At 34.7% G+C, this 72,089-nt stretch overlaps 3 protein-coding genes across 4 annotated transcripts; all 3 read left to right on the plus strand.

Moving 5' to 3' along the window:
* Window positions 1–25,257: 25,257 nt before the first annotated feature.
* On the plus strand, window positions 25,258–34,955 carry LOC114293693 (Inositol monophosphatase family protein). Of its 2 annotated transcripts, XM_028237809.2 has the most exons (10): window positions 25,258–25,491; window positions 25,609–25,705; window positions 26,516–26,618; window positions 28,466–28,677; window positions 29,028–29,087; window positions 30,147–30,330; window positions 30,427–30,535; window positions 33,917–33,995; window positions 34,078–34,128; window positions 34,605–34,955. In XM_028237809.2, the coding sequence occupies exons 1-10, from the start codon at window positions 25,391–25,393 to the stop codon at window positions 34,752–34,754; spliced, it is 1,146 nt and encodes a 381-aa protein (XP_028093610.2). In that variant the 5' UTR covers window positions 25,258–25,390; the 3' UTR covers window positions 34,755–34,955. The 2 variants fall into 2 exon arrangements, with proteins under 2 accessions (XP_028093610.2, XP_028093609.2); XM_028237808.2 differs by having other exon boundaries at window positions 25,259–25,491; window positions 30,147–30,535.
* Window positions 34,956–35,781: 826 nt separating this feature from the next.
* On the plus strand, window positions 35,782–37,297 carry LOC145798826 (short-chain dehydrogenase/reductase GME11361-like). The gene has a single exon (XM_082887892.1). The coding sequence runs from the start codon at window positions 36,110–36,112 to the stop codon at window positions 36,968–36,970; it is 861 nt and encodes a 286-aa protein (XP_082744018.1). The 5' UTR covers window positions 35,782–36,109; the 3' UTR covers window positions 36,971–37,297.
* A 16,807-nt stretch (window positions 37,298–54,104) lies between these two features.
* LOC114293702 (transcription factor MYB102) lies at window positions 54,105–60,628 on the plus strand. Its single transcript, XM_028237827.2, has 3 exons — window positions 54,105–58,806; window positions 59,004–59,133; window positions 59,578–60,628. Exons 1-3 carry the CDS (start codon window positions 58,674–58,676, stop codon window positions 60,443–60,445), a joined length of 1,131 nt encoding a protein of 376 aa, XP_028093628.2. The 5' UTR covers window positions 54,105–58,673; the 3' UTR covers window positions 60,446–60,628.
* Window positions 60,629–72,089: the final 11,461 nt, after the last annotated feature.

Raw genomic sequence — 72,089 nt, forward strand, 5'->3', positions numbered from 1 at the left:
CAACTAAGATACAATCCTAACATACACAATGCTATGAAAATGAGACGCCTCAAAATGCGTGCACACGAGCACGCAAACCGAGAAAATGCATGAATGCGATCTAAGGTACAACATAGTATGCACTATACTGTGAAAATGAGATGCCTCGAAATGCGTGCACACGAGCACGCAAACCGAGGAAATGCATGAATGCGATCTAAGATACAACCTAGTATGCACTATACTGTGAAAATGAGATGCATCGAAATGCGTGCACACGAGCACGCAAACCGAGGTAATGGCATACGCAATGCAATATGGCTAAAATGGCATATAGAATGCAATATGGACTTATACTAACATGAGAGAGCCTCAGCCACACTCACATAAGAGGCCGGTGGATGAAAATGAAGTGCCTCGAAATGCGTGCACATGGGCACGTAAACCGAGGCAATGACATACGCAATGTAATATGGCAAAAATGGCATATAGAATGCAACATGGACTTATACTAACATGAGAGAGCCTCAGCCACACTCACATAAGAGGCCGGTGGATGAAAAAGAAGTGCCTCGAAATGCGTGCACACGGGCACGCAAACCGAGGCAATGGCATACGCAATGCAATATGGCAAAAATGGCATATAGAATGCAATATGGACTTATACTAACATGAGAGAGCCTCAGCCACACTCACATAAGAGGCCGGTGGATGAAAAAGAAGTGCCTCGAAAAGCGTGCACACGGGCACGCAAACCGAGGCAATGGCATACGCGATGCAATATGGCTGAAATGGCATACAGAATGCAACATGGACTTATACTAACATGAGAGAGCCTCAGCCACACTCACATAAGAGGCCGATGGATGAAAATGAAGTGCCTCGAAACGCGTGGACACGGGCACGCAAACCGAGGCAATGGAATATGCAATGCAATATGAAAAAAATGGCATATAGAATGCAACATGGACTTATACTAACATGAGAGAGCCTCAGCCACACTCACATAAGAGGCCGATGGATGAAAAAGAAGTGCCTCGAAAAGCGTGCACACGGGCACGCAAACCGAGGCAATGGCATACGCAATGCAATATGGCGAAAATGGCATATGCGAACATGCTAATGGAATTTCAGCACTGAAATGTGGGGAAAACAGCCCCGAAATGAGGCGAAAGTACACCCGATGCATGGAATAGTCTCGAAACATGAATTTTGGCACCCGAAGTGGCCTACAGCTATACCAAACATGCACAATACGGAGATGCAATGAAAAGACAGAAGCAAGGCAGCCCAAAAATAAGCACTTTTTCAGTTCAAAGCATGGCCAAACAGCAAACAAAAACAGGGCAAAACTAGCATGCAAGAAATGGCCCTAAACATGAGATTAAGAAGCAACTTACAGCTGCTGCCCTCAAACAGATTAGGGCCCTTCAACAAAGTTGAATAGGGACCCAAAACATGATCTTTTTCAGTTCTGAAAATAGCCCAAAAACAAACATAGGTATGGCTAAGCTTTCATGCAAGAAATGAGCCAAAAGATGGCCAAAGAAGGAAGTGGTAGATGCAAAGCCCAAACAGAAATATACTCTTCTACAATACTGATGAGGGACCAAAAATAAGGCATTTTACAGTTGAGGGTCGGACCCAAAACAGTATGCAAATATGTCAAAAATGCTATGCAAAATGAGGTCCAAAAGAGAGATATAACATGAAGTGTATAAAAGATGCCTCAAATCATGAAAGGCCCTTAATGAAACATGAATAATGGGACAAAATAAGACTTTTTCTAGCTCTGTAAAGTGACCAAAAACAGAAGCACAATAGGCTAATAAATCATGCAAAAATGGGGATTAAAAGAGAGATACAACACAAAGTATAGGAAGGGTGCCTCAAACAGTGAAGGACCCTTAATGAAACATGAAGAGATGGCCAAAATAAGGCATTTTCTAGCTCTATAAAATGACCAAAAACAGAAGCACAATAGGCTAATAAATCATGCAAAAATGGGGATTAAAAGAGAGATACAACACAAAGTATAGGAAGGGTGCCTCAAACAGTGAAGGACCCTTAATGAAACATGAAGAGATGGCCAAAATAAGGCCTTTTCTAGCTCTGTAAAATGACCAAAAACAGAAGCACAAGGGGCTTCCAAGTCATGCAAAAATGGGGACCAAAGATGGATATAATGACAAGTGGTACATGGAGGTCCCAAACAGTGATGAGCCCTTCTTCAATGTTGAAGAGGGGCTCAAAATAAGCCTTCTTATAGTTTACATCATGCTCCAAAACAGATCACATATAGACTAAAAATATCATGCAAGAAAATGACATTCAAGAAGGATATTGAAGCAAGCGCAAGATGGGGGGCTCAAACAGGGTTGAGCCCTTAAGCAAAAGTGAAAAGGAGCTCAAAAGAATGCCACTTTCAGTTAGGGCTGGAGCTCAAAACAGTAAGAATGTATGGCTTACAAAAGATACAAGAAATGGACCAAAAAGGGGAAAATGCAACTCACCCTTGAAGACAAGCCTTTAGCAACTCTTGGCTTGAGTTTGTAGCACCCTTAGGCCTTGGAGAACACCTTCAAACTTCTGGAATGGAGGATGGAAGGGTGGGGGGTGGTGGTGTAGAAGAAATGGTGGTGTAGGACTTGGAGGTTTTCAAGGAAATGAGAGGAATGGAGGAGGATTTTTGTATACAAGCTTGAAGACCAATTTTTCTCACCCTTAAAACAAAGGTTGGCAGCTGGTTATAAGGACCAAAAGGAGGGGGAGCATGGAAGGAAAGGGTGGGGGAAAAGGACCAAGGCTTTCCCCCACAAAATATCCCCCGGATTGGGATATTTTTTGGGAGAAACAGCTATACAGCTGTAAAGTGCAAATTGAGAGGATCATGGCCGGTTAGTTTAAAAGGAAAAAAAAAGTCATCCACCAGGTAAGTGGCCGGCCGGCCAGAAAAAGTGGCCGGTCGGCTAGGTCAAAGGGAAAAAAGTGGCCGGCCACCTCCTAGGATGAAGCCCCAGAAGTTAGCTTTCCAATGGCGCAAACCTTGCATTAAAATTCCTCCTGTAGAAAAAGTTATGCCCTTTTCCGTGAAGCCGCGCAGATTCGGTCCAACTGGACTTCAACCAACCACATCTCCCCCCCCCCCGGACTTGGACTTGGGAGATTCTTGAGTGAAAAATGAAGCCCTGGAAGTAAGCTTTCCAATGGTGGTGGCCTCATATCTTAATTCCTCTTGTGCAAAGAGTTACGCCCGTTTCGGTGAAGCCGCGCAGATTTTTCTCCTTCCCGGATTCATGCTGAACCACTTTTGACCAAAAAGAAGTTGGATTTTCAGCAAAATTGCTGGCCTCCCACCCTTCTACAAGCTTTCTAACAGTGAAAATAAGGTCTCCACCAAAAATGAGCCCAAACCGATGCAAAACGAAGGTTCGGGGGCCGAAACGCGTAGTCCGGGGCCCCGAAAACTCACCGTTGGGCACCGGGAGTGGTGTTTGACCACGAAGTTGGTCTCTCGGACCACAGTGTCCCTCAAAAGGGAGAAAATAAGCTGCATGCCAAAAACCGGAGCAATAGGAGATGGTTAAGCGGTCCCGAACCGAGGCACACGGCCTGACGGCTCTGAAAACCGGGAACCGGGCTCCGAAATGGGAAAAATGGCCTACAGCCACAAAATGTAGCCCAGGGCCACTGAGAGATGGTCTACGGGACCTCTCCCTCCCCTCAGGAAAAGAAACAGAGAAAATCGAGCCTGGTTCGCAAACCGAGGCAAAGCACAAAAGAGTCTGGAAGTCCGGAGGCAAGGCTCGCAGCCGAGACTCTAAAACTTCTAGACGAGCACGATATGCAGTATCACCAAGCGCTCAACTGGTGATGTCTGAGTCTTAAGGTCGGTCAAAAATGGGGTGTCTACAGAGGGTCACCCCTCTATAATTTTGGAGCTCAAAGACACATCAAGACCACTGAAAATCCGTTGGATTTCAGTGGCTAAAAGGCCAAATCAAGGCCAATGCAAGTGCTCACATGCATAGCTCAAAACATGAGGAAATAAGACATGAAAGGGGGTAGATGATCCCAAACAGAGAAAGTGTCTTAAACAAACATATTTATAAGCTCAAAAGGAAACTTTTTCTAGTTTATGACAAATCTCGAAAATGCTCACAAGTAAGGCCAAGATATGATGCAAGATAAGCCTACAAAGAGGGATAAAGCATGCAAGGGTGTAGGAGGCCTCAAACAGAGAAGTGTCCTTAATCAATATTCAAGAGAAGCTCAAAATATGACACTTTGTAGTTTATGACAAAGTCCAAAAATACTTGCAAGTAAGACTAATCAATGGAGCAAAAAAATATAAGTTTAAGGGAAATAGGCACTTACCCTTGAAGAGCAGCAAAGCTGGAGTTTTTTGGACCAAGTTGGTGAACTTTCAACCCTTGCAAATCAGTCCCAAAGTGCTGGAATGGATGATGGAGGTGTGGTGCTAGGGGTTGTAGTGCAAAAAGGCCAAGAAAACTAGGGTTTTGGAGCTTGGAATAGTGACTATGGAGGACGAAGGATATATGCCTTCACAAAGATTGCTCAACCCTCAGATATGAAGCCAAGCCTCTCCTTTATAGAGGAGAGGCTTCAAAATATCCCAAAGGGACCCCAAGTATCCTCCATACACGTGTATGGAGGATGCACCAAATGGCCTCCAGCTGGCACAGCTGGATTACACTCAAAGAGAGCAAAAGCAAGAAGCAGGCCGGCCAGTTCAAGGGGCCGGCCGACTAGGGGTCAAACAGGTCAAGAAAAATTTCTGGCCGGCCACCCCAAAAAGGTGGCCTCCCAGATGAGTGCAACACAGCTGTGTAGTGAAAAACCAGAAAAAGTGACTTAGGAGAGAGAAAAGCTAGCTTTTAAGCAAGGTTCAAAAGGGTCAAGATGAATTTCTGGCCGGCCTACCCATATTGGTGGCCTCCCAGATGAGCACAACACAATGGTGATATGAAAAGCCAAAAAATGTGGCTTAACAGTGGGAAAAACCAGCTTTCGGTCAGAAAAACTGGCTTTTGGAGAGAGAAAATGAGAAAACTAGTTTTTCAGGGGAAAAGGTGGCCTCCCACCATCCTACTACCTTCCTAGAGATGAAAATAGGGTCCCTACCAAAAATGGACCAAGACGGATGCAAAACGAAGGTTCGGGGGCCAAAACGCGTGGTTCGGGGCCCCGAAAATAGGCTGTTAAGCACCGGAAGTGGCGTATGACCACGAAGGTGGTCTCCCGGGCCACATTGTCCCTCTAAAGGGAGAAAATAAGGTATGTGCCAAAAACTGGAGCAAACGGAGGTAGTTAAGCGGTCCCGAACCGAGGCACACGGTCGACGGCTCCGAAAACCAAAAACTAGGCTCTAAACGGGAAAAATGGCCTATGGCCACAAAACGTAGCCTACGGTCACTGAGAGATGGTCTACGAGACCTCTCCCTCCCTTCGGGAAGAGAAAACAGAGAAAATAGGACCTGGTTCACAAACCGAGGCAAAGCACAAAAGAGCCCCGAAGTTCGGAGGCAAGGCTCCCAGCCGAGACTCTGAAACCTCAAAACGAGCACAATATGCAACATTACCGAGCGCTCAATTGGTGACGTCTGAGTCTTAAGGTCGGTCAAAAATGGGGTGTCTACAGTGTAGCCGGCTGGTTTTAGCACGGCTGTGTTGGTTTGTCACAAACTCTTGGTTGATGGCTGCTCGGTCCTTAAGAGCCTCAGTGTTGGTGCGTGGTCCCCTTGGACTCTGCAGGAAAAGGAGGGTAAGTGTAACTGGGAGTGCAGTCGCGCAAAACGAGCTTGACTTTAGCTCGGTCAGATGGAGTGCTAGACCACCTCAGTCACGACGGTAAATCCAGAAGCTCGGCCGCTTAAGCGGACCAGATGTTAGCCCAGTCGAGCGGTCAAGCCCTCTGCCTACCTTTGTTCCTACAGTAGTTTTTGTAAACTCAAAATTTGCTCAGTTTAGGTGTTTTTTGGGATCAAAAGAAGGCCTGGAGCTCAGGTCGCTCCAGGTCTTCGTGTGTTCATCACTGGAGTTGAAGAATAGCAAAGAGAGCAGGGGTAGTAGAGGTTTTTGGGGGGTTAAATCCTAAAATCTATGGATTTCGTGCCCTAGAATGTGAAATACCAAATGAAAAAGCAATGAGGAGTTTCGAAGAGCTTACCAGTATAGAGGCAAAAACTGATTCTTCGAGCTTCAATCCAAGGCAAGAACAGTGTTTGAGTAGTGAGGTTGGCACAGCAGTTTTGGTTCGTCTGGAGCAGAGATGAAGCAGTAAGAAGGGAATGAAAGGGAGAAACAGCCAAAATTTCGAATGTGAAGAGACACCTGGGTTGGCTACTCGAGGCCAATAAATGGACCACGCGTGCTCATAATGGCGGCGGCGTCAATACTGAAGAGACAAGATGGCAAGTCGAGGCGTCAACCAAGCAGGCTAAGAAACCGAGCATGGGGATTAGCGCGGTTAACGTCTTGCGAACTAAGAATTGAGAGAGAATCTACCCCGGTCGGATCATGTAATCCCAGTCACGCTTGTGCGGACGGAATTAAGGGGCAATTGAGAGAGAGATTTATAATCTGGCTTTGGGCCGTGGAAGGAGCCGGACAGAAGATGGCCGAGCATGTTTGGGCCGAGCTAACTTGGGCTTGATCAGAGTGGGATTTGCTCAGTTGAGGCTCGCCCCTGTTTAGGCCGAGCTAACTGGGGCTTCCTTTGTGATGATCTTGCTCGGTCCAGGCCTAAGTCTGAGGTCCAAGTCCCATGTTTGGACTGAGCTTCCCCAGATTTGGACTTGCTCGGCCGAGGCCTACCCCCGAGGTTTACTTAGCCGAGATGAGCGTCTGCTACCGGGTTTTGTGGGAGCACGATTAGCTTGGTGGGAAAAGTCTTCTGAATGCCAGTGTAACGTGTCTGGAACTCGGTCCTGCCAGAGTGCTACCGAGCTCGGCTATTATGGAGCTCGGCGAGTGGAGCACTCGGGCACGTTACGCAGCACGGTCATGGAAGGCCGTGGTGATTCTGCGGGGCTGCCGAGTTCCCGCTAATGTAGCCTGACGGTTGGGTTAGGTGGTGATTGCTGAATTTGTGCTGACAGATGGGAGAGCAGCACCACGTGTCAAGAGACTAATGGGAGCAGATTTGAGCGCAAAAAGTATATAAGCATGACTGCGCCCCCCATGCTGAGAGAGAACATCATTTGGTAAAACACTCATTGTGATATATCTCTCTTTTCTCTTTTCCTAAGTGTGTGCTAACTTGACCATCGGAGGAGTTTTCCGGCCACATACCGCTGGGTAGCTCACCGTCGTTGTGCTCGCAGGTTGATCAGACAGACAAGGAGCTTGGACAAAAGGAGTACGGGCTCCGCAGAATATTTGCTCCGCGTATAGTTATCATGTAATAGATTATTGTATTTGTTGTTAATAGATATTTTTTTTGATGATTATCATATAATAGATGGTTATTAGGCTTTTAATGTATAATATATATTTAATATATGAAATGTTTTTAGTTTTGGATTTTTTGATTTAATGGATTGGTTTAATAATGACATCAAAATTGTCGTCGTGTTTGACTTTTAAATAAATAGAAACTAATTTAACGAAAATAAATATGAAAAAAAAAATATTTATATCCTCCCAAAAGATAAAATTATATAAAAATGATGTGTTTTTAATTTTTTTTTTCACTGATTTAATTTTTAGTTCCTTATAAAAAAAAATTGAAAATAGATTCTGAAAACCAAACCAAACATAACTCTGTAACCAAGAAATTTTCAATATTATTCATTAAAAAAAATGTCATTACATTTCAAACAACATACAAGTTAATCAATACAAAATAAGTTATATGGCAATTTTGCCATTTAAATAGACCATTTGTAAATAGAATATCTTTTATTGTCCTTATTTGAAATAAGATTCAAAATTAAAAGTCAAATATACAGCAATTAAAAAATCAAAAACTAAAATAACACAAATTTTAAATTACAAAGACTGTTAGTCTAATTCTCTTCAAAAAATAATTGCCTCACAGGTTACATGCTTTCAATTAGAAAATAATGCTCACTGGGTATTTAGGAGATAACCAAACAGCCCCTAAGGAGTCAGCTCGAGTCAATTGACAATGACAAAGGAAAGGAGCTAGCATATTGGTTGGGGAATTTAATTAATTAAATAGGAAGTGGAATGTGTTCGAAGAAGTCTTTTGTAAAATCAAAGCTACGCTACACCAGACTTACCAGTTTTTCTGTTTTATTTTTTATTTTTTTATACATAAAAATAACAATTTTTTTTTTGAAAAAAAATAAAAATAAAAATAAAACACTGATGCATACAAATATTTTGAAAAAATAAAAACAAAAACAAGGAATTATATACTAGGCAAGTTACTGTAGGTGGTGGTTAACATCCGGGGATCGTTTGATAACTAGTTATTTTAGGGATATTTGTAGTAGCGGAATCAGTAAATTATTTTAGAAATGGCACTGGTTAATCACAAATTTAAAATATAATTAAAAAAATTTAACAATCAGTAACAATAATATAATACAAACCATAAATATTTCTTTTAAAAAAAAAACCTTTGCGAAACTCTGAAAATTCAAAAAATAATGTTATAATGACTACATTTTATATTATATTTACTTTATTATTAAGGTCTCAACATTATATTGTAAACAAGCATAAATGATGTGCCTTTTTCAACCAATCTAGAAGTAATTAACAACTCACATGATATTTCAAATATGATTAAAAAAAATATATATGATTGATGCAGCATTATTGACATATATGGTTTATATTTCAAATTGTATGTCAATCTCTTAATCATTTTGAAGAGAGTGAATAAATTATTTTTTTCTTAATTTATGTTTAATTTATTAACTGTCATTACTAATTGTATTAAATTGACATAATTTGAAAAATGAAAAAAATTGATGTAGTTGGAACTTGGAACTAGATAATTAAATTGACAAAAATGGACAATCTACAACGACCACATGTGTAATTACCTAATAAGAAAAATAAGAGAAAAGAGAAAGAAGAGAAAAATAGTCCTTTATGAATTCAAAGTTCTTATGCGATTGTAATAAATTAAAAGTTTATACATAACTTGATATGTCATTGTAAATAAATTGTAAGACCCATGCCAATCTTTTTTCAATTAATAAGGATTTTTAAATCTTAATTTTTAAAAGATCTTAAATAAATTAGGGTGGGGACAATTATAATTTTTTAGGGAATAAAGAAATAAAAATTACAAATATATAGTGTAAGTATACAAAATAGATGAGGGACACGTGTAAGGGTGTAAATTTGGCTTGGCCTGGCCCACGTCGGACCATGCAGGCTCTTGCCAAAATTTGGACCTCGCTGGGGTCAGAAAATTAGGCCCAGAGGTATTTGGGCCTCGGGTAGGCCGGGCTGGTGGGTCTGGACTTGGGCGGGGCTTGGACAAGCATGGACATTTATTTTTATTTTTTTCACCAAAATTTTATTATTTTCTACTAAAAATGACATTAGGCCTCAGATAGAATGGGCATTAGGCTAAGCTTTAAGTGGGCCTTGAGCGGCTGGTGAGCGGGCCGGTGGACGGGCCCATGGGCCAAGTCAGGCTTCAAAATGACAGCCCAGGGTCAGGGTCTTAAGCTGGGCTTGGGCTTGGGCCTAACTAGGCCGGGCCCACCCCGAGCTGTGGGTAGGTTTCGAGCCGTCCACAGGCCGCGAGCCATTTTTACACTCCTAAACACGTGCCCCTAGTCTTTACTTCCCTCCGTTTCTAGGTATTCGGTCCAAAAGTCTAAGGCCAAGTTTGGGAAGACTAAATAAGTGTACTTTTTGTCTTTTTAGACTAAAAAGTTGAGATTGAAAATATGAATGTTTGGGTTAACTTTTTGACTTTTTATGGAAAAATGTGTAATAAAAAATTGTAAAAATTGATTTGTAGGAGAAAATTAGAATTGGGAGTTGTGCAGCCGTAATTGTTGACTTTTGGTGAATAGTGATAACTTTTTAACTTTTTGAGTAACTTTTTGGCTTTTTGGCTTTTTGGGGTGTTCCCAAACTTGGCCTAAATCTCAATTTTTTTTGTTCAAAGGTCCAAGCGTTGAAACATTTTGTCCAAAAGCATAAACCCAAACAAAATGACCAAAATACCATTCCTTATATATATATATATATATATGTCATATATATGGTCAACAAATCACACTCACTCTTTTCCGCCTACCATGGCGACACAATCGCTATCGCCTTCGGCTCTGTGTACATTGCCACTGTCGCGACACCTTTTTCATCACCATCGTAAGTCCTCATCTCTTTTTCTTCTCGACTAGATATGAGTAAAGATTGTCACTGAAATGTTGATTCTTTATCACTAAAGGACGGACTGTTGACGTCGCAGGCTCCTCTAGGCAACGGTGATGTCTGCCGCTACCTTCGAATGTTGTTAATAAAAACGGAGAGACCTCTCATGCTAAACAATGCCATCTCCGCTCAAATCCAGAACTTGAGAGATGAGAGGACTAACACAATCGTGCCGGAGCTCTAAACACACCATCGGAGTTGGCGATGTAGCTAAGGGAGGCGCCGTCGATGATGAAAAATCTGATCTTGCTTCTCTCTCTCTTTTTAGAAATGTATATATTTCTCTCTCTACTTCTGTTTTCTCTAATGTATGGTATTGTAATTATGCCTTTTTGTTGGGTGATGATGATGAATTATTAGGGTTTTAATTAGGGGTGTTCGCGGATCGGTTTTGTGCGGTTTGCGGTTCGGTTTTGACTCGCCCACATCTATGCGGTTTGGGAAAAAGTCAATCCGCAACCGCCCGCAGTGCAGTTTGCGGTTTGTGCGGATAGGGTTTGTGGATGTGCAGGCGATTTGCGGTTTACACTTTTTTCTTTAAAAAGTAATTTTTGAGTTTTTTTTTCTCCATCGAATTTAGGCATCAGATTCATTTTATATATTTGTGATTATTTGACAACAATTTTCTGATGAGTTTACAAATAAAAATTGAATATCACTGCATTAAATGAAAGTACCCAAAATAAAGAGACCTACACTAGCATTTTTGCCATAAAAAAATGTATATCAATGCATTAAAAAATGTACATCAATGCATTAAAGGTTGTACTCAATTAAAATTGTCAGCTCAGTAATCAATAATCAAACTAGAAGTTTTATCGACTACCATAAGGAAAATTTATTAGGAAAAAGTGGATGAGTCACCAATGAAAATCATATAAGAAACCAAGTTTAGGACTTGATAATTCTACAACATTGAGAAAGTTGAGAAATACTTAAAAATAAGAATCCTAGTATCATAGAGAACATAATGGTGCTTTTGTTAAAGTTACAAAGTTGGTATAATAATAATAATAATAATAATAATAATAATAATAATAATAATAATAATAATTAAAGTGCGGGCGGTTTTTGCGGATTGCGGGTTTAACCCGCGACCCGCGCCGCCACTCGTAAATTTGTCATATTTCAAACCGCATCCGCCTGCATTATGTTTGCGAAACCACCCATTTATATGCAGGTTGAGCGGATTGGGCGGTTTGAGTAGTTTGGATAAACCGTTGCCCACCCCTAGTTTTAATGATCTCCATGCTTTGGAAATAAGTAAGTTCAGATGCATATATATACATATTTTTCTGCTTTGGTTTCAAATATTTTGATAATTGTTTAGTTGATGCTTATTAAATTATTTACATATCTCTGATATGTTCAGTTTTCAAGTTAATTCGCAGATCTAACACCCAAATCTTTAACATAGATCTGTATACAGAGCTATGGAAGGCATATGCAAGCCCTAGGTTGATGATGATATATATGTATATATGATTATAGAAGAAACATATTTTATGATATGATAGATCTGAGATGTTGTAGATTTGGATTTCAGATCTACTTATTTATTTAGTTTTACTTTGTAGCTTTTGTTGTTGTTGTTGTTGATGATGAACATATAAGATCTGTGTGTGAATTTGAACAGAACTGTGTGTTGAATTTGAACAAATAGGAAAATTAAGACAAGAATTTCAACATATAGAAAAAAATAGAACAAGAATTTCAACAGATAAGAAATTAGATAGAGAAAAAAAAATTGAACGAATAAAAATTAGAATTTCAACAGTTTGTAATCTAATGATGATTGTTCTCTTTAATTTGACAGATAGAAAGAGAGATAGAGAGAGAAAAGAGACAGTTGGTTCAATAGATAGATACAAAACATATATAAAATTTGAACAGATAAAAAAATTAGATTTACCATTGTTGCATTGAACAGATAAAAAAATTTCAACAAATAAGAGATAAAAAATTCTTTCTTTCTCTGTTATTTATTTATTTATTGAGAACCTTTCTTTGTTATTGTTGTTGTTGTTGATGATTGCCATAGATAAACGAAAAAGTTATGATATAGATTCTCAATAGATAGTGTTTTAACAGATAAGAATAAAGAGAAATCCATAGAATTGGAACAGATAAAGAGAGAAACCCATAGAATTTGAACAGATAGCGAAAAAATTGAACATATAAGGAAACAAAGTTCAACATATAGACATAAATTTGAACAGATAGTAAAAAAAGTTGAATAGATAGAAATAAAATTTGAACAAATAAATATAAATCTGAACAAATAGTCAACAAAAGTTAACACATAAAAAAAAATCCAATAGATAAATTAAGGGATAAAATTAAAAACAAAATATTTTTCACAACAAACAAAAGGACTTTTCACCAAACTATTTCACAAATGGTGGACCTCTCACTAATAGAAAATATTCACTGCACCTATTGCCTTATACTTTCTTTAGATTAGATTTATCACAAATTTTCTCTTATTTTAGTTAAAAATTTAAAAAGTTATTACAAAATTTAAAAGTTTTTAACCTGTACAAAAAAAAAATTAAAGATTCATTCATATTCATTCTACAATATAAAAGATTCTTTTTCATTCACTTAATTTTTTTTCACTTTTTTTCGTAGAAATTCAGAAAAAGCTTCCTAAATATATTAGTCTTTTTTCTCCTCATATTTTTAACAAAAAAGTCACTAAAAAATTTACTTCCTGAACCAAAAAAAAAAAAAAAAGGAGGTAAAAACTTGCTCTTTTTTTTTTTTATAATAAAAAACATTTTTTTTTTCATATATTTAGAAATTATTGCCAATTTTTTACAACAAAAATAATCGCCAAACGATTTTTTGTTTCAATTTTTTTTTTTAAAATAAAAAAAGGTAAAAACGTTATCAAATAAGAACTTCTAACTGCAAAGTTAAGACGTCTAATATGGGGTTATTATAATGGGACTTAATGATACAGTTCGTTTCAAGGAACGGGACGGACTGATTCACGCTCCTCAATCCTACGTCCGAATGACCAAGCCCACCAGAAGACCTGCACAAGAGTTCAACGGGGAACGGGGAGTCCCCCAACGAATCCTCCGACGAGCAAGTTAGAGAGAGAAGTAGAGTATATAGATGAATCAGAGATATGAAGCTTAACCTTCTTTCTGTTTTCAACCTTTGCTTATATCCTCTGGTAATCATTTTGTTGTCCCTTCCGATCTGTCACCTTGGCCGAAAGTCTATGCTCTACCTTACCTTGTTCATGGTGAAGGCGTTCTGTTTCGACGGAGAGGCGTTATCGCAATAAATGCTGTAAGCGGCCTCATTAATGGCGATGTGCCGTGGCAATAACTTTGTAGATCTTTGTCTGCTGATGTGGCTTGCCCTTCTCTCGCCATGTGTCTGGGTGTCATTGGTTCTTATTGCTACATGGGGCTTCAGCAGTGTTGCGCTTTAGCATTTGAGTTATGTATTGGACCCTGAATGGTGGGTTATAATCTTTATGGGCTTACCCATGTCAGGACTAAAACATGGTTTGATATTAGGTCTCTAAAATGGTTATCATAATAATGGATTATCATGTTTGAAGTTCACTAGCAACGAAATTATGTCTTAGCTATTAGTTAAAACACAAGAATTTGATAACAAAAAATTGAATACATAAATTTACCCCAAAAAAAATTAGAAACCAAACTTAGGAATTTAGAATTTGTCCATAATTAGTTTATGTGGTGAAAATTAAATTGATGAAATATAAGGTCTATAAATAAAATGAATTTAAATTATTAATTACTATTTATGAATAAATTTTGAGTAAAAAATTATGAATTTGTAGTCTTTGTTAAATTTACCCACATAGAGGTAGATGATAGAGGTGATGATACACCAAGTGGCAGCACCAAACATGTGGTATTGGCTTACCTCATCAAACACTTCTTAAAAATAAATAAAATAAAAATATTATTACTCATAAAGAAAATTGCTTGGTCAGATTTTGAATCCAATCTCATTGGTAGACTTGAAGATACTCGATGATCAACTTTGAATCTATTGTTGATATGCATTCAAACAATAAATTTTATAACTACAAAGAATTGATGGTCTTGATAAAATGTTGGTGGAGATAAAGAAAGTTATTATATATCCATTGGTTACTTATGAAATTAGCATTAGTTTTTCTAATCAGACTGTAACAATAAAATGAGTTTTTTTTTTTTTTAAAGTAATGAAATTCATAAAGAATAATCAGTAGATGAATGATTATATGTTGACACATTGAAAAAAAATAGATTTGATAATATTTGCTTAGTGATTGTTGACTTTCTAATTATTACAGGACTTGTGGTCTATTTGATATAATATTTCTCATATTTGTAATTTTTCTTTAACTGATTGACCAAAAAACAAAGATTATGAAGTTAAACCTCATTCCGAATAATTGTCAATGTATATATATTTGCATTTTTTTTTTGTCATCAATGTATTAATATTTCTTTTTATTTATGATTTGAGAATTTATATTCAATTTTACATGATTCATGAATAAAAAAAATTTAGAACCGCCACTAGTACACCTAGTATAGTAGTTTTACTTTTCTAATTCTTGTAGTATAGTGGTTTATTCTTGTAATTCTTGTAAATTTTTTTTGATAATTTTTTGTTTATGATAATTTTTTTTTTAAAGGTTACAGACTTTGATAATTATTTTTTTTGTTGTAATTTTTTTTAAAAGGTTACAGGCTCTGATAATTTTTTATTTATTTATTTAATGTAATGGTAAGACTCAAACTCGAACATCACCTATTGTTATCTCATCTATAAAATATACTTACAGGTATTTGTTAGGGAGATTTATTAAGAAATTCTTTTTCACGTACTTGTATTCTAGTTAGTTCATAACATTTTTTTGTATTTCAAGAAGTCCTATTATTTGGACATTTGATCCACCAAAGGTATTTTATGGATAATTTTATCTTTACAAATATTTTTTGAACGCTTGATAATGTGAACATTCATATTTTACCGTGTAAATGTTTACATTACGGAACATTCACATTGTCAATATGAATATTATTATTAGGGGTATTTTGATAACTATATCATCTATAAACTTATTAAAATATAAAAAAATAATTTGGAGTAAGTAGAACGTAAGTAAGCGAAAAAATATTTATGAATAAAGGTCCCTATTTATTATTGCTTTGAGAATAGATTTACCCAAAAAGAAACCATAAAAAGTTAATTGCTTTTGAGAAAAGTGCTAATTTCGGATGCTACTAAAATAATATATTTTTTTGCCATTTTATTTTTTTTGAGTTACATCAATATTTTATTTTTTAACACATCTTTTTATATAAAATCAAAATATCATTAAAATAGTTTATTCCCAAACAACTATTAAAACAAGGAAAAATAAAAATACAACAAAGCTCAAAGGCGCAAATAAAGAAATCCTTCACGAATAACAAAAAATGGCCAAAAAATAGTTGCGATTTTGAAAAAATTTGTTTGGTAACGTTTTTTAAAAAATACTTTTTAAAAAATTCTACTTTCTTATTTTTTGTATTTTTTTGTTTTTACTGAATTTTTTTAATATTTTAAGTAATTTTTTTTTTTACTTTTTAGAAATACCTGACATAAATATACCTAAAAAGTAAAAAAATTGTGAAAAAAATCTTTTAAAAATTCACTAAATACAAAAAATATAAAAAAATATCAGAATTCAATATATTTTTTGTATTTTTATGTATTTATTAATTTTTTAAAATATTTTTTTACAAATTTTTAACTTTTTAGGTACATCTAAGTAAGGTACATATAAAAAAGTAAAAAAAATGTTTAAAATTTTAAAAATATTCACTAAAGAAAATAAAAAAACTCAATTTTTAAAAAAATTTATCCAAAAAACTCAAATCAAACACACTGAATCTTCTCTCAAATACAATTTAAAGAAACAAAATATACATCAAACCAAGGCCTTGTTTGTCATAATCTAAAAAAGTCAAAAAATTAAAAAATCATTATCGTATTTAAGTCACATCATCTTATTTAAGTCACATCACCTCTCTACCATATCACTTCAAATCCAACCCATAACCATACCCAAGTCATATTTTATAAAAAATCAAGAAATACACTTATTTAAATCATCCTAAACCACCCCTTAGGAATGGCAACGGGCTGGGGCGGGGCCGGGGACCACACTCCCCGTTCCCGATCCCCGATGATAAAAACTTCCCCGTCCCCGGCCCCGATCCCCGATGGGGAACCTATCAGAGTCTCCGTCCCCGCCTCCAACGGGGATCGGGTTTCCCCGACCCCGAAAGTTCACCGGACAAAAAAAAAAAAAAATTGAAACAGCAACAAGTTTGCAGATTTGAGAGACATCATCGAAAAAAAAAATCCAAAAATTCAAACATCATCAAACAACATCATCATAGAACAACATCAACATCAACACAACATCAACATTACAACGGGAGAGAGAGAGATCTGAGAGACATATCTAAGTATAGAGAGAGAGAGAGATCGCCGAATGAGAGGATCTGCCGTTGACGGTCGAGATCTAGGTTTGCAGATCTGTGAGTGAATGGGTCTGTGTGAGAAGGGAGGCCTTTGAGCTTGTGTGAGTTTGCAGATCTGTGAGGAGTGAATGGATCTGTGTGAGTTTGCAGATCTGTGAGTGAATGGATCCGTGAGTGAATGGGACAGCAGAGGAGGAGAACGGCGCCGGCGGTGTCAGCGTCGGAGAAGGGAGGCTTTTAGAGAGAGAGAGAGAGAGAGAGAGGGAGATGAGAGGCTGTGTGAGTGAATGGGTCTGTGTGAGGAGGGAGGCCTTTAGAGAGAGAGAGATGAGGCTGTGTGAGTGAGTAACGCTGGGGCCGTGTGTTTTTTTAACACACAGTGTGAGTGGGGCAGTGTATATATAGAGAGGGGTATTATAGTAATTTCATTTCGGGGAGAAAACCGGGGATGGGGCCGGGGACGGGGACGGGCCGGGGACGGGGCTGTGAAAGCTATCCCCGTCCCCGGCCCGAAACTAATCGGGGATTTAATTTCAAATACCATTCCCGTCCCCACGGGGATATTTTTCGAAAAAAAACCATTCTGATCGGGGTCGGGGGGTCGGGTCCCCGTCGGGCCGATTTCAAATTGCCATCCCTACCACCCTAAAAACCATACATGTTGTCGTCATCGTCTTTTAACGCCGTTGTTCAAACTCCACTGCTACTATCGTTGCGAACCTCGGAAATCAAAGCTTAAAAACACCAACAATGATAAACGAAAAAGGGCACCATTATAAATTAAACTAATGAGCTTTGCTAACCTTTCTCCAAAAGAAGATGGGTAGCTGTTTTTTCAAATATAAAATGGGTGAAATAAGTTAAAATGAGAACATATTCTAATTGACAGTTGGCCTAAAAGTTTGGCAACACTTTCATATGTAACAACTCACCCAACGTTGGCTTGGTATGAAAAGTTTTTGATTTAGATATATGACTTCACATTCCTTTTTAGTAACAACATATTTAAACGTTGGAAAAAAAGTTAAAACTCATTTTTTTCTTGACTCCCACCACTCTCCATGTATTGGGATTGGTCAATTTTTTACTTTTTATTTTTTGTTTTTTTTTTCTTCCAATCACTCACTGACATGTGTCTGTAAGGGTTGTGGGAGTCAAGAAAAAAGAAGATCTCTATCATTTTTGTTTAAAGTTATGAGAATAATATTAATATATTTATAAATTAAAAAAAATAAGTTACAAATTTGTTATCAAAGCGGGATGTACCTTCAATTGTGAGAATCATACCACTTTGAATTTCATTTCTCATCAACAACATGTTTTATATATAAATTTACATCTCTTTTTTCTAATAACGACTTTTAAAACTGCAAGGGCCAATACAAAGTAGACAATATTATTATGATTCAGGTCTCGTTTAGAAACATGCTAATTTAGTAATTTTTTAACTATTTAGCTAAAATATGAGCTAAAAAAAATTAATATGTTTGGAATGATTTTTTGGCTTTTTACGAAAAGATGTGTAAAAAGTAGAGAGAAAAGAGAATCTTTGACTTTTTGGTATGAATTATTGGTTTTTTGGCTTTTTTAATAATTTTTTGACTTTTTAACTAAACCGGCCTGTTGCCAAACGAGGCCCTCAAAATAAAGATGCTACAAATACAAGTATATATTCCTATAAAACTGTTATGCAAACTAATAATTTTTCCATTTTTTTTTTTACAAATTAATGTGTGAGGCATTTCTCTACTCCTCAATTTAAGGTTTGCTTCCAATATTCAATCACCCTCTAAGATAAGGAACATGTTAAAATTTACATTTTAAGCCTAAAAAAAAAGAGGGAGTGGTACATGGATAAGTGGGCACTAAAATTCAACCCCTCACTAAGTTGTCAACCAATAAAGAAACAAAAAGCTTAAATTTGGAACTCAGAATCATCCCACTGAATTAGGACAAGTGCAAAGTGCGAACTCCATTTTTTTTCTCTCTCTCTTGAACTTATTATTTGTCACATATCCTCAAGAAATTATTCAGTAGTTATAGAGTAATATTTTATTTTATTTATTGATTGACACATTATACATATTTTCTTAAAATTTCAACATAAAAGTAGTGAATCTTGTAATCTAGGCCAATAACAAAGAATTTAGAGCACCACTCAAATTTACTTTAAAAATATTGAATAATGTTGCCATATGTAGATCAAGTTAGCTTTTGCCAATAACTTGATACACTATCTATTCAAAGACTACCCGTTCAACGCTTTATGTTAGTGTGTTAGCTTAGTGTGTTAGCTTTATGTTAGTGGTTTATACTTTATGTATAGTGCAATGTTAGTGCTTTAGATTTTCATCATTACAATTTGTAAATCGTCTCCTATATAAGGTGCCCCTAACCATATGAATACATACAATCTATTCTACCTCTCTATACATTATTCAAACATGGTATCAGAGCAAGGTTAAGAACCTAATATTTTCGTTCCACCGGCGGGCGGCAATCTCGTCTTGGCTGCCCGCCGGACAAACCCACAGCAGCCAATTAAGCCGCCATCACCATTACCCCTTCCCACCACCAAAATACAGAAGGCAACCAAAGTAACAAACAAGGCAAACAACAATCATACCAGCAGAAAAAGACTGAACTTCTCAAACCATCACTACTGAAGATCATAGCTTCTTGTTTTCTCCGAGTTAGAGAATCTCTTCACTTCCCAATGTTCTGCTGGTAATCAAGAAACCAACTGCGAATTGCACAGTAAATTGATAACCAAAGATCATTTCACCTTTCTTGATCTCAAACGCTGCATCGTGGCTGTGCACCACCATATCTACCTTGGCCTTACCGTACTGGAACGGTACCGGCGGTTCAATCCCCTCAGCGCCCCTGTGCCCAGATCCGCCTACCACGTCGGCGCCGTCGGCTTAGGATCCGACGGTCGGATCTTCGTCAGCGTCAACCTTGAGTTCCCTGATCTTCGTCAGCGCTCCTTCGAGAGAGACAATGAACAAGAAAAAATTCACTTCACAGCCCAAATCAATAAATGAATTCAGAAAGCTAATAACAAGTTCTTAGTTTTCAGTGAACAGCCAGCTTCTTTTTGATCATCCATCTCTTCCTAGTTGCCTCAATCGCTTCCTCCCTCATCCTCGAGAGGTCTCGGTACCATTGCTGATATTGTGTTTCAATTGCTTCGAGCTCCAACTTCAGCTCAAGATCCTGATCTTTCTCCGACAAGGACAGAGATGACCAACAGCTTGTAAACCTCATAACTTTAGAAGTTCCAAAATCAACAAAGGAGGACAATTCTGAGCTCTTTGCAAATTCATTCAACAGTGTCAAGTCTCCAGCACTATTATTGTCTCTCTCTCCCTCTTCTTTTTAATTAAGTGCTTCACACACCACCCCCACATGGGTTGGTTTCACTTTTCCTCATCACTATATTCCCACACTCTTCCACTTTCTTTTCTTTCTTTTTTTTATATATCACCCACGAGCCTGCACCACCCACACCCCCACTCTCTTTTTTTATTTCAACATATACAACCCATTTTTTTTTTTATTTGTTTTCTTCTTTTTATCATCCTCCTGATCATGTTCCCCCTTTTCTCTCTCTCATTTTTTCACTTTCCAATTCCCCGAAGAAATCATGTTGTTCCCAATTTTCTTTATTTTATATATCTATATATATATCTATTTTTATATTTACCAAAAAAATAAAAAAATAAAAAAAATAAAATAACATAAAATAAAATAAAAATTAAAAAAAAAAAAAAAAAAAAAAAAACAATTTGCACAACAAACCCTCTTTTATTCCTCTCAGGGATCCACCCCGATCACCATTTTACAAAAAAAAAAAAAAAAAAAAAAAAAAACAAACAAACAAACCACAACAAAACACCCACACCCACAGCGGGATTTTTTTTCTTCTCTACTCTACTGCAGGTCTCTTCTTCTTGCCTCCGTCCTGGCCGGCCCTTGACGGTGTTGCCTCAGTGCTTCCTTGTCCACCGAGCACGTTCACTCCCCCATACTCCTCCACTGCAGCATATGGCGGCCCTCCAAAACGGAACATCACGGTGGCCTTCCGCTTCAGCTCTTTGTTTTCTGCCCTTAGCACGCTCATCTCTGCTCGCGCATCCTTATACATGCGTTGGAGCAGAGCCAGCTGGGAGTTTAACTGCTGCACCTCATTTGTCCTACTCTGTAGCCGGTGCGACAGATTTGTGACCGCCGTCATGGACTCCACACATGCCTTCAAAGTATACTGATTCGCCTCCACATCCGTTTGCACTGCCATTTTTTGCTCCACCGAGTGCATCGGAAAGTTCAGCGGAGCAAACCCAGCAGTGTTTGGTTGAGGTTCACTGGCCACCGCACCAGTTCTCTCTCCTGTGGACTCGTTGAGGTCGGGAAAGAGGGTAAGCAGCCCGCGGGAAGACGAAGCCATTTTTTCTGGGCAACAGAGTGTTATAGAGAATGTTACAGAGTATCTTCTCAGCAAAACCTTCTCAGCAAAACGAAGAGTTTTTCAGAGGATTTTCGCCAATTGTTTGTCTTCGCCTCTGCCTCAGCTCTGTCTTGGTTAAATAGCCGAGGCAGCCACGCGCATCGCGCGCCTCTTCTCGCCGACAAACTGGCACGCCTTTTCATGGCACGCCTTTTGATGCATTCGGGCACGCCTTTTGATGGCACGCCTTTTGAGGGTGCGGGCACACCTTTTGAGGGCACGACTTTTGAGGGCTCGATATCTACATCCATGTATATCTTTTGGGCAGCCTGTCTACACACTCATACAGTGTCTTCTACACCAGTCAGCTTTATCAATCCCTTTGTTTCAACCTCAAATAGGTTTCTATCTTCACACCTATTTGAGTTTGAGGGGGGGTTATACACAGTATCATGTATAAGTCACTCATGGCGCACTCCCTAAGTCGCCCCCTTGGTACACCACCACAACATTCTACAACGGTCCGACATGACCCCATAAACTGTCCCGACATTGATTCCGGTCAGCTTCTACAATGGTCCAACATGACCCCGTAAACTGTCTTCTACAACGGTCCGACATGACCCCGTAAACTGTCTGCTACAACGGTCCGACATGACCCCGTAAACTGTCTTCTACACCGGTCCGACATGACCCCGTAAACTGTCCTGCTACATCGGTCCGACATGACCCCATAAACTGTCTTCTACATCGGTCTGACACGACCACACAGTGTCTGCTACAACGGTCCGACATGACCCCGTAAACTGTCTGCCACAACGGTCCGACATGACCCCATAAACTGTCTGCTACATCGGTCTGACACGACCATACCGTGTCTCCTATCCTGTTTTATTTATCAGTTTATTTTTCTGTTTTGTGACTCTCTCCAAACTCAAGTTGGCTAGTGCCTATCCTCCTTGAGTTTGAGGGGGGCTGTTAGTGTGTTAGCTTAGTGTGTTAGCTTTATGTTAGTGGTTTATACTTTATGTATAGTGCAATGTTAGTGCTTTAGATTTTCATCATTACAATTTGTAAATCGTCTCCTATATAAGGTGCCCCTAACCATATGAATACATACAATCTATTCTACCTCTCTATACATTATTCAAACAAAACGAAATGGCAAAAGGAAGAAAAATTCATAGATTAACCCTATCATCTTCGGCCGATAGAACTACGAGATCAACCCAAAGATGCCTTTGGTAGCCAAGGGTCACAGATTGACCATAAAAATTTGCTCAACAAGTGGAACACATTAGTTGCCTACTCTCAAGTTAGATAGTAATGATCGAAAAAGAACAATCACTCATTCTTAAAATCAGTGTCCCTCATTCAGCTATTCAATTGGACGACAATGGCTCTTCAATTGGACGACAAAGTTGGGTTTAAAAATGGAGATGGATTGGTGCATATGGATTATTCTACGTGGCATTAGCACTTAACTTTGGGCCTCTCTGTTCCTACAATTTGTGGACTTATTAGTTTTTATTAGAACCCTAACCAGCCCATGGACAAGGCTTCCAACTCCAGACAATAAATCCACAATAATAATTATTTTTTGAGGATTTCTATATATCATCTAAAAAAATTTGTCAAAATTTTTTACTTCTTCCTATGATGGATTCACAATTTTTAAAATACGATGAACCCCATATATACATGTAATAACATAGATGAGGTAAAATAAAATAAAAAATTATTTTTTTCATATCTAACATATCAAACTGAGTTTTGCCTCAGACCCTAAAAGGAATTTGAAAAAACAAAGAACATACCTTGGTAGAGAAGTTTAATATGGTCTAATTAAATTTGTAAGGGTTATTATAGGCCTTAGGTGCAGTGTTATTCGGATGGTTTGAGAGTAAATTATAAATTAAATAATTGATTGATGTATAATCAAACTGAAGTTTGGGGCAGATTAAAGAATATTTTTAATCAATTATTAAACATTTATATAATATATAACACTAATTTGAATAATATTTTTCATATATATAATACAAACTAATTTTACTTAATATTTTCCATATATAACTACTAATTTGCATAATATTTTTCATATATATAATACAAACTAATTTTACGTAATATTTTCCATATATAATTACTATTTTGTAACAAATTTCACATGTTAAATCTCTCTCACACTCATTTTCATTTTGATATTTCATTAGAGGTTAAAATATATATATATATATATATATATATATGTATGTATTAACTACAGCAGAGTGGAACAATTTTGAAAGCGAATTATAAATTTTAAAATTTAATCCGCGATTAGTGAATAGAACAATATGGATTATTGCAAATCAGTGCGATTTTAACCGATTAAATAATATTTTGCATTGCCCTAGACCTCACCTTAATAATCTTTAGTTATTTATTTTTAAATTAATTACACCAAAACTCTTTCCACTATTAACAAATATAATTTTGCCCTCTCATATATGAACTTGTACACCATTTGTTAATAATTTTACCCTCTCATATATGAACTTGTACACCATTTGTTAATAATTTTACCCTCTCATATATGAACTTGTACACCATTTGTTAATAATTTTACCCTCTCATATATGAACTTGTACACCCTTGACTATGAAAGGGGTTACCTAAAAGTGAAATGATACATTTTTATAGTTGAATGAATTAAGATGTGCGAATTCATAAATAAAAAATATATAATGATATCCTCTCTTGGTGTAACTAACCTAAAATTTTAGAATTGGTTTGGGAATTAATTTTTTTAAGGGGTATTTTGGTCATTTTTGCTCAAGTTTGTCTTTATGGGAAAGATATTTGTGCATCAAATAAAATTTAAATTTAGATTTAGATTTATGGATCGAATATTTATTTTTATTTTTTCTTTCAAACAAACGTATAAAAAATTAGAAAATAAAAAAAGAGTTAAACTTTTTGTATTCAGCTTTTGACTTTTTGTTTAATTTAAGTTGTTCCCAAACAAGCCTTGCAAGTAAGGTGTGAGCGGTGCAATTCGGGTAATTTGAGAGTAATATTTTAAATCGAATGGCGGATTAGCAGATTGACAGATTAACAAATTGCGGTTTGAGCGACTTTGAGTGAATTGACGGATTAAAGAATATTGTAACATTATCAAGCTTTTAAATAATATATAACACTAATTTGCATAATATTTTTCATATATATAATACAAATTGATTTTACATAATGGTTCTATTTGGTAGGGCTTATTTCTAGTTTATTTTAGCTTTTAGCTTAATTTAAACTATTTTGATGCGTTTGGTTCAGCTTAACAATATAACTTATAACTTTTTGTAAGTTAAAAATCAGTTTATTCTTTGAGGGGAGGATAAACTTAATTTATAAGTAAAAAATCAACTTATGTTCACAATTATAAGTTATAAGCTGTTAAGTTATAAGTTATAATCACTTTCTCACAGTTCTACAGGGTCAATATTTTTCATATACATAACTACTAATTTTTAATAAATTTTATATTTTAAATCTCTCTCATATTTATTTTTACTTTAATATTTTATCATAAGTTAATTTCAAAAACAGATTATAAATTTAAAAATTTAAATTGCGACTAGGAAATAGCGAGTGCGAATTAATACAGATGAGGCCGATTTTAACGGATTGAGCAGTAATCCTACTTGCAAGAATATTGGCCCTGTTTGGTAGAGCTGTGGGAAAGTGCTTATAGCTTATGCCTAAACAGCTTATAGCTTATAACTATGAACATAAGCTGATTTCTGATTTATAAATTAAGCATCTCCTGCCCCACTCAAAGAATAAGCTGATTTCTGACTTCCAAAAAGCTATAAGCTATAAGGTATAAGCTAAACCAAACACATCAAAATAAACTGAAAGCTGAAATAAGCTGCTTTTAAGTTCTGCCAAACAAGCACATTATCTAGCACCACTGGATAATTAATTACTTTACACCGTCCGGTGTCTCGTGCCCAGCCTCGAAACCAACCTCCGCCGCTAACGGTCACCACTTCCGCCAAACTTTCCCGCCATGGATCTCCTACACTCATCAGCCTGTCGATTCCCTACAAGCCACTTCCTCCACCTTCACCGTCCTTCTCCGCCTCTCCGACGCCTCGGCTTCACCGTCAGGTCTCTCCGCCATTCGACTCTTCTTCATCGAGCATCTCTCTCTGTGGTTCGCGTGTTCCCCCAAATTCTAGGGTTTTTAGATGCTCTTCACTTTCGTTTTTTCTGATGGATTTTCAGGTCGAGCCTTCCGTTTCCTGATCAGAATGCCAAGTACCACAGAGAGCTTCGAGCTGCCGTCGATGTTGTCGAGAGAGCTTGTCGTATTTGTGTCGATGTAATTTATCAACTTCCCATTCTTTTTTAATGTTAAGCCCCCTGTTTGGTTCTCGAGAAAATTTTGTAAAATAAGGATTAATTTCTCTTTTATTCCTTAAATAAACTATTATTATTATTATTATTATTATTATTATTATTATTATTATTAAATTATCAATTTCATTTATTTAGTCCCTAAATTTTTTAATTTTAGATAATGTAATCTAATTAGAAGATTGTCCCAATCAGTAACTGCCTAATTACAATCCAACACTTATTTTTTCTTCACTATTTTGAAATGAGGGGGTAGAGAAAAAAATTGGTGTTTGCTTGTATGGTTTATGTTGTCCAAATTGTAAAATTACCTTTTTGCCTATTAGATTAGGTTTTCACCATTACTGATATGGACAGATTATCTCTAATTGCACCATATAAACTGAAATTAGAAGCTTCAGGGATTATACTGATGAAGTCTATAGTTTAAGCATGAAGTAGAAAATTGCACCATATGAATTGAAATTAGAAGCTTTAAGGATTAAATACATGAAAATCTATAGTTTTTTAAAGATGGAACAGAGAAAATGACAATAGTTTAGGGGATAAAAATGAAATTGACTCTTAAAATAAAAGTGCCATTTCAATTAATGGGTGTATTGGCATCTTCTCGCATACTTGAGATGAACTTTACATTTCATGGAAACTGAAACAGCAAAACAACTTGAAATTTGAACTTCAATTTTTTTTTTTTTTTTTCCTTTTCCCACTTTTTCTGAGCCACCTAACTGAGACTGTGGTAATATTTTTTTGTTGTTCTTTGTGTGATGACCAGGTGAAGAAGTATTTGTTAACTGGTGATAGAAGGATTCTTGAAAAGAATGACCAAACTCCTGTCACTGTGGCAGATTTTGGCGTTCAGGCTCTCATCAGTTTGGGTAATTCATTTCTTTCTCTTCTTGTTGTAACTGTTCATTTTTCATGGAAAGTTCCATCTTAATGTATTAGTGCCAATTTAGTTTGATGCTCAACTACCAATGCCCCAATTAGAAAGAATGGCACTAGTTGTACTGAGGTCAATGTTAGGAGGCGATGGAGACATTAATTAACTTGGGTTGATATTAGAAATAAGAAAGAAAAATATTTGAGCTTGCTGTTTAACTGAGATTATGCACTCTCATCAAGCATAATGGGAATGGCAAAATTAGAGTCATATGGCCGACCTCAAGTAGTTGGGAAGGCTTGGTCGAGATAGTTGAGTTTTAATGATCAACTGTCTATTGGGGTTAGCTTTTTTACAAAATCAATCCTTTTACACCCGTAATTTATGTTTACCATGATTACAATACCAACCAACCAGATGAAAATAAGTCACGGTGAATTTTTTGGAGATCAAATTTGATGCCATTGGAAGAAAGCCCAGACACATGGACACTCCATTCAACATAAATAAATACTGTTGTTGCTAGTCTATTTTCCTGGCAACACTTACAATCATAATTGAATTGACTCCTTAATTTGGCACTAATAAACTGTAGCTTAATTGGATATATTGGAAACTTATCATATTGCTGCATCATATTTGTGTGTTCCTTCCTATGAGGTGACACATGGAATTACCAAACATTGCCATGTGTGCCAGTTGAGGCTAATATATGTAGTGTCTTAGCCTCAAGCCAAAGCAGTTCGGGGGCAAGGAAGCCCCAAGCACGCTTGTCTATCTCCCAATCAGTCAAACTAGTCCTCCATGTTTCCTTTGACCCTCCTTCTACTTGTCGAGTAGTTCTCTACCTGAGTGTGTTTCTCCTCTAATTTACACTCGATTCTCCAAACAACACCCCGATGCTCCTAGGTCTACCTAGGTCAAGAAGTGGGTCTAGAAACCCCCTTGAGGTTGGTGTTGCAACTTGCAATCATGAGGTGCTTGAGCGACCTCGTGGCCTCAATTGAGTACGCTTGACCAACATTGTAGCCGCTTAGCTATAGCCTATGAGAATTCCTAGTGCCACTACTACTGGTTGTTACCTCCAGGTTGTTGGGCCAATCAAAGAGAACCACTTGTCTCTTTCTCTTCATTTAGGTATGTGACCAAGGAAGCTGACCTCTGTTTTTTGACCCTCCTATAAATAGGAGACCTTTGCCATGCATGCAAGATGTTCATCCTCTCCGTCTCTTACCCAAGAAGCTTAATTGTCTGTATCCACACTTTGATCACTACTTTGTTTCTCCTACTTGGAGATTGCATCTGCTCTCACCCAGCAAATCCAGAACAGTTGTGTTCCTGGAAGGGAGACTCCAGCGCCTCCTGTGCCTCTGGAACCATCTCCAGTTACCCAATGTCGTCTCAGAGACTGTCGTACTTCCCAGAAGGCTCCCTAAGTAACCCATGTAGCCTCCATGCACAACTATTTTCACGACCTTCATGCATTTTTGTGCCAACATTCATTTAACAGAACTTTTACCATGGTTTCACTAGAATTATAATTCCAGGGAACCAAGGGAGAACAACCACCCTCACTAGCTTTGTTCTGACATTAGCATAAATCTTTTTCCTCGGTACCATATGAGTCTCTTTTGAGCTACATAGTAAAGCAACTCAAACCCCATTTTAGTAAAGGATACTTATTTAGCTGTCCTTAGATCTAATCTAACAAATGCTTTTCCAATTGTCCTCTCAAAATTCCACAATATATATATATATATATATATATTTTGTAGGAACTATATATTTTCTTATTCGCCTATATCTCGTTTCTTTGCATTTTATTTTTACTTCTGATGATAGAGCTGAGCAAATTGTTTCCTTCTATTCCATTGGTGGCTGAGGAGGACTCTGCATCCTTGCGTTCGAATAATCTAGTAACTTCTGTTGTGAATACGGTTACTGATAAAACAAGCTTTAGAGAGAAACAATTGACAGAAGCTGATGTGTTGGAAGCAATTGATAGAGGGGGAAAGGATGCCTTTTCATTCGGACCTATGCCAGCCACTTATTGGGTAAGTTTATGTAAATCTTTAACTCTTTTACCCCTAGGATTTTATACAATCAAAAATTTTAGAAATTTACTTTCTCTCTGTTCCAAAAAGATTGCCGAGAATTGGTCATTTGTAATGCCTGTTCATATGTATTACGTTAACTATTATGATATTTTGAACCCTCCTAATTTACATATTGACTACTCTTGTGCATTTGAATAAGGCAATACCCTGCTATGGCCCCAAGAATCTTTGTCCGACATGATTCACATACTTTCCTACTGAAAAAAAAAAGAAAGAATTTATTACCTAGTCTTAAGCTTTGTCTTTGGAATTACTTTGGATTTATTAAGTTGATAGACTTGGTACAGATACTTGATCCAATTGATGGCACACGGGGGTTTGTCAGAGGTGGTGACGCTTTATATGTGGTATGTACTACCTTTTGGTCATCTTAGTTCATCATTCTTTTTGCTCCGATTAAAATCTTTGCTTTAGTTTTATGAATTGTCGGTGAATTAAGAGTTTGGAAAAAGGAATATGTGGCTGGCTCTAGCTCACTTGTCCCAGAAGGACAAATCTGTAATGGATTGCATGTGAATTATTTCTTACATAATTGAATGCATTTTTTGTTAGTGTTTAAATTCTGTTTAAGATCAAATTGATGCTAGGCAGTATATATAAGTTATAACTGCTAACTGAGGCCAAAGATAATCATTTATCAAGAACTGGCATTCTATTTTGGGGCCAACTCCAAGTCATATTTTCACCACTGAATGCAAAATTGGCCAGAAAATAGGGCACACATTTTTTTGTGTGTTGCAAGTGGGGTTTCAATTTTGTTGACCATGCAATGGAGTATTTTACTTAAAATAATAATAAGAGTATCATTCTTAAATTGCGTGAAATATGAGCTGTGAAAAAATGTAAGTAAAAAAAATTGATTAAGATAAAAACCCTTTCGAACTTTTTCATCATAAAATCCATTGACTAGGTTATCAATAATTTCAGTAAAAGAAGATATAGTTTCTGTAAAAATAAAATGAAAGTAAGAATGACATGCCAGAACAGATACACAGAGCCAAGAATATGAAATTACAGACTTCTAAGATAACAATTGGTAAGGAAATGAGAAAGATAAATATGAATAGCAATGGAAGAGAAAGCTAATAGAGAATAGTATATAACATGCAAGAAGACGGAATTTGGGTGGCCTTGTTCTCATTGTTACTAAAACTAAAATAAATCTTTCTAATTATTAGAAATTTTTTTTTTTTGAACAAAAAATGGTAGATTCCTTAATTAAATAGACCACATTTATATATAAAAAAGAGAGGATATTTTGCTTATGTTTTTTTTTTTTAATTCCTAGTTTAATATTTTCATTTCACTATCATTTTTTTATTAGTTATACGTTGGATATATTTGGTTCTATGTCACACCAAGTTTCTTGTTATCTTCCTTGGCAAAGAGTAAACTGGAATTTTCAGGTAGGCTTGGCTCTAGTAGTTGAAGGAGAGATTGTATTAGGTGTTATGGGCTGTCCTAATTGGCAGGAAGATAATTCCAGCAAATCCACAAAAGAAGCCCTGGAGTCTGCACATACTCTATCTGGATCAGGAATCATTATGGTTTCTCATATTGGCTGTGGAACATGGACAAAACAATTATCTGGTATGATGAGTAGCACCACTAAAATTCCTAATAATTGGGCCAGATGCTCTGTTGATAGCTGTTGCTTAGTTCACGAGGCACGCTTTTGTAGTCTAGATGGTCAAACATGGGACTCATTGCCTCTATCCACTTCATTTGATGCAACTACTGATGCTGAGAGTATCAATGATAAACTGGTTCTCCTTCTGCCTGCATGTTGTGGAAGGTTTGATTTTCCTCCATTAGAATACATTCTCTAATCATTTGCATTACTTGTACCTTTTATTGTCATATGCTGTGAAATTGTGTATATTGCCCACCCCTTGGTATTTGCATTGGCTTGAAATTTTGATTGCTTATATTCCGTGATATATAGTTCACTGGTTGTCATTTCTTCTAGACATGGAATTCCACAAGTTTAAAAAAGGATGGAATAATTTGCACACGAGAACATTTGCCAATATATATATGTATATGCACACAAGAACTTCTGTGACACATGGAGTTCCTGCTAAGCTCAATGATGTTGTCACAGCCTTTATGTTTATGCAAAACATGTCCTAATTTGTGAAATTAGGGTTTCTGGTAAGAGTCTCATTGTCTCAGGTTCTCAGCTATTATCTTGCATACATGGCAATGTTTACACATGACACAGGAGACATGCATTTTTCAAACATAGCTAATTGCATTTTTATGTATATTGTGAGATATAATTGGTGATTATAACCAGAGACAGTATCAACTTGTGAAATAAATCATCATATTCTTATGATCTAATTGTCGGTACATGTATCTAGATCTCCAAGGCATGCCACATAATCACCAAGTCACCATCTCCATGACACATGGACCAATCATATATCTTTGTATGCTCCCCTCTGGGGTTGAGCCATGCCGGCCCAAGCTAATGTATGTGTTGCCCCAGCCCCAATCGTAGTTGTTTAGCACCTTTAGTGGCAACTCCCTGTTTGATCGCCCAAAGACATTTGAGGCATCCTGTTGGCTCAGCCAAGGGAAACTATGCTTGAGTGCATCATCTCTCCCACTCATCGTGACATGCTTGGTACCCCTGGCTCTGCCAAATGACCGCAACTTGAACATATTCCTCATAAGCCTCGGTCCCTTATCTCCAAGGTTTTTTCCAATTACCTCCAAAAGGCACCCTAATGCTCTCATGTCAGCCTACTTGGGTGTAGGGTCTAGCCTAGGGGGCCCTGTTGAGGATGGTGTTGAGGTCATGGAGTGCTCGAGCAACCGATCCTTCCTTCCATGAGACTTCTTGGCATATGTGGCTTGGTGGCTAGAGTTGAGGGTTCATCAAGACACTTGTCCCCTCCCTTTGGGGACTTGCACTTTCGCTGGTCTTGGGGAGAAAGCTCCACTAGAAAACCAAACTCTAGATCATGACAAAGACGTGGTGTGCTCTAAATCTCTCCATAGTTGAGAAGCACATTTGACCGCTGTTGCATCCATTAAGTCCATTGAGTATTTCAACATCTATGACCACTAGTGGCTGCTACCTCCAGGTTGTCGAGTTAAAGAGGACAAGCCACCCGTATCCTTGTATCCATCTGAGCACCTGACCACTTGCTCTCAGGTGAGTTGGTCTCTAGGATTTGATCCTCCTATGCATGTGTGAACAAGGTTCTGCTTTAGCAAGCTTAAAGGCGAATGTCACTTGCACACAAATCTAAGACCACCTCAACTCTCACCCCTTTCACCTCTAGTGGTCCTCCGCCATCTAAGTGCCTACCTATGAAGCATGGACACACCAAAATGGAAGCCGTGGCGATGTCGGATACGGGGACACGCTGGGGACATGTACGGGACACGGCAGATGGCGTGTCCCTTTAATTTAATTTATTTATTTTTTTTGCAAGGGACACGGCGGGGACACGCATGTCCAAATCTGGACACGCCATGGGCTTAGTTGCAGCTTTGCTCTAGCCCAAGATGGGATCGTAAAGGAGGGGAGAGAGAGAGAGAGAAACCTGGTAGTAGCTTTGCTCTAGCCCTAGCCTTCGCCTTTGACATTTAGTGGTAGCAGCTTTGTAGTTGGATTGGATTAGTGCTGAGATTAGGGCTTTGTCTAAGGTCTTCGATCATCTGAGGCCTTCGCCTGCCGATCTCGATCTCTGAGGGCTTCGTCTCTGTTCTCTCTCTCTCTCTCTCTCTCTCTCTCTCTCTCTCTCTCTCTCTCTCTCTCTCTCTCTCTCTCTCTCTGATCATACATAATATATATAATATAATTTATCATATTATATATATATATATATAAAATAAAATTTATAAATTATAATTTTTATCATATATAATGAAATATCTAATGGTTATTCTTAAAATATCATATATAATAATATTTTTTTTTGCAAATTATCATTTCTTAACTTTTTAACATATAATAAAAAAAAATAAATCATCCAATTATTTAAAACAAATCTAATTAAATCATATATAATAAAAAATTTATAAAATAAAATATCGAATTTTTATTTTTATATATTTTAACATATTTTATTATTCCTTATTTGCTATGAAGCACGGGTACGGATACAAGTACTAGTATTGGTACAATACGGGTATGTTAATATGATAAAATTCAAAAAAACATAAGGTGTAGGTACAGCTTGGTATGCTTGTAAAAAAATATTTATTTTTAATTTAGAGTAATGTAAAAATTAATTAAATGGTTTAATTTGTTAAGGTTCAACCTACAATTAACATTTAATGTCAAAAATAAAGATATAAATCAAAATTAAATGTCAATATATTAAATAACTTATAAACAATAGTTTAATTTAAAATCATGCAAAGTATAAAACAAAAAATAAAAAAAAAATTTAGTGAAAGGTGTTTTATCTCTGTAGTAGAAGAAAATATTATTTCAACTGAGGTACGGTACGGCTTGAGTATATACTAGGTACGTCTTAGTGCGTCAAAAATTAAGAAGAAAAAACTTGGGTACGTGTTTCGCATACCCGGTACGTATGTAGAAGTACCATACGAGATACCATATGCTGGTAAGTACCCCGTATGGGTACGGCATATTTTTTGAAATACTCATGCTTCATAGCTTATTTGTTATATTTTTTTATTTATAATATATATCAATTAAAAATAAAAAAATAAATTAATAATAACACATTATTTAAAACATATAATAAATAAATAAAAATAAAAATATTTATAAAAAATATTAAAAAATTTGTCGTGTCCCCTGCCGTGTCCGTATCCCCATTTTTTAGAAATTGCCGTGTCTCGTATTCGTGTCCGTGTCCGTGTTTCATAGGTGCCTACCGTACTTGTAGAGGGCTCCAAAAGCTGGCCTACTCACCCTCAACCATCCACTCTAATCCTAAAAGGAGACTTCTTTTTTTTTTTTTTGTTTTAACTTTTAATTAATTTTGTCACACTGAATGGCTTTATTTCTTTTGTTCCCTAATTAGAGAGCATATTAGATTTGTACCACTTTCTTTGTCGTGGTCTTTGCATGACACTCTTAAAACTTTTTCTCAAGAGAACTAGATAATTGATTATCGTCTCACTATTTGTTTTATGGTGTTCTTATACATTGCATCTGATACAGTTGGGTGTTTTTTGTATGTAGTTTGTGCAAGTACTTAATGGTGGCCTGTGGTAGGGCATCTGTTTTTATCCTCCGTAAAAGGGCTCAAACAACTGTCCAGGTATCCTTTTAATCTCTAGGCACCACCGAGTACTAAATTTTCCGAGGCATGACTTGATTCTTCATCTCATTTAAAATTACAGGCTTGGGATCATGCTGTTGGGATGATATGCGTGCATGAAGCAGGGGGAAAGGTGTGCATCTCCCCACAGGGGTTTTTTTTTTTTTTTTTTTTTAATTTTATTTTTTTATGGATGTTTGAATGCTAAATGGTTTTACTTCTATTTCTCATACAAGGACAATTTTTATAATAATAATAATAATAATAATAATAATAATAATAATAATAATTGAAGAGAACATCTTGTTTTTGGTAAATAAAACAGATGAAAATGCACACATGCTCGCACAGAGGCAACTTGGCTATTGATTTAAAAAAAACCAGTATAGCACTTTGATTTTCAGCATTTTTATGTTTATTGCATTTATGTGACATGTCATGTGAATCCAACAAGAGATTTTCTTTTCTTCCTTCCATTCATAATCATATCATATTAAGAAGTCTCAAGTCTGTTTATGGTTATTATAGTAATGTTTGGGTGGTCATTACAATATTTTCCAAATAATTTAATTCTCTCTAAGTTTGACATGAGGATTAATCTGTTGTCAGGTGACTGACTGGAGAGGGAGTCAACTTGATCTTGCAGCAGATCAAGTTGACCGGAGGTTCATATATCCTTCAGGTGGTGTTCTTGTTGCAAATAGCAGCTTACATAGCAAACTACTAGAGTTGATCTCGTCTAGCTCGTCAGTTGTTTGATGGCATCGGGTACTCAATCCTATCATTCATTTATTTTTATTTCCATTAATCAATTATTTGATTTCTACAATTCTTGTGGCTTCCCTTATGTCAGTTTTTCTGTGATCCTCATTTTTATTTTACTTTTGAATTTTTATACAAAATCATTCATGTAAAATGTTGTGTACCAATAAAATTATGCGAAAAATAAATTCTAACTAATATATGTAAACTTGTTTTTTAGAGAGAATTATGATAGGTAACAGAACTCCACATCTTCATTTAAAGGAGAAGAAAATGTTCAGAACAGGGCAGATTAGCTGAAGTTCATGTATGCCAAACTTTCATACCTGCACTGAGAGCACTAAAAATACTTCCATGCAATTGTATCAATCATAGTAATTTTCAATTAAACCCTACAAAAATCAGAAATTTAATGCAATTTAGTCAACCAAAGGAATTTTGGTGGGGCTCATGTTATAAAAATCAGTTGTCAAGTGTCGGCAGCTGGTGATTTCAAATCCAAAATTAGTCTGCTTAAGAATGGAAAAGAAAGTAGCTTGAAGAGGACCGTTGTTTAAATGCTTGTAACGGCTTGTCTAAGATCTTTATATCTATATGACAAAAAACAAATCGTTTTGTTCAATAATGGTAAGATGGGTTATCATAAGAGCCCCTTTCCAACTCGAGTATGGAAAGTTATAAAAGCCTTTATATCTTTATGACAAAAAACAAATCATTTTGTTCAATAATGGTAAGATGGGTTATCGTAAGAGCCCCTTTCCAACTTGAGTTTGGAAAGTTATAAAAGCCCCTTTCCAACTCAAGTATGGAAAGAATTTATAACTTTGGAGGGAAAGATGGACTGAGCTTTGTTGATCTGCAAACTCTAGTTCACAGATAAGGTTCTAAAATTTAATGAAGGATGACTTTGAATGCAGAGTTTGCTTGTGGGGGCAATTATTGGTTACTTATTATATCCAACTTTGGCAACTGTACCGAAATTTAAGGGATCAAAATACAGAGTTGGGTGATTTTATACTGTTAGAATTTCCCATCTTTACCTTCACCTACTCCACTACACACTCCACTTCACCTACCTCCACTTCACCACACACTCCACTTCACCTAACCCACTATCACCTCCACTACACCCACTACCACATTTTCTTCTATATATAGATTGTATAGGAATTGTAATCAATCAATCTTGTAATACATCAATCAATAATATACTTCAATATTGTTTACATGGTATCAGAGCAGGTTTAGAACCTAATATTTTAGCTTCACCGGCGGGCGGCAACCTCACCTTAGCCGTCCGCCGGATCCCAACCTATTCCCCTATCATCTCTATCATTCTATTATTCTCGATCATGGAGTCGTCTTACAACAAACAGGTGGTCCTCATCACAGGCTGTACCACTGGCGGCATATGCCACGCGCTCGCACGAGCCTTCGCCGCCGAGAAATGCGTGGTGGTGGCGACGAGTCGGTCTCGGTCGTCCATGGCGGACCTGGAAGAGGACTCAAGGTTCTTCCTTCAAGAGCTCGACGTGTTGTCCGATGAGAGCGTCCAAAACGTTCTCTCTAATGTTCTTCAAGAGTTTGGACGCATCGATGTCCTCGTCAACAATGCTGGGGTCCAATTCGTAGGACCTCTTGCTGAGATCCCTCTTTCTGCAATTCAAGCTACTTTCAATACCAATGTTTATGGTACCATGAGATTGATACAAGCTGTGGTGCCTCACATGGCCTCTAGAAAGAAGGTTAAGATTGTAACTGTGGGAAGTGTTTCTGTTTTGGCCCCTCCACCATGGGCAGGTGCTTACACTGCATCTAAGGCTGCTCTGCATGCACTAACTGATTCCTTGAGATTGGAACTTAGGCCATTTGGGATCGATGTTATCAATGTTGTCCCAGGAGCCATTAGATCAAACCTAGGAAATTCTGCTGCAGCTAGCTACAGTCGAATGCCTGAATGGAAATTATACAAGCAATTCAATGAAGCAATCCAAGCAAGCCCTCAACAGCACCTTGAAACTTATTTTATTTTTATTTTCTTATCTCTCTTTTTGACTATTACAACACAGCACCAGCACACTTGTTCCCACCTTTCATCATGGTCTCCACTTTCTTTTCTTTTTTTTTTTATTTTAATCCATCTTTTTGAAAACAAAACCGCATCACCAGCTTTGCACACCAACCCAATTTCCATCTCACATTTCTTTTTTTAATATATATATATATCTTAAAATAATGCATCATCAAACCACACCCATGTGCACCCACGTTCTTTCCCCCTTTTCTTTTATTTAACTATATATATATATATATATTTATTATCATATATTTTCACTACTCCTATTTTTATTTTATTTTATTTTATTTTATTTATTCTCTCTTTCTTTTTCTATCCATTTTCCTTATTATAAAAAAAAAAAAAAAAAAAAACAACAAACCAAGGAAGACGACGAACTGCTACCACACTCATTTTATTCATATTGGGGCTCATCCCGATCATCATTTTACAACAAAAAAAAAAAAAAAAAACAAAACAAAAACAAAAACACAAACCATCCACACCCACAGTGGGATTTTTCTTCTCTACTCTGCCGCCGGCCTCTTCTTTTTGCCTCCAGTCTGCTCCTCCACTGCAGCATCTGGCGGTCCTCCAAATCGGAACATCACGGTGGCCTTCCGTTTCAGTTCCTTATTTTCCGCCTTCAGCACACTTATCTCTGCTCGCGCATCCTTATACATGCGTTGGAGCAGAGCCAGTTGGGAGTTTAACTGCTGCACCTCATTTGTCCTACTCTGCAGCCGGTTCGACAGGTTTGTGACCGCCGTCATGCTTTCCACACATACCTTCAAAGTATACTGATTGGCCTCCACATCCGACAGGACTGCCATTCTTTGCTCCACAGACCGCATCGGAAAGTTCAACGGAGTATACCCAGCGGTGTTTGGTTGAGGTTCCAGTGCCACCGCACCAGTTCTCTCTCTCGTTGACTCGTTGAGGTCGGGAAAGAGGGTGAGCAGTCCACGGGAAGACGAGGACGAGGCCATTTTTCTGGGCAACAGAGTGTTACAGCGTATTACAGAGTTTCTCTCTCAGCACAACAGTGTTACAGCCTCTCTCTCTCAGCACAACGAAGAGTTTTACAGAGGATTTCGCAGTTTTTTTTTTTGCTTCTGCCTCGGCCTCAGGCTCTGTCATGGTTAAATAGCCGAGGCAGCCACGCGCATCGCGCGCCTCTTGCCGCCCGACACACTGGCACGCCTTTTCAGGGCACATCTTTTGATAAAATGGACACGCCTTTTGATGGCACACCTTTTGATGAATTGGGCACGCCTTTTGATGGCACGCCTTTTTGACAACTTTGGGCACACCTTTTGAGGGTGCAACTTTTTAAGGGGTCCGACAAGACTCTGTAAACTGTCCCGACATTTGATTCCGGTTAGCTCCTTTATGGGTCCGACAAGACTCTGTAAACTGTCCCGACATAGATTCCGGTTAGTTTCTACAAGGGTCCGACAAGACTCTGTAAACTGTCCCGACATTGATTCCGGTTAGTTTCTACAAGGGTCCAGCAAGACTCCGTAAACTGTCACAACATTGTCTTCACCAACGGTCCGACATGACCCCATAAACTGTCTTCTACAACGGTCCGACATGACCCCATAAACTGTCTTCTACATCGGTCTGACACCACCATACAGTGTCCTCTACCACGTTATGACACCCCCATACAGTGTCCTCTACAACGTTATGACACCACCATACAGTGTCCTCTACAACGTTATGACACCACCATTCAGTGTCTTCACCAATGGTCTGACACGACCATACAGTGTCTCCTATCCTTTTTTATTTTTATGTATTTTCTTGTTTTGTTCCTCTCTTCAAACTCAAGTTGGTTAGTTTCTATCCTCCTTGAGTTTGCGGGGGGCTGTTAGAATTTCCCATCTTTACCTTCACCTACTCCACTACACACTCCACTTCACCTACCTCCACTTCACCACACACTCCACTTCACCTAACCCACTATCACCTCCACTACACCCACTACCACATTTTCTTCTATATATAGATTGTATAGGAATTGTAATCAATCAATCTTGTAATACATCAATCAATAATATACTTCAATATTGTTTACATATACCTTTGAGAATTTGAGAAAACCCTAACTTAGCTTCAGGATATTAGATATATAACCTTGCACCATAATGGGTTAAACTTGGCTTAAATTTAAGCCTTTAAAATGAAATCCAGGATTTAGTTACAGTTGCTTAGAATTTATTATTATTATTATCCTGTTTTGTTCTTTTCTATAACCTCCCTACACCTTCTTTGTATCGTCATCTGAGCACACGTAGTTCACTAACACCTAAACAATGGTAGTGCACAACTTGTTAAGTTTTTATATGGAGGACACAAATTATAAGAAATATTCAGTCCAGTTTGGTGTCTTGAATTGACATACTCATATTTTTTGAAAACATGAGAAGCCAACAGGTGGATATTGTAGGAATTTATTGATAAGAAAGTAAAATTTAAAGATCACAAGAGTTGCAGCCTAGGACTCTTGCCTTGTCTAGCTCTTTGAATAAGAAAACCATGAACCCTAAAACAGTAAAGACTTGAAAACTTTGCTGCCATTATAATGTCTCAGTTGACAGAATAAATCATTAAACAGTTTACTGCTGGCAATTCGCCTAGAATGGATATTAGCATATTATGATCCTTTCATGAGGAAACATGAACTCCCGAGTCCAATTCATTTTGGCTGTGGATAGAGGACTTGAAGTGGTTCTTTTATGGTTATGATAACAACCATATACCTGTTTTGATTTTCTTCAAGATTTAATACTAAGATCTCTGTGATTTATCCCATATGGTAAGGGAAGGGTTATTGATTTTTTGAGAAGTCCACTTATTAACTTGGAACTAAAGCTGGATAGTGCTTATTGCTTTCAACTTGTTACATGGTTATGTAAAAGCCATAGTTTTATCTGCACATGAGACTCATGAACATCCTATTGTAATTTTGAGTTGTTGGGCCAAAACTGTTCAAAATCATGTTACGTTTCTCACCCATGTGCTTAGTTTAACATGTAGAGTTCCTTCTTCCTTTTTTTTTTTTTTGAGGTCTGTGACATTAGTTTGCTAGCTATAGTTTTGAAATTATCAGAAATTAAAGTAGATGAAAACTCTTGCTGTTCAATAGTGGGTCATTTTTATATTTAATAGAAGAGTTATGAAGAAAAATATTTGCATTGTCAAGGCCATAATATTTATGTTAATTTGTTGAAGTAAGTTAAATGTGGCTCCTCCTTGTATATTACCCACTTACTAGTGGCTGGTTTTACAAGTGATTACCAAGGTGGGTAATGAATATGATATACCTTGTATGTTCTGAACCCTCACCAAGAGAAAAAGGAAAAAGAAAAAGAAAAAAAGAAAGAAAAAGAAAACGAAGAAGAAAAAGAAAGAAACACAATAATGTATATGCATCGGCATGGAATGCTTAAACTAAGATGTGAATACTAGTTATCGATATGTGTCTATGAAAGGCACATTCTTCCCTCTTAAGCCTCTCTAGTGTGATCATATGGTAAAGAGGGGATTTGAGACAAATGAGAGGGCAGTGGTTTACCTAAACTTAAATGCTTATTGACATGTAAGTTTGTCACTGATTTCTCTTTGATTTGGAACCCTTCTCTGCATTTCAATCAATCTAATATGGGACACCTTTTCTCCTAGAATATATCAGGAAATATTGTTAACGTTTACAACTTTTGAATTACTGGAAATAGAGAAGTGCAGGTCAATATTTGGTGTTCTGATGGAGACTGTTGAGCTGGTGCTTGTGCGAGAGTTATGGGGTGAGAGGCATGTAGAGTGGGCGTTCCAACCAGCTATTGGGGTGGCTGGAGGTATTCTCATGTGTTGGGATAATAGAGTGGTGGCGATGGAGGAGGTATAAGTAAGGGGTTTCTCACTGTCCTATTTGGTTAGATGCCTTGAGGATGATTTTCGGTGGGTGTTCACTACGGTTCATGGCTCAGTTTGGGGTTCAGAGCGGGTTGCTTTCTGGGAGGAGTTGCAACATGTTGCTTTCAGATGGGGATTGCCGTGGTGTGTTGGCGGAGATTTTAATGTCGTTAGGAGCCCGGTGGAAAGGTTTGGGGAAAGTCCGATGGGGAGATCTATGAGGGATTTCGCAGCTTTTATTGATGAGATGGAGTTGGTAGATTTGCCATTACAGGGGGGCGATTTTACCTGGTTGGGTGGTCGAGCTAGTTCTCGGCTTGATAGATTCTTGGTGTCTCGGGTTTGGAGGAGCACTTTTCTTAGATGCTTCAATGCCGATTACATCGGCCGGCTTCAGACCATTGGCCAGTTCTATTGGACAGTGAGGGAGTCCGGAGTGGTACTTCACCTTTTTGGTTTGAGAACATGTGGTTACAAGCAGATAGTTTTGCTGCGACGGTGGGAAAGTTACAATGTGGTCGGTTCCCCTAGTTATAGATTAACTCATAAATTGAAACTTCTTAAGTCTGATTTGAAGAGGTGAAATTTAGAGGTTTTTGGCCGCTTGGAGGTTCAGAAGTCAGATATCTTGTCAGTTTTGCAAGGTTTGGATGCGTAGGAATTAGATAGAGAGCTCACTGAGGAGAATGTGGCAGTTAGGGAGAAGGCTCGGAGAGATTATATGCGGGTAGCCGAGATGGAAGAGATTAGTTTCCGACAGAAATCTCGATGCTTGTGGTTGAAAGATGGGGATCGTAACACAAAGTTCTTTCTTCGTATGGCTAATGCTCATCAGCGGGTGAACCAGATAAGGAGAATGCGGGTGAATGGGGTGATGCTTTCTTCAGAAGAGGAGGTCAGGGATGGTATAGTGGCATTCTACCAGCATTTGTTCTGTGATGAGGGCCAGATTTGGAGACCGAGGTTGGAGGGCGTAGTTTTTTATTCTGTTTCTGTGGAGGATGGGATCTTGTTAGAGAGGCCTTTTACTGAGGAGGAGATCTTGGGTGCGTTGCGAAGCATGCCTGCGGACAAGGCACCGGGTCCGGATGGTTTCTCTATTGCTTTTTTTCAGTAGTGTTGGAAAGTGGTCAGAGGGGAGGTGTTGGATGTGTTTGCACAGTTTTATCAATCTGGGCAATTTGAGAGGAGTTTGAATGCCACTTTCATAGCTTTGATTCCCAAGAAGGGGAGGGGGGGCAGAGGATATTCGTGACTTTCGGCCTATAAGTCTTTTGGGTAGTGTTTACAAATTATTGGCTAAGGTGTTAGCTAATAGGCTTCGAGGGGTGTTAGAGGGGGTCGTTTCAGAATCTTATAATGCTTTTGTGGGTGGGCGACAGATTTTGGATGCTGTGTTGGTGGCAAATGAGTGTGTGGACTCCCGGCTTCGGCAAGGGAAATGGGGGCTAATTTGTAAGCTGGATATTGAGAAGGCTTATGACAATGTAAATTGAGAGTTTTGATGTACATGCTGGAAAGGTTGGGTTTTGGAGCACGTGGCAGAGGTGGATACATTTTTGTATTTCCATCATTCAATTGTCTGTCCTAGTTAATCAGACACCGGTGGGTTTCTTCTCCACTTGGAGAGGCTTACGGCAGGGAGACCCATTATCTCCATTACTGTTCATTTTGGTTATGGAAGCGTTGAGTTGTTTGTTGTCTAAGGCGGTCCAAGGGGGCTTATTATCGGGCTTTATGGTGGGGGAGGTGCCTGCTTGTTTGCAGGTTTCTCACCTATTCTATGCGGATGATGCGTTGATTTTTTGCGATGTGAATGCTACGCAGATTGGTCACTTGCAGTGTGTTCTGTTATGTTTTGAGGCAGTGTCAGGGTTGCGGGTTAATTTATCAAAATCAAAATTAATTCCTGTGGGTGCGGTGGCTCGGTTACCGGTGTTGGCAGCCGTTTTGGGCTGTAAAGTGGCACAGTTGCCAGTTTCTTATTTGGGTCTTCCTTTGGGGGCTTCTTTTAAGAAGTAAAGTGTGGGATGGGGTGGTGGATAGAGTTTAGCGATGGTTAGCAGGGTGGAAGCGCTAATGTTTGTCAAAAGGAGGGCGGATTACTTTGATTAAGAGCGTTCTCTCCAGTATTCCGACGTACTTTATGTCTGTGCATGTGATCCCTGTGGGAGTGGCTAAGAGATTGGAGAAGTTGCAAAGGGATTTTTTGTGGAGTCGGGGTGGGGAGGGTTTTCATTATCATTTGGTAGCTTGGGAGAGGGTGTGTAATTTGAAAGAGGGGAGGTTTGGGTGTGCGAAAATTAGTAGCTTTTAATCGGGCTTTATTGGGCAAGTGGTTGTGGTGCTTTGTGGGGGAACGGGAAAGGTTATGGAGGAGGGTGGTGGTGGCTAAGTATGGGGAGGCCCAAGGGGGTTGGTCGAAGAGGGTGATTCAATCTCATAGTCGTGGGTTGTGGAAGGGGATTTGGTTGGGGAGGGAGGTGTTTTGGAGGAGGGTGAGGGTTCGGTTCCAAGTAGGGGTTCGTGATCGAGTTCGCTTTTGGCAAGACCGGTGGTGTGGTGATTTGTCTTTGGTGGTCAAGTTCCCGCTCATTTTTGCTATTGCTGCTGATGTGGAAGTTTTAGTTGCTTCGGTCAGGGTGAAGCAAGGGGATTCAATTGTTTGGAATGTTCGTTTACGACGTCATGTTCAGGATTGGGAGCTCGACAACTTGGTGGATTTACTAGGTTTCTTATATGGTTTGCAGACTAGGGAGAAAGGGAGGGATTCTTTGGTTTGGGATGTTCGCAGGTCCAAAGGTGTTTTCTCTGTGTCCTCATTTTATGAGGTGCTTGTAGGGGGGGTTAGTGGTGTGTTTCCTTTGAAATTTATTTGGGCAACGGGTTCTCCTTCTAAGATTGCATTCTTTGTTTAGACAGTTGCTTTGGGACGTATCCTTACTATTGATAATTTGATTCGGTGTCGTCATGTGTTGGTGAATTGGTGTTGTCTGTGTTGTAGAGACACGGAATCAATGGATCATTTGCTTCTTCATTGCCTGGTTGCGTCTAGATTGTGGAGTTATATTGTTGCTTTGTTTGGCTTCGTGTGGGTGCAATCGGGGTCTCTTTTGGGGGTGTTACAGAGTTGGGGTGGGTCTAGAGTAGGGAAGAGGCGCCGGAAGGTTTGGTTTCTTGCTTCTCATTGTTTGCTTTAGTTGGTCTGGGTAGAACGTAATAGGCGAGTGTTTTAAGATGAGTGTCATTCTGTCTTTTGGTTAGAGCATCGATTGCTGAGGGTGTTACACAGTTGGGTTACGAGTACAGTTGATCCCAATGTTTTGGTCTTCGTAGATTTTGTAGAGGATTTGATTAGTTAGTTTTCGTTTCTATCCCTTTTTGGGCCGTATTTTTGTATTCTTTGCATCGTCTTGATGCTTTCTAATATATCTGATTATTTATCAAAAAAAAAAAAAAATATTTGGTGTTCTGATTAGCTTGAAACTTTTCTGAGCCCATGTTCACTTATTTTCATCTAGCAAATGCCTCTACAGAGTACTATGGTTTAGATTTGTTGTTCCAAATTTGGCTTTTGTAAATATTAGTTATTTGGAGTTATTTTTGGAAGAATGTACCCTTAAACTTCATTCGCAGGGTATAAGTGATCTCTTAGATTCCTTTAGGGTCCGATTGGATAGTTTTGAATTTTCAAATCAAGGGATTTGACTCAAATTTAGATATTATGATACTTATGAATTTTAAGTTCGAGTTAAATAGCTTTATTATGATAGATTTGAAATAATTATAGAAAACTAATTATTTGAAATCATGCTAAGGATTCATTTTCTAGCTTTAAGGATTCAATTAAAGTATATATTTCCTCTATCTTAACTTATTTTCTTTCACTTAACCTTGATTTGAAATTCTTATCTATCCAAATGGCCCCCCAGTTGCTTGAAATTGTAGAAGCTTTCTTCCATGTCTGTCTAGTAGCAGCTGCTGCTGCATGCACTTCATACATGGTTTCTGGAGAAGCATTCCAATCATAGTCTTAGGGCGCATTTGGATTTATGGATATGAAATTAAAATGAATTTTGCATTACTATTTTGAGTATAAATTTCCTTCAATTCAATATAATATTTTGGATTTTAAATTTCAAGAATGGGCTTGAGAATTCTATATTGATGGATTTGAAATAACATGGTAAAAATAATTATTTGAAATTCTTCTTTTCAACAGATCTTATATCCAACTATTTTTAATAGCTAACTTTCTTAAAATATTTGTAAAATTTAGGATAAATTACAAATACACCCTCTGAGGTTTTATTAAAATACAAATCGCTCCTTGTGGTTTTGAAAATTACATTCCATCCCTTGAGAATTTTAATTTCATAAAAAATTGTCCATTTTAGTAATAAATTATTAAGTCAATTAACTGTTTTTAATGATGTTAAAAATATGTTTCAATTAATAATTTAGGTAATTTTATTACTGTATATGAAAGCAATTATGAATTTTATTTTTTTCAGTTAATTCTGTTATATAAAAAATTTTAGTAAGAGGACATTTGTAATTTTTTAAATCACAGGAACTAATCTGTATTTTAAACAAATTTTAGGAGTATATTTGTAATTTATCCTAAAATTTAAGCTTAAATCCTTCGACTTCAAATTCCCTCATCCAAAGCAAGTCTTAAACAATGAGACTCTTGAGGGATCCCAAAAGGTAGCTTCTTGTATGGATCTTCACAACACGGGTTCGAGTTTGTGGTCTGGTGGTGCAGTTTCAAATCACATAACTAATTGACTTTTGTGTGCTTCTAACAAAATCCCTGTGTTGTCTCTTATTCTTATATTGTTTTTGAATTTTGCAAGTTTGTTTACATATTGGATCTGTTGCTGCAATTGTACTCTACTCCCACCTTAACCTTTTCAACATATCATTGGTCATGATAACTTCAAAAAAAATCATATGTTTGTTTCTAGTTTTTTGAAAACACTTTTCAAAAAAATTTATTTTATTTTATTTTTTTTTGTATTTTTTTTTTAATTTTTAGACACCTAATATAAATATACTTAAAAAGTCTAATTTTTGTGAAAAAAATCTTTAAAAAATTCACTAAATATAAAAAATATAATAAAAAAAAATGAAAATTTAGTATATTTTTCGTATTTTTGTGTATTTATTAATTTTTTTAAAATATTTTATTTTTTAGATATATTTAAATAAGATACATCTAAAGAAGTAAAAAAAAAATGTTTAAAATTTTTAAAATATTTACTAAAAATAAAAAAATTAATTTTCAAAAAACTGAATTTAAAAAATTTAAACCAAACACATGTTTTCAAATTGATCTGGTTTGGACACGTTTCAAGCTTAGTGAATAATCTAATGATTACAACCATCCGTCTCCCCCATGAGTCCCACTCCCCAAATTGCTTACGTTTTATGCAACACAATTTGTCATTCTTTTCCCAAATGTCATGTTAATTTTCTCTGTTTGAAGATATTTAAAGGATCCTATTGTATGGGAAATTTTTCATACACCCAAGTGGGCCAAGGGGCATGTTTATTTTCTCTGTATCTTTGAATTTGGGTAAATTACGTTGACTATTGAAGTTTGACAATTTTTTTTTTTTTTTTTATAATGACCTTTAGTATAACAACTCCGTATTCGTTTTTACTTTTCGTTAGGGGAGAGCTAATTTAGTCTTATTTTTTTAGTTAATTTAACTTGATTAAAAAAGATTTATGTGTCATTTTGGGAACATGGTAAAAAAATGTCCAAAAACGTGACTGTCAAAAACGTCGAAAAAGTCATTTGGCAAGTGCCAAAAACGCAGCCGTAAAATTTCAAATTAGGGCCTATGAAAAAAAATAAAAAAATAAATCTCTTATGTTGGGTAAGGGTATTTTGGTCATTTTAATTTGATTTGACACCATAAATAAATATTAAACTAAAAAGCAAAAAGTCAACTTTTTATCAACTTTTCAAATCACTTCCAAAAAAGTCAAAAAACTTGGTAAAAAGCTAAAAGTCAGCTTTTTACCGACTTTCCAAAACAACCCTATTTGGGATAAAAATTTGGCTTTTTTTTGATTTGGATGTAATGGGTGTGAAAGAAAAATAAAATGATTATAATTTAAATGTAGCATTTTTTTAATAAGTTTAAAGTGATTAGTTAGAATTAATATACCCAATAGTGTTGCATACACTAATTACTATATTAATTCATGTACCAACACATGCTATAACACTATAATTTCAAAATTATAGATGTCACCCATTATATAAATTAAAAAGACTCAAAGTCAATAAAATTATGTTATATCATCTATTAATATATTAATTGATGTACCAATTAATGTGCATAATTTATTATAATTACCACTCAAATTGTTAGTGCCGGTGGACTACTAATTCCATTCATTTGCTGGACCAGCAATATAATGGTGGGTGGGATCCAATCTCATAGAATTGGAGGTGAAATTACAATTTTATTCCCACTGTATAAAATAACAAAACAACCTTTTATGAATTGAAGACTTTTACAAAAATTTATAGATTCTCAATGACTAAAATACTACCAGACAACTAGGAGACTAGCCCAATTGATGAAAATTCCTGCACTCTTATTCCCCGTTTATTTATTGGAGCTTATTTTTTCATTTTGGGAGTTTTTTTGTATTGATTATATGTTGTTGTGTATTGATTTTCATTGTCACGATTTTAATTCATTGAGCTTCATTGTAGAAAAAACAAAAGTAACGTTTGGTTGAGTTTTAGAATTATGATTTGAGTGTAGAATTATATTTTGAATTTGTGAGTTTTTGAATTATGATTTGAAAAGAGAAAATTTATTTAGTTATGAGTTTTGAAAAGAGTTTTGAAATAAGAAAAGTTGTTTGTTTATGAATTTTCAAAACTTAATTAAAAAACTTATATTTCATAATCAAACATACAATTCAAAACTCTATTAAAAATTTTATTCAAAGCTCACAAGCAAACTTTTTTTAAATTTAATTCAAAAAAATAATTATTGAAAAGAATAATTTTTTAAAAAAAATTTAAAAAATTCTGTAAATATTTTTTTATTTAAAATATTTAAAAAATATTCAGTTAGTGTTTTAAAATTACTTTTGATTGTGTATTTGGTTAGAATTTTTTTTTTAATTGTTTTGTTTGAAAATGATCTAAATTTCTTTTTTTGAAAATTTAAAAAATATCAAAAACAAATATAAATTTTTTGTTCTCAAATAATAGGTTGTAATTGCAAAAAAAAAAAAAAAAAAAAAACCACAAAAAACATTGTTTCGGTCAACCGGCTGGACGTCCAGGGATGTCCGGGCGGACGACCCAATTCGCGAATTCAAAATTCAAAAAAATATGCATTAGAATGTGTATTCAAATGTGACATTGGAATTGATTTTTGAAAACTAAAACCAAATATAACATTCAAATAAAAGGGTGAAAAATTAATTAGAAACTCACACCAAACACAGCCTAATATTACCACATTAGTGCATAAGTAAATACACTTTATTTTACATTTCCAACCTAATATCACTACATTAGTAATTCTATCACTCAATCTCGTTATATTTATAATTCCAATGAACTTAATCTACTAAGCGACACATGATCTTAGTATGAAAGAGATAATAATATTATTTTTTCATCAACATAACACAACCAACGATTGACTAAAATGTTATATAAATTAAAATTTTAAAAAAGTGACATGTAATAATGCCAAACTTACAAAATTTATTTATTTTTAACATGAAAAGTGATCAGTATAATTTATCATTTTAATTTTATGCAACAGCTTTTAAAGGATCCTATTTTATGGGAAAGTTCTCGACAACGCCATGTGGATGCTAATCTTCTCTGTAACGTTCAAATTTTAGAAGACCCTATTTTATGGGAAAGTTCTCGATGCCCAAAATAAGCCTGGTGTGTTCTTCTCTATAATAATATCATTTTTATGCTCTCCTCATCTCCACAATAGTATATTAATTAAGGTCAAGTTTGACGTCTTCAAAAAAATTTAAAAAGTCAAAAAATTATTATTTTATTTAAGTCACATCATCTTATTTAAGTCACATCATCTCTCTATCACATCACTTCAAATCCAACCCATACCCAACCCATATTTCATAAAAAGTCAAAAAGTGCACTTATTTATGACATGCCAAACAACTCCTAACTACGTGGTAATAAACAAATATGCATGGTCTTGCTTGCATAAGGTCTCGTTTGGGAACTCTTCCTTTTAGTCAAAAAGTCACTAAATTAGTCAAAAAACTAACAACTCATACCAAAAAATCAAAGATTTTCTTTTCTCTATACTTTTGGCACATCTTTTCGTAAAAAGTCAAAAAGTCATTCTAAATATACTAGTTTTTTTAGTTCATATTTTAGTCAAATAACTAAAAAATTACTAAATTAATCTGTTTCTAAATGAGCCCTAAATACCGATACTATCTCATAACATCCACAAATTATTAAACAATTTGTATGAGACTTTCTTATAATAGTAAACGCAAAGCACACCATCAACACAACCTTCTTATCTCAAAAAATAATAATAAATAAAATTTATTAGACAATCGCGTAGTGTAATGTGACATTATTTATATGATATTTTAATAAATAAACTTTTCTAAATCACCTGTCTATCTATACTATTATTAAAACTATTAGAGTTATGTTAGAAATTCTAAAAATTCTATTAAAATTTCTACCAAATGTCTCATATGCCCATATTCATGTGAGACATTTGATAAAAATTTTAATACAACTTTTGGAAACTTTAGTATTTTTGTAACTATTAATATGTGGAGGCTGTTGGTGGTATTGATGTCTCATATTTTAGATTTTTCCAAAATATCCCTATAGTATAGTTGGTGTTTATCAAAAAATTATATTAGGGTGGAACTCAAAAGTGGGATTATAGGCTTGATAAATAAGGCACTTATCATTTGAACAACACATATTATACGTGTGCATTTCTTTTTGTCAATAATATTATAATATTACATTTTTTAGAATTGTACACACTAGGGGTGAGCAGTGGATATACCGATCCACCAAAACCGACTGAATCAAATCGATCCGCCGCATTTTGAACGGATGCGTGATGACGAGCGGACAGTTGCGGATTGATTTTCTCCAATCCGCCAATTTGGCAGACGGATGGTGGATTTGAGATTCCTTTGGTCGCAACCGAACCGCCAAACCACGAGTACCGCGAGCACCACTAGTAATTTATAAGATTTTGTGTTTTCAATTTGTTTAAATATTTTGTTTCTATTTTCAATTGAAAATGAGTTTAAATATTCTGTTGAAAAAAAGTTTTCAACTTGAATATATTTTTTGAATTGAAAAAAAATAAACATATTATATATCTATATTTTTTGGTTTTTAAATCTAACTCTAAACATAACAAATAAAAAATATGATATATGCTGGTTGGTTTTTGTTTTCAAAAAGATATATAGATGTAACAATACAGAGATATACAATTTCTACTACTGCTCTGTTCATGGTTTTAGTGGTTTGAATTGCTTTTATATTTTAAGAACCACAGATTGTAATACTTTATGTGGATGAATTATGCTATGATTGTAATATGTGGATGATGCATGCAGTGATTGTGATATTCTAAAGTTTCAAACTTTCTTTCTTTGAGGCATACAACGATTGTAATACTTTTTTAAGTCATTGACTGTAATACTTTTTTTTTTTTTTGATGAAGTGCACAAGTTGAATTATGTTAAAAATTTATAAAATTTTAAACCGCCAAACCGATTTGCATCAATCCGTCCAACCGCCAATCCGCTCAATCCACATTCGCCAGATTAGCGGACAGATGCGGATTGATTTTCTCTAATCCACCAATCTGACGGACGGATGGCGGATCGGAGGTTCCGTGGCCGCAACCGACCCGCGCCCACTCCTAATACACACATCACGTGTGCAGGCCACTAGTACTAAAGAGAATGCCCAACTTAGTGTTTATGTCTTTTTTTTTTCTTCCCAAAATACCCCTATAACAATTAGGTGAGTAGTTTATATCCTAATTGGGGGTGGGGGTTTTCTTCAAATCGCTTTAACTTTTGGTTTCAAATTTTCAATTCAATCATATAGTTTCAATGAAATAAAATGATCACATCCACACATATTGCGTGTGCCATCACTTCTAGTATTATTAAAAGTTGAGTGGTTAGCATTGTCTTATCTTAAAATTTTCTAATATTAAGAGCTCTATGTGATACTTTGAAATTACTGAATAATTATTTCGGATTTCATATCTAAAAATAGCCCCAAACTATGTGAATCCATGTTGAACAAATGGTTGTGGAGACAACAAACAAGAATCACTCAATATTCAAAGTTTGTTGGAGCAATCGAACAGCTCACAATAGAAACTAACAAACAAGCATTTGTTTTCATTTATATACAAAAATAAAATAAAAATCTGCCTAATACATATACGTTTGATAGTCAACTAAAACGTAGGCAACTTAAATCTGGTAAATTAGAACAAGCAAACCCTAGAATTTTGACAAGTAATTACTTGATCAAGTATAATGATTCAAACCATTCCTTAATTTAGTACTAAACTGTTGAGTTAGTGATCTCAATATTGGGTTTTGTTTTGTTAATTAGTGACCCTCGTGTTTGCTTGATACCGTGCATGGGGACATTAGCCTAAGATTATGGTCATATTAATATACTAAACCATATAGTATTAGGATATATGTTTGTTTAAATGTATATATGATCCCCACTCATTCTTTTTAGGTGAGTTTTAGATTAAGAAATGTTAATGGAAGGTTCAGTACCTTGTGAGTAATGTATATATAATTAATCACCATCTAAAAAAAAATTTATATATAATTAAACGTTTGTTTGCTATGATGAGATAAGAGGATAAGTAGCAAGATTAATTACATGGAAGCTCCTCAACTATCATTGAATATCATTTTAGCTTCTTAACTCTAAAACTGAGCTTTATTATAAAATTTTATCACTGAACCCTATTTAGAAATAGGGTGTTTCTTGGATTTTTAATAATTGAATAGTCTAAATGTACAATTTAAAGTTGAGACAGTAAAGTGATATTCAGTGATAATTGAGGGGTGTTCATACAATTAACACTAAGTAATATTGTATGTCCCACATGTTTTTACCATGAGATTATTATATTATGTTTAGTTAAAGTAGGGATTATTTTTCACAATCTGACGCATGAGATAATTTAATCTAAAAATAAATTATCCTACGCTTTTATGGGATTAATAGCCAGCTCTATCTCCAAACATGGGATTTGGGGTTATGAAGAGATAAAATTTGATTTGATAATAATAATTTTTTTTTTAAAAAACAAAAAAACAAAAAAACAAACAAACATGCCCCAAGGACATACAAACAAGTATATAAAAGAGGATGGAGGGTTAGGTCAAAAACAAACAGTTGGTATAACAACAGAACCTAGGGCCAATCTTAGTAGATGAATAAAATAATATTTGACCTTATTAGGTTAAAAACTGATAAAGCTTGATGAGATTGAGACACTCAAAAGCCTTCACATGAATTTACTTTATTAAAAACAAATCTCTATATATTGGGACTCTTAATTTCCTGTGATGTAAATCAAACACCCAAATATGTGGACACCTGTCCAAGTTAGTGTATTTGTTGTCATGATCCCACAAACATATTCAAAGTACTAAAATACCCCTCACAAGGACAGGTGGCAACAGAGTAAACTAGTAGAAATTTTAATCCATTTAAAGTGAGATTTACTACAAAAGATTAAAATAATTGACAATTAAAGTTAGATTAGGATGATAGGCTATAATTCTTGATTTTCTTTAAATGCATTAATATTAGGATGATTATATTTTTTTTTATCATATTTTATATATCATTAAAAAAATAAAAAATAAAAAATTAAATGCAACAGTGGTATCATGTTATAAAGTTGTACGGGATTTTCTTTATCTCTTATTAATCTAATCAATCAATATAGATAATTTATTACTGATACATATTGTCACATAATATCGCTATTGATAATGGACTAGTGTCTTACAGAAAGACGTGTAGGTAAAGATCTCACCCAATATCACATTAATTTTAGATTAATATATCTATAATAATGACTTGTATAAGGTTTTGATATAAGTGAGATTGGGTCATATACTTTAAGACCGTCATGTAAAAAATAATTGTATAATTTCGAAGAAGGATATATATATATATATATATATTAGAAAGATATTTAATTGTTGATTTGATGAAAATTCATGCAAGTGATGTATTAGATATGTGTTCAAGCCGATGGGTGAGATTGGCTTGAAGCCGATGCGTATTTCTGCTGCTAACCTTTTATTAATTTTATTTTTTCCAAAGCAATTGCAATTTGGAAGCAAAAAGTGTTGTTGGAATTATTCCTCGTTTGGAGAAATTGATTTGCAATTTGAAAAAAAAATATATATATATATACATATATAACTTTAAAACAAATTTTCAACAAAGCAAAAATAAAATATCTAAATGAAAATTTATGTTGAAATTCAATTTGAAACCTTTTTGGTCACGGGGGTGCTGATAATGAATGATCCCATATTTCGGCAAACACCGAACTCCATTATTGTCACCATGTATTAGAAATGCTGATCTTCGACCTCCAGGCATTTATTATATGTTGTGTGTTTCTAGATGGATTTGATTTCTTTTACATTGGTCATTTCCTAATTTGAGAGTTCCTACTTTGGTAGGTTTATTTTGAGATCGATTTTGATGATTTAAATTATTCATTTTGATCAGATATTAATAAGTAATTATATGTTTGAATTACATTTATTTTACAAAAAATGAATGACTATTTTTGAAATTATATTTGTCGTCTATTTTGTAAAAATAATTATGATTCAAACATGTAACTACTGATGTCTAATTATTTTAATTTTTTACATGTATATTGAAATTGATATCAAAATAAGCTCACTAAATCTGAATATTCTCTCAAGCTGAGATGACAATTTAAAAGAAATCAAACCCTTTGTAAATATATAGGAGAGAATAATGTAGCAATTGTAACTTTATCACTTCAAAGAAAAAAAACTTATCAAATTTTCAAAAATAACACGGTTATATCATTTTAATAAAAAAAAATTGTAAAAAGTCTCATTTCTTTCTACTTAGGAGAGAAGACTAGATCACGTGGACTCTTTTGGACCCACCATATAAGTTTCATTTTTTAAGATATGCCCATTCATTTTAGTCCCTAAGCCTAGATTATTCATGGAAAAATTTAATATGATTTGATGATCATAATTATATAGTTATATCACATTTGTAGTTGTTGTCGTCTTTTTTTTTTTTTTTAAGAGATGACAATTATAATTTTAAAAATAAATTTTTGATTATTTTTTTTTAAGGCAAATGTGATGAAATTGTAAGACAATAATTATCAAATAATTTTTGTATTTATTTATTTATTTTTATAATGATCGACACATAGAAGTCGAAAAATAAATGGATTGAGTCATCAAAGTGGACCACGTGGTGGCCTACCAGAATCCAATAAAATTGTCCAATATTGAGAGAAGTTGGATCTTATCATAGGATTGGTTAATAAAATATTAAGGCTATGTTTGGTATGGGCTATTTTGACTATTTTAGTTACAAAAAAGATAAAATAAGATAAAAAATTAATAAGACAATGTTACATTCAAACCATAATCATTTCATTTTTTCTCTCATAAAAGTCAAAAAAGTAAAAAATCCTATCACAAACGAGACTTTTTGGCTTTAGGCTAAAATAGCCAAAAATTAAAAAAATCAACTCACATCCCAAATGAAAACTAAATAGGTGTACAATGTTTAAAAAAAGTATCTTCATAAAAAAAATATACAATCATTATAAATTTGTATACCAAAGTCTATTAATCTATTTATTCTAAGAATAATGTTATGAATATCAAATTTTTGTACTAAATTTGTTTATCATCTAATGTGATACTACTGGATATACAATATTTGGAATATGGATCCGTTGCACCAATGCAATGATATCACATTATTTGATAAAAAAATTTACTACAGTGATTACAAACTAAGGTTTTTTAACAGAATAATACCGAACTAAACCAAACCAAACCAAACCAAACCAAACCAAACCATACTAAACTAAACCTTGAGTCCCATCAAATGGGGTTAGGTACATAAATCATTCTTTTCCACGCGACCCTATCAAAGGCCATTTCGTTAGTCAAATTAAGTAGATCCATATCTCTATTTACAATGTTAGTCAACGTTAATCTAGGCCTACCCCGTCCCCTAACACTCCCCCTCTACCGTTACAGCATTGCATCTCTTCATTACTGCCTCTGTTGGTCTCCGTTGAATGTGACCAAACCATCTCAATCGATTTTCTCTCAACTTATCTTCTATCGGTACTACTCTTACCCATTTCCGAATACACTCATTCCTAATTCTGTCTTGTCTAGTCTTGCCACGCATCCACCTTAGCATACTCATCTCCGCCACACTCATCTTATCTACATGTTGTTTCTTGGTTGTCCAACACTCCGTCCCATACAACATCGCTGGTCTAATAGTCATTCTATAGAACTTACTTTTTAGTCTAGTGGGTATTCATTTATCGCACAGTACCTCAGACACACTTCTCCACTTACACCATCTCGCCTTAATCCTATGGGCCACATCCGCATCAATCTCCTCTGCTGTTGAGATAATCGGCCCTAAATAACGAAAATGTTCACTCAGAGGCAGTTCTTAGTTCTCAATCTTCACTTCTCCTCTGTTTTCATTGTTACTGTTACTAAATTTACACTCCATACAATTCATTCATTTAAAGCCATATTGTCTATCACTGTGATTATAATTTACAAATATATTCGTATTACGTCATTTTGAAACTGAATTTTATAATGATTTTTAATACAAATTTTTGAAAGATACAATTTCGGAAATTTTTTTTTTTTTGTTGCTATTTGTGTGTTTTTTTAAACTGAAAATTTTGATCCATCTGTTAATTTCTAAAATATATATATATATATATATTTTATTTTATGTTGTTGGCCTTTTCGTGACACCAAGGATCCTCTAGAGTGAAATTTTCTTAAAGTTTCCTAGAGTACTACATTGTGTGGTTGAGATTTACTGGTAAGTCACGTCAGAAAAATTGATGTGACTTGACAGTAAATCTCAACCACACAATGTAATACTCTAGGAAACTTTAGGGAAAAATCACTCTAGAGGATCCTTTCTCTTTTCGTGAGGGATTATATGGCTAAGCCAAGCGGGTTGAAAATGGAGCCATGCAAACGCGGCTTAACGCGAAGTCTAGGAAAAAGTAGAGGGGGGTACGTGGCATGAATATGTCGATTGACAGCTAATATGAATCCAGAAATTAAAGAGAATCACCCCGCCGGAAAATGATGTATCGCTTGTGAATTATAGAGAGAGAGAGAATATAAATCTATTTGAGAGAGAGAGATTTGAAATGGTCAAAATTAAACATTGGACATTTTGTATAAAAAATTTATAGACTTAAATTTGTAAATTTGAGGGCAAATTTTGAAAAGATTGTTTTATATAAAATTCAATATTAAGTTAATTAAAGGTATAAAAGGGTTGTTTTGTTTAATATTTTGTAAGGTAAAAATTGATAATAAATAATTATAAGTTAATACCACCTCTTCACTTATGTCTCAATAATTGTTTCTTTAAAATTTATTTAAGTCATTTGTCTCTCATAAAATAAAAATTGCACTAAACAGTCAAAAACATATATAAAAAAAAAAAAGAAAAGGAAAAAAAAAAGTTACAATAAGTGATTTGGTATTGTTGGACAATCTTCACTGTATTTAAAAGATTTAATTCTATTGTGTACACAACAACAAATAGAATTTAAAGAAATAAAGAAAAGGAGAGAATTTGTTTGATTACAAAAATCAAACTCGAAATAAAAATAAATAAATAAAAACAAATTTTATTTTGTTACAAAAACAAAATTAAAATCTGATTTAAATAAATAAAAACAACACTGAAAATAAATTAAATAACTTACTTGATTTAATTTCTTCGAATTATTTTCTGATCAAGTTCAGTGTTTGACACTGTGTCCTTAAGACAGATTCGTCCTCTCCGCGGTTCTTTCAGAATTTGGACGTCTATCTCCCAGGATGAAATGATCTTACTGCAAGCAATAGCAACACTACAAATTGTTTGCCTTACGAACACACTAAGTGTTTACACTCTTTCTTTCGGAAATAAAATGCAGCAAGATGAAGAATATAATTAGCAGAAGTGAAATACGAAATTTCTGAATGGAAAATATCAAATGAGGGTGGTCCTATTTATAGATGTGAAGGTGGTTTTTGGTTTTGAATTGAACAGGCATGTGGCTCTTGGTTTTGAATTGAACAGGTATGATACCTGTTGTTTTGAATTCAAACAGATAGCAAAATGGGAAGGGCTCTGTTTGGATGAGTAATAAATCCAAATCAGTTTAATTCTGTTTGAAAACGGGAAGGGCTCTGTTTGGATGAACAATAAATCCAAATCAGTTTAATTCTGTTTGAAAACGGGAAGGGCCCTGTTTGGATGAACAAAAAATCCAAACCAGTTTAATTTGAATTCTGGATTTTATTTTAATAAAAAATAAAATTAAATTCAAATGTTTTTGGCCCAAAAAGATTAGAAGCCCAACCCAACCACACACCACGCACTCGCGCCCAGGCCTAGCCCAACCTGCCTGATCAGATGGCGGCGATTTTTGGGTCCAATGGGTCTAGCCCATTTTGCCCATAACCTCTCCCTCTAAAACACTTGGGTACCCCTTGGGGCACACCCCAAGTATCTCACCCTAAGCCTTATAAACCCTTTCAAAACTTCCCACCAAATCAATGTGGGACAAGCCAATTTACAACTTTAAGGAATTTCAACAAAAACTCCATTTTCATGGAGCACACTTTGGCTTCAATTTCCCATTCACTCGGTAATGGTTTTGAGCAACCAAATATACCACGTGAATCACAACGCGGCATAGAACGCGTTACCACTTTGACCCGAGTAAATCGACATTCGGGGCCCACCTAAAAAATAGACCGAACTAAGGAAAAAATTCTGGTTTTATTCAGAATTTTATAACCATTTTTCCAACAATTTGGTGGTCTTGAGACATGATTAGGTAGTGCTTTAAAAGTATTGTGATTGGTGAAGAAAGTAGAATTCGCAATTTAGTGTTAGGCAATGAGAAACAGTAAATAGCATAAGATTTGATGATTGGTAAAAATATTGTCACGTGACACCCAAGACCACTTAATAATTTTCCTAGAAATGGCCACCACCTCCATAAAACTACATAAAATTTAGCCAAAAATATTTTTTGAAAATACCACTTCATGTAAGTCGTGTAATAACATTAGCTTAAAAAAGTAGAACAATGTCAGCTATTTCAAATTTATAGTATATATTTTGACATTTATATCGTAGCGTCAGATTGTGTTTGATTCATAATTCTCACATAAATTCATGAATAAAAAACAGCATAAATGAATTATTACTAGTGCTTGAAAATTTTGTTTTAAAAATAGTAACTCGTTACCATCTTGAGAGATCAAGAGAGGGATTTTTTTATTTTATTTTATTTTATTTTTATTTTTATTTTAAATCCAAAGAGAGAGAGAGAGATTGAGGTTTCACATTTTTGTTCAAAAGAGAAGGGACACGTCCTATGAGGACGGTACCGAATCCCTTTGACTTCCACCATTGTTTTCTTACCCTTCTCTCTTGTATATATACACACCATCAACATGCACTTCTCTTACGGAACTACTATATCTTCTTTCTCTCTCTCTCATCAAAGAAATTTTTAGCAAAGGATCAGTGTTAATTGGTAACAAACACCATGGGAAGAACACCTTGTTGTGAAAAAAATGGATTGAAAAAAGGTCCATGGACTCCTGAAGAAGATCAGAAGCTCATTGATTATATTCAGAAGCATGGCTATGGAAATTGGAGAACACTTCCCAAGAATGCCGGTATGTCTTCTTCTTCCTTCTCTTATTCATTAGTTTTCACAAAAATCAATCACAGAACTAAAAATAACTCTATTCTATTCGATTATGTGATTATTGGTTTCTGTGAAAGTAGATGAAGTGTTGTTTTCATTACTAAATTCATGGTTTGCTTTTTATGGGTTTTGTGTGTTGAAAGTTTGTTGTTGATGCAAGAATAGGGCTCCAAAGGTGTGGAAAGAGTTGTCGGCTTCGTTGGACAAACTATCTAAGGCCTGATATCAAGAGAGGTCGATTCTCTTTTGAAGAGGAAGAAACAATAATCCAACTACATAGCATCTTGGGAAACAAGTAAGTTTCTTTTTTTTTTTTGATTCAATCTACTATTTCATACACTTTTTTAATATTAAAAAAATATTCACTCTAGTTGGTTGAGTTTTCAAATTATTATTTGTTTTTTTAAAAAATTGAAACTAGTTTAACAATAATAAACACTGATTTTTTTTTTTTTTTAACTTTTAAAAATTGTTTTCATCCCAAAAAGGAGAAAGAAATCTAATTTTGAAAATTCAACCAAACATGGTGTTATGTATTAAAAGAAAAACTTTTTAGAATTTGAAATTTCTGGCATAGATTTGAACTTCTTGTTGCATGATCAAATACGGAATGATATGGTTTATGGATTTCGAATTTTGAACATTTTTGTAGCATTGTTGTGTGAACATTAAGTTGTACTAGCTTTGATTTTGTTCATGTGCACTAATTTAATTTTGTACTGTCATTGTTTGACCATAGGTGGTCTGCCATTGCTGCTCAATTGCCCGGAAGGACCGACAATGAAATCAAAAATTACTGGAATACCCACATTAGGAAAAGGCTTCTCCGAATGGGAATTGATCCGGTGACTCACAATCCTCGTCTTGATCTTCTTGAACTTTCTTCAATTCTAAGCTCATCTCTCTACAACTCCTCTCAAATGAATCTTTCAAGGTTGCTAGGTCTCCAACAGCCCCTTGTTAACCCGGAAATCCTAAGGCTAGCCACTTCTCTTTTATCGTCTCAGCAATGCGAAAACCCTAACCCTAATTTCCTTTTGCAAAATGTTCAAGAAAACCAAGTTTGCAATCCCAATCATGTCCAAAATCAATTGGTTTTACCTAACCAAAATCAAACCCTACTTCAAGAAATTGAAGAAAATCAAGAAATTCTTGTTTGTACCACATCGAGTACACCTTGTGTCCCATTTGCTAGTGATGCCCAACTCATGGAACCAAATGTGCACCAATTCTCATCAAATCTAACCGACTTTAGCTCCCAAAATTGTCAGTTAAATCAGTGGCAAAGCCATGAAATGCCTTCTAACTTGACAGAAGACTATGGAGCTCTATCAAGCTATGGCTATTACGCGTCCGATCAAAGCATCATGGACCCTCATCCATCTGATCAAAACTCAAATTTCCAATCCTACAACAGCAATAACTTCAGCTTTGCATCTGGGTTATCAACTCTAACAACACCTTCATCGAGCCCAGCACCGTTGAATTCGAATTCAACATACATCAACAGCAGCAGTACTGTTACTGAAGATGAGAGGGAAAGCTATTGCAGCGGCATGTTGAAATTCGAAATCCCAGACATGCTTGATGTTAGTGAATACATGTAATTTGAAAATCAAACTGATCAATCAAATAGTTTTTGATTTTTCTTTTGCTTTTTTTTTTTTTTTTTTTTTTTTTTTTTTTCCCCTTTAAAAATGAGATCCTATGGGGATTTCACTTTGTTGATGTTTCGTGTACAATTTCTTAATATTTTGTTGCAATTTTGTCAAAGCTCTTTGTCTCCCAAATTGCACCATACTTTGTTCTTTGTTCATGTGAACTTTCCATTATTGATATATTATTATTATAAATTTTTCTCTTCATTTGGTAACTCATTGTATATTGAATTCAATTGATGTCAAATGGATAGACCATCAATAGTATTAAAACCATAGAACCTTCTTGTCTATCTATCATCCAAAATATTAAAAACACCACGAAATATAAAATATTAACAATGAAATCAATTTTTTTTTTGCATGGATAGACAAACATTAACAACTCTTCATGTCTATCACTCGAAATATATTTACTTATCCAATAAAAAAAAACTAATAATATACTAACAAAATTTTTGTACTGAATTTTCATACAATATGATATTATTTTTTTGTGATCCTTTGATTTCTAATCAAAATACTGCCATTGTAAATCTTGGGGCCACCACTTTGTGCATTATGCTAAAGGTTAGGTGTGTACTCAATCTTTTCCCTCCCAAACACACATTAATGTGTACTAATTGGGCGTTGTTTTTTTTTATTTTTTATTATAAGAAAAAAAAAAAAAACCCACATATGTTTTTTGCTTGGCAACAAGAAACAATTCTTTCAAGTAAGTTTATACTAATAAATTTACAAATAATCATCTAAAATCTACTCTAACTAAGCTAAAACTATATTGAAATCAAAGTGGTTTCACAGATGGCAACAGTCAGACACCGGTGACGTCTGTGAATGCTGCCACAGATGAGAGGCTGACACATGTTTCCGTCACCGGTAAGTGACTTTTTGCTTCCTAATAAAATAATAATGAAATTCAGAAGTCTGAAAACTCATAATAATTATTATTTAGATGTGTTTAAAATTATAATGTGTTGAAGATTGAATAAATAAATTATAAAATTTACCTATAAAATTAAATCTAAATCATACATTACTAATTTTAAATAAATTTTCACGTAAAAATTTTAAGTTCGTAGTATATTTTATTATAATATTAACATATTAAGCATGGTGATAAGGAAGGCTTTTGACAAAGAGATGCACGTGTCAGGTTATCAGCGGTGGATAAGGTTGTGTGTGGGGACCACTTTAAAAAGTCTTTGCTTTATTGAAAACCATGGCATGGTTCTTGTGGTAATTTTATTGTCTTTTTCAATCACCACCCGCTTACCTGCAATTAAATTTTTTTTTGGCCGTGTCAAACACTGCCTTAAATGGGGTTACGTCAGCATGTTAGACACTTGGATCCATTATGCATAGACAAGTGGGTCCCACTTGGTGACCGGTTGACCCGGTGGCAACCAGGATCTCTTATCCATTGATTAAGGTTTTTTTGTCACCTATTAATGCACTAATAGAAGAAAGTTTTTGTTCTTAATGATTAATGTAATCATTAAGAAATGACAATGTTGAGTAACCTAAATAATTCAGTGCCGTCTCGACAACTTAAAAAAAAAAAATTGCGTTTTGCAATTCTCCCCAAAAAAAAGCCAAAATGACTTTTTACTTTAAAAACCATTTCGGGAGGTGAAAAAAAAAATTACTAATAAAATTACAACTATACTTTTCACAGATCAAAATGAGCTACATATAGGTAAAATTGTAAATTTTTTAAATTAAGCGGGGATAGTTTAGTCATTTTATTATGATGTAATAAACAAATATTAACAAAAAAAGTCAAAAATAAATTTTTACTAATTTTTCAAATCACTTTCTAAAAAAATTAAAAAACTTGATTAAAAGTAAAAAATTAACTTTTAATTATCTTTTTAAAATACCCCTCAGTCACAAAGTAAGATGCATAATCGAAAGAGATTCACATGACGAAATGTCCTTTTGATTATAATGAGAGATTTGTAAAATTACGATGTGCTGTGTTTAAGTTATATTTTAATTATATTATATTTTATTTTTAATGGTTTGATGAAATATTTAACAAGTCACAACTGGAAATTACTTTCTTCCTTAGCAAGCTCGGGATTAACAATAATGGTCGGACCACTCACTCTTGTTCAATAGTGATTTCTTTATTCTTTAAACAGCAACCTAAAATGATCCGATGTGTTTGAATATTGTAACTTTAAGCACATTTGTACATTTTTAAAGAGCATACACTATGAACAATACTAGTAATTCTTACACTCACTATGAATTCATAGATGTCACTCTCCCTCATAGATGTGAATATTTATTCTTGAATCTTTTTTTGAAATTTTTATTCAATGTTTATTATATACATATTGTCAAAGTCTAATGTTTATTATATACATATTGTCAAAGTCTAATATAATATACATATTGTCAAAGTCTAATACAATTCACATATTTATAATTTTTCTGTTTTAATGTTAGGAAAATAACAATTTCTAATCAGGATCATTGAGATACAAAATAACAAACAATAAAAATTAAACGAATTGAAACGATCACACACACAAGAAATACAAAGATTTACGTGGATTACCCCATAATAGGATTATGTCAATGATTGTTGAGATTTTCACTATAATAAGAAAATGGTTATAACTCTTCTAACAATACAAGAGGTATCCCCTTCATCTATTTATAAGTATAAATTTTAGGACAGCACAAGACTCAATATATAGTACTTATTAGGGTTCACAATACTCAATAATTCTTTCCATGCAATTTGTATATAGTTCCATTAGTCTCAAAGACACCCATTGTCATTTTGGTTTAGGAGAACTTACGTGTAGGTCCTAATAGGTATATTTATTGTCCAATAAGTCCTATACTAATTAATAACATTTTTCATTAAACACTATTAAAAAATGTCACTAATTGTTAATTTTCAGTAACAATTTGAAAATTTGGTCACAAAAAATGTAATTAATTATAAGTTTTTCAAAAAATGTAATTAGTTATAACTTTCAGCAGTAATTAGAAAAATTCGTCATAGAAAAATGTTACTAGTTGTAAGTTTTAGAGACAATTTATAAAAACCGTGACAAAAAAAATCACTAATTGTTAATTTTTAGCGACATTCAAAAAATCGTCACAAAAAATTATTTTTAGCAATGATTTTATAAGGACTTACTTTTAATAGGTTTTATTCTCAATAGGAGTTGATGAGAATTAAATTCAACTATTAAGACTTATTTGTAATTTAACATTTGGTTTATGCATGCTTGAGCAATGATCTGTTGTGAGAAAAGATTTTGGATCAAAGTGACAAATAACTCTCAAACGGGAGCGAAATGAAATTATTTCAAGAAACCATTGCAACATAAAAGCATATAATTATTATATAAAATAGAAAAATTATACAGAATAACTATGTGTTATGATCCCTTTATTTTAAAACACAAAACTCATTATTGTAATCATAACTTATAAATATATTATTGTCATGTCATTCAAAAAAATAAATTTCATATAAAGATTCTGGTAATATCACATTTTTCTTACTATGAATATCATACATGAGAGGTAACTCAATTATTAGGTCGCTTAATCCATCGCCTATGACTTTCAAAAAAAAATCTCAAAGAATCCTTATCTTTAAAAGCCCCAATTTTTTAGAAAGTCAAAAAAAATCTCAAAAAATCCGGATTACTTAATAAATTAGAAAAGTTTTCTCTTTGGTGTTGATTTTCCGAATTCACTTTTCAAAAAATTTTACTTCTTTATTTTTCATATTTTTTTTTGTTTTCATTGAATTTCTTTAATATTTTAAGCAATTTTTTTTTTAATTTTTAGACACAACTAACATAAATACACTTAAAACATATAATATTTGTGAAAAAATCTTTAAAAATTCACCAAATACCAAAAATACAAAAAAAAAGAGAAGAAAATTCAGCATATTTTTCATATTTTTGTGTATTTATTAATTGTTTAAAATATTTTTTCACAAATATTTTACTTTTTAGATACATCTCAGTAAGGTGTATCTAAAAAAGTAAAAAAAAAAAAAAACTTAAAATTTTAAAAATATTCACTAAAAACAAAAAAAAATATATAAAAAAATAAAAAACTTAATTTTCAAAAAATTAAATTTAAAAAATGAAAACCAAACATACTTAGACAAAATAGAAATATTACTGTTGTTTTCTCTCCGACAAAACAACAAACAATTAAGAAAAGAAATATGAAGAAAAGATAACACAAATGATTGAGATGATACCTACCAATAATTGTCAACCAAGATATGGGCTACAGTGATTGCACTCTAAGATCAAAAAAATAATATTAAAAAAAATGCATAACCTAAACATTTTTCATATTTCTACTGACTATTCAAATGTTGACATCTCAATTTGTTGACTAAAATCACCAAAATGAGAGGCCCTAATCTGCTATGATTCATGAAACTGTGACCTCGAATTCACACATGAAATGTGTACCCCATATAATCAACTCTACCATCTACCCACTATAAAAGGAGTGTCAATAATGCCGAGTGCACAAAGGGGCCTCATCGACGCATTATTCAGACATGCCACTATCCAAAAGTGACCACTACTGACCACTACTTTCGTATTCCCTATACATACAGTTTTCCCTTTCATCTTGGTGGGCGTATCCAAATGATCATAGGCTGCAACTTCATTAGATCTATGTATGGTGACTGGGTTTAAATCCCGAAATTGTGACTTTTCAAATCACTTTTTCACTTTCTCTTCTCTCTCTTACTTTTCCAAAATCACCATTGTTGAGCCTCTCACTCTAGACTCTACCTTCTCTCTAGGTTTTGATCTAGTAGGAGTGATTTACTCACCTTTGGCCTTTACAAAAAGGTTGTTGATCGTCGAGGGCTTCATTTTAATCTGAAAATCTCGGGTTTTGGAGCACGTTGGGTTTTGTCGTCTTCTCCTTTGGGACTCCGAATTTGAGGTAGGGATAACCTACTCCTCTCTATGGGTTTTGTCTTTAAATTTTGGTATTTTGAGATGTTGGGCTTGGTTTGGTAATTTTGTGAAAGTTTGGGGCTTTTGTGTAATTTTTTACAAAAGTTGGGATTTTATTCATAATAAACCTAGATGCATGTTTGGCATAGAAAAGTGGAATGATTGTTGAATCATTGATGAAAATGGGACCTAAGGGTTGAAATGGTAATTATGGAAAATGGCCTAATTACATTGTTTAATTAATTGGGATAATTAATTGGTGAGAAATGAGGAAATGAAATGTTGATTGAATATCCATTTGTGCATTTATTTTCTGTTTTAGAAATAACTGCTTTGGGCTATCGGTGGAGGATAGTCGAGATTGTTGTAGACAATGCATGATGATTAGGTAAACGGAAACTAATCAATGGAATGTGTCATGGAACTTGACGGTTGATAGAATACATTAATTGTGTGTATTGTGTGATTGTATATAGAACCAATGTGTTTATATACGTTATGTGTAGAGGAGGAGATAGGGGATGTACTCCGCGGTTTAGGGGAAGATAGGGGATGTACCTCTAAACCGGATAGGTATTGGGAGGAGATAGGGGATGAACTCCGTAGACAGAGCTCATATGCTTATCTTTGTGAAGTGTGGATACAGCTTGTATGCTTATCTGTGGATATTGTTGTTATACATATCTGTTGTGAAGTGTGGATACAGCTTGTATGCTTATTTGTGGATATTGTTGTTATACATATCTGTTGAGAATGTGGATATAGCTTTTATGCTTATCTGAATGTGAGATATAGTTTTTATACATATCTGTGGAAATGATGATAGAGCTAGCATGCTTATCTGTTGAAAAAGGGAAAATGAAAAGTAATTGGGACTTGTAAGTCGTTGACATAAATATGTAATTTATGTGATTGTATCAGTGTTGACCAACTATCAATTGCTAATGTTTTAGTCATTGTCCATGGTTGGTTTAGTGTATTTCTACTGGGCTGTGGCTCACCCTATATGGGAATATCATTTTCAGGTGCAGGAAGCATGCCACCTCCAAGGACATAGCTTGGAAGGCTAGAGGCGGACATAGTGTAGTTGTTTTACTTTTGATGTATTACATGTAACTTCAAGCCAAGGGCTTAATGTGTAAACGAGTTAGTACTCTTTTGTTGAAACCAAGTGTTAACTTGGAAAGCTGTAAGCCCGTAGGGCATTTTGTTTTGATGTTAACATGTAATACTTATGTAATGAAACTCAATGAAATAAAGGAATGTTATTATTTTGAGGGCGTTACTCACTATTGGCCCGAAGGAGAAGGTTAAGGAATCAAGAGGTGTTCTCAAGGTAAGTTATCGTTTTGGTAACTATGTCAATACATCACAAGCCCCACCTGTTCGGTATGATTCCAATGACAATGCTATAATATTTCACCAGGGCAAAGGCAATCATATAATAACCAAGGCAAAGGCTATTGATATTTTCAAAAGATAAGGAAGAATAGTTCTCAACAGCTTTTCTTCTCGAGGAAGAGGCAAAAGCATTAGGAGCTGAAGAAGAGCACTTACATGCCTTCACTATTGCTCAGGGAGAGGTAAAGGAAAGGAAGAAAAATATGCTCTATAACATCACGGTGGACATTGAAATTCCTGGATCAAAAAGATGTATGTACCTGACTGGACTATGAAAGCTGTAGTCCTATGCCTGCTTTTGCTTGGACGAATCACCTTTAATTCCAGCAGTTGATCAATATGTTTTTGAAAGCTTTGCTTCATTGCTGGTGTGATATGCTTCATCGGCTTATCATCAATGATGAAGTCAGGATTTTTCAAATCTAATTTGCAGGTGATTTGATTTCTCGTCCATAACTTCATAGGATCGTCTCCGATTATCCCGCATGTGTTCAGTTGCCTCCACGGTTTCAATCTTTTCTTGCACCTTGCGTAGTAGTTCAACAGCTTGACCTTCCGTCCTTTTGGATTGATGAGAGATTTCTTCCAGGAATTTCAATGTCCACCGTGATGTTATAGAGCATATTTTTCTTCCTTTCCTTGTATGGCTGAGAATTCATTAAAGGAGATTCCAGAGTCATAGGTGAGATGATTTTCATATCGCTGGAGGATTGCCTGGTAGTCTGCAGCAAGGGGATGAATTGACTCTTGCAAGACGAGCTTGAAAAGGCGAAGCTCAAATGATGTCTCGGAGTGCATCATCTAGAACGGTTACTCTTCCAAGGGTAACAGATCGTCCTCAACAAACATCAGCGACCGTATTTACTCTTGAAGACCCCTATCAAGGATCAACCTTGATGCAAGAAGAAGCATACAGGGATCTTGAAAGACTGTCATGCAAGGATGTTAAAGATATCACAAAATGTAATGCAATTACATGTGCTCTATGTGCCGTCCCCTATTTCAAATTCTCAAAATTCGTAATGCAGTCAAGACCTCCAGTACCCTATAATCAAAAGCTAAATTTACAACTTCCTTTTCTAGCTTTACAACCTTAGATTGTACCTTTTCTACAGAACTCTTTAAGGCTTGATTTTCGGCAACAAGATGACTGCACGACGTGCCGAAGAGACCTAGCTGCTCAATCAAGAGCATTTTGCCCAAAATGTAATGCAATTACATGTGCTCTATGTGCCGTCCCCTATTTTTACATCTTGCTACACGAACAGGAAGGCTATTTGTCAGAGAAGAATTATCGGAAAAACTGTGGACCAAAATGCCTGGTGATCTTGGAGAAAGAAGACTCAGATGCTATCTACTCTGTATCTGAAGGCATTGATGACACAGGAAGCTTCGGGATCAGGTTCATAATCAGGATCATACCCGTAAGGGTAAAGGATTTGATCGGTATCATCAGGGGGAAAATCAGAAATCATGCTATACCTTTTTATAAATTTTGAAAATATCAATAGCCTTTGCCTTGGTTATTATATGATTACCTTTGCCCTGGTGAAATATTATTTCAAACTAGAGGCTACACGGAATGGCAGGATGGAGAAGCCAATCTTCTGGTCACACGAGGTCTTGTTGGAAGATTTTTCCCAAGTTTGAAGCTGCTACCAAAATCCATCAAGACACCATGGAAGCCGTGGAATTTGCTGCAGCCTATGAAATGATGACGGAGGATTTTGGCAATCAGGAAATTCAAGATGATTCGTCTTCTGATGATGATCGAAAAAAGTCACAACAGAAGAAGAAAAAGTGCACAAAGGGGCCTCATCGACGCATTATTCAGACATGCCACTATCCAAAAGTGACCACTACTTTTATCAAGATATGGACATATCCCATATTCGAGATAAAAAGACTCAATAATAGATGAACGATATAGGCCCAACCATGATCGCAAGCCTTTTATTTCCTTCAAAGTTTCATCAGGAAAATCAGCTACCTTGGAAATTATATGAGGCTGAAGTTTTATTTCCCCATATGGACATACCCCATATTCGAGATAAGAAGACTCCTGAAAAGATAAGGAAGAATAATTCTCAACAGCTCGTAAAACGTGTATTCTACATTTTTTATTTTAAAATTATCCATCATTCAATAGCATATTTACTTATGAATTACAATTTAAAGTGAACCATTATGCTCATTACAAAAGATTTCTCACGTCTAAAATTTGTTTCAAATTCAAACACTAATGCTGTGTTTGGTTAGGGGATTTAGAAAGGGATTTGAAAAGAGAAAGGGAAAAGGTATGTGAAATTAGGTGAAATGTAGGTATATTTTATTCACATTTCACCTAACTTTTCCCTTTCTTTTTCCAAATCACTTTTCAAATTCTCCAACCAAACACAGCGTAATAGTCACAACTCTTAGAGTTGAGTTGTGACTGTTTGGCCAAAGGGTGCCTAGCTAGCATCTATAAATAGTTCGAGCCATATAACAGAGTTCTTTATTAATTTCTTCTCCTTAGCCATTTGAAACACGCTAAACAATTTCTTTGAAACTATTCTTTCTCATCCCCTACTATCTATGTTTGTGAATTTTTCTTTGTTGGCTTCTCTTGCAATTCAGGTTTAGAATTTTTTGTTTTTTTTTGTTTTTATCACAATTGATGGCATATGAAAATTTCTAAATTCCCAATTTTTAGAGTGTAATACCATAAAGTCTAAGGCAAAGATTGTGCTATCCTCAATAGCAAAGATGCAAGATGTTGACGGTTAGTGCTGCCATAAAATAAACCATTGAAAAATTATTAATTAGTGTTGAACTTTAAGGTGTTGGCCTAACAAGTCTCATATTTATTTTTTTGATCAACAAAAGAACGTTTTATTGATGAAAAGACATACAATGAACAAGTCTCACATATATGTAAAAAATTAAGTTTAAGTGTAGTTTAGTTTAGTCTTGAAAGATGTTTTCTAACTTCTTTTTTTTGTTGTTGTTGTGATTATTTAGGAATAAATAAATAAAATTATCTTTTGTCATTTTTATTTTATTTAATTTTGTATTTGAGTTAATTTTTTTTAGATGCACCTAAAAGATAAAGTATATGTGAAGACATCTTAAAAAAATGACCCCAAAAAAAAATTTGTATGATTTTTATTATTATTATTTTTAACCTTTAGTAAACTTTTTTTTTTTCTTGATTTGTTCACATATATTTACTTTTTTTAAGTGTAATATGACTAAAATATGAAGAAAAAAAAATAATTAAACACCAAAAGAAAATTACAAAATGTAAGAAGCCTAAAACAATTTTTGAAAACTAAACCACGAAATTTACACCACAATTCTTGAGACAGCAAACTAACGACAATGTATTTTGTAAAATGTTTCTATAAAGTTCAATTATCCATAATGATGAATTTCATTCTAATTTTACCTTTTTGATTTAGTATGAATAATAATTTTATAAATAATTTAAATTTATTTATTTATAATTATATTTTTTAATTATAAAAATTATGAATATTATATTAACCAAAGACATAAATCACAATTAGATCGAAAGAAATAGGGTAAACTATCACTAGGTCCTAATAGTTGAATTTAATTTCCATTAAGTCCTACTGAAAGTTAGTCATAATAAAATCGTCATTAAAAATAATATTTTGTGACGATTTTTTGCATGTCTCTAAAAATTGACAATTAGTGACTTTTCTTTATCACAATTTTTATAAATTGTTGCTAAAACTTGCAATTAGTGATGTTTTTCTGTGACGATTTTTTGAATTGTCGATGAAAGTTAAAAATTAGTGACATTTTTTATGACAATTTTTTTAAACTGATGCTAAAACTTATAATTTAGTGACAATTTTTGTGATAAAATTTTCAAACTATTACTGAAAATTAACAATTCATGACTTTTTTTAATAGTATTTGATGAAAAATGTCATTAATTATCATAGAACCTATTGAACAATAAGTTCATTCATTTGGATCTACACGTAAGTACCCCAAAAAACTATAGCATAAAATTCATCATTTTCTATTATTTGAAGTTATGATTTTTTTAATAAAAAAAATGAATCCTAAAGACAAAATTTTAGTATAATTCCATCAATACAGTTATGAAAATTAATATTGTGATGGATTTATATATTTCTCAATCTGCTTTTAATGAGAAGGGTGAAATTGGAGGGGGGTAAAGTATTATTATGGAAAATTTAATCTTTGTTTAGGGACGAATTTTAGAAAATAGAATTTAGTTATTCATATTCAAACTTTATAGGATTCAATAGTAATTGTCAAAACAAAATAAAACTTAATGATTTTTTTGAATTTTGGTTGCTAAAATAATCTCTCTCTGGTAAGGTGAATTAAAATAGCAGATGTGACGAGCAATTGAATTTGAAAATATCATTAAAAGTTGACAAAGAGATTATTACCATATTTGTTCATATAAAAGGGTTTGATAATTGTTTGCTCATGTGCATCGCACGTGCACATTTACTAAAAAATAAAATCCATAATGTAAGAAATATCATCACTTTTAGTAAGAAATAAAATCCAATTAACTTCTCATAAAATATCATCACTTTTAGTAAGAAATAAAATCCGTAATGTAAGAGAGTTCTCATTTTGTCAATTTCCCACCTAACTTAAAAGACAATCATGAGAAAAAAAAGTTCACTTTCACTTTGTTTTTTAGTATTTTTCACCAAATCACACGATCCAAATGGACTAGAAGGGTGGATCAATAACTTGAGTTTCATTCTCTATGATGAAATAGTAGTTATATGTATGTAGAAATTAGTTGGTACAAAGCCCAAAACTTATCTTATTAGAAAAACACACACAAATTATATCAGTAGTCCTCACATTTTGTTCTATAAGTAATTTTGATCCTTTTTTTTTATAATTAATTTGAGATTAATCTTTATTTTTTAATTTTGTGTCAATTTAATCTAATTAACAATATTGATTAAGATTTTTTGATCACTGAAACGGTTGAGGTTAACTCACTTAATTAAGAAAGTTTATAATAATCCTTCTAAAAATATGACATATAACTCATGTGCAAATTTTTCTTAAAGAATGTTAATAATTATAATTAATTGAACTAAATTGACATAAAATTTAAATTTGAGTATTAAAATTGAGTCAATTACAAGTATGTAATCAAATGATATAAAGAAAAAAATGTAAGAATTAATGAGATAATTTTT

This window comes from Camellia sinensis, chromosome 9, assembly GCF_055761805.1.
Source record: "Camellia sinensis isolate YWXY chromosome 9, ASM5576180v1, whole genome shotgun sequence".
NCBI lineage: Eukaryota > Viridiplantae > Streptophyta > Magnoliopsida > Ericales > Theaceae > Camellia > Camellia sinensis.

Excerpts from the sequence above, each read along its gene's own strand:
- LOC145798826 (XM_082887892.1), top strand. The coding sequence starts at position 36,110 with ATGGAGTCGTCTTACAACAAACAGGTGGTCCTCATCACAGGCTGTACC.
- LOC114293693 (XM_028237808.2), top strand. The coding sequence starts at position 25,391 with ATGGATCTCCTACACTCATCAGCCTGTCGATTCCCTACAAGCCACTTC. Across the intron at positions 25,706-26,515 it reads CTTGTCGTATTTGTGTCGAT|GTGAAGAAGTATTTGTTAAC; the intron begins GTAATTTATCAA and ends TGTGATGACCAG. Across the intron at positions 30,536-33,916 it reads CTGCCTGCATGTTGTGGAAG|TTTGTGCAAGTACTTAATGG; the intron begins GTTTGATTTTCC and ends TTTTGTATGTAG.
- LOC114293702 (XM_028237827.2), top strand. The coding sequence starts at position 58,674 with ATGGGAAGAACACCTTGTTGTGAAAAAAATGGATTGAAAAAAGGTCCA. Across the intron at positions 58,807-59,003 it reads AACACTTCCCAAGAATGCCG|GGCTCCAAAGGTGTGGAAAG; the intron begins GTATGTCTTCTT and ends ATGCAAGAATAG. Across the intron at positions 59,134-59,577 it reads CATAGCATCTTGGGAAACAA|GTGGTCTGCCATTGCTGCTC; the intron begins GTAAGTTTCTTT and ends GTTTGACCATAG.